Source organism: Lygodium microphyllum, chromosome 3 (assembly GCF_053477565.2).
Source record: "Lygodium microphyllum isolate KBCC chromosome 3, Lygodium_microphyllum_v1.1.10, whole genome shotgun sequence".
Taxonomy (NCBI): Eukaryota; Viridiplantae; Streptophyta; class Polypodiopsida; order Schizaeales; family Lygodiaceae; genus Lygodium; species Lygodium microphyllum.
Window position 1 is genome coordinate 171,655,296 of NC_141137.1, and position 60,948 is coordinate 171,716,243.

The window sequence follows — 60,948 nt, forward strand, 5'->3', positions numbered from 1 at the left end:
ATACCCAGAGATTAATCAATCAGCTGAGATGTCAACCAAGTAATCAGAGTGTAAGATCCATGGCCATCCCAACAACAACTTGGTCTTCTAACAAAGTGAATCACATGAAAGTTCAACATATACTCTGTGAGCTAATATCACATGCACTCTAGATACCATTCTTTTTAGTTGCATTACAATGGCATCTACGATTTTCAGAATAGTAATGACATCTTTTTGAATAGGTAGACCTAGCTTCTCTGATAAATCCATGCTCATTATATTTATAGATGAACCCAAGTCTACCATTGCACTTTCAATCAAGATGCCATCAACATAAGCCTACACCCTAGGATAATGTTTCTCTATGTGTTCCCACCATTCACTATTCGTTAGATTGACACCAATAGACTCCATAACATACCCCATTTGTAGGATTTTCTTGAATTCCTTGTGAATGTTTGGTGACAATCGAATTAATTGTAGAAAATTAACATCCATCTTAGACTTCACATAGAGCATTCGCTAAGTTAAACTCATAGCAATTTTCTACAAGTTTCTTTTCTTTCTAAACCAACCTCTCCCTTAGTTTCCTGATGCCCTTAACAACTTCCTTTTCTATTGATTTGCACTTGCTCTTAACCACATGCTTATCAAAATCACCATTGGGTTTGAGAAGACTTGCTTGGGTATTAGCATCCACAACCTTCTTGTCCAGCATTGCTAGATTTAGGGTCTCCTTTGCTCATGCTAGGGTAGGCCTTCTTATATGCTTTCACTTTTTGACCCTTAATATATACTCTAACATTGCTAAAAGTAGTATCTAGATTGATTGGGAGTGTCTTTACCAAACTAATCCCAATGGGCAACATCTCTTCAAGAGTGTATTTAGCCCTTTGCAAAAGCTACTTAGGGCCATCCCCTTGAGTGCCTCCATCATTGATACTATGATTCACCATCCCATGTTGTTGACTACCTTGCTAGAGTAAACCTATTCTACTCTAACATGTGTTGGCCATATGGCCTAACTTTCTGTATCCATCGCACTTTATATGTAGAAGCTTCTAAGACTAGCACACCACTTACAACTAAATCTTGATGAGCTCACATCATCAAGCTTTCTAGTTCTCATCATATTTTGTTGGCGCTTAATAAAATTAACATCTAGTGCAATCTGAGGGTATTGTTCCATGATCATGTCAATATAATGCTTCATTGTATCTTTTACTTCTTCCATGTTATTAGATGCAAAAGGTTCATAACTAGTAGCCTCATCTGCTACCCCAACCTTAGGTATAACTATTTGAAGGGGGTTGTTGATTGTATGGCTACTTGGTTTACAATGGGAGACTAGCCATTACTCATAAACATTATAGGCATTGACTAAACAACATTTGGCATCCTAGGAGCTAGCAATTTTGGAAACCCTTTATTGGGGCCTCAGCTCACGCTTATAGAACTATTGCACCATTTGTGAAGCCCTACTATTGTTTCTTTCATCCTTGATCAATCCCTTTGTTTCTTGAGATCCAAAATAGTCTCCATATGAGAGGAAGTGATGGTGGGATGTGGACTAAATGCAAAGAGAGAGAGAGAGAGAGAGAGAGAGAGAGAGAGAGAGAGAGAGAGAGAGAGAGAGAGAGAGAGAGAGAGAGAGAGAGAGAGAGAGAGAGAGAGAGAGAGAGAGAGAGAGAGAGAGAGAGAGAGAGAGAGAGAGAGAGAGAGAGAGAAGTTTTTGGTGGATAATAATGATATCCTTATTCTTCATTATCTTTACTTATATATGACTATATAATTTGCACTAGATGGGGTGTCTACATGGCCTTTGGCCATTCAATTTACTCTAACAACCTTTCACTTAAAGCCCAATGCATATTTAAGGGAGAATAAATAGTGGTAATACTATCCAATGCCCATTAGCGCTCTATAGTTTGCAAAGTGCTTAGAAGTTAAACTCTTTGCAAGAAGATATATCTAGTTATCATACATATGGACCCTCAAACACCTCCTTAATGAAGTGATACTCCACCTCAATCCCTAAATATTCTTTGTTTTTGGAACTGATGAGACTGTACCTCCTATGCATATGAAGACAAAACCTATTGTAGACTTCTTAAAGTCCACATTCCCTACAAAATTAGCATATGCATACCAAAAGACAAAAGCATCATTCCTTCTAAAGAAAATGCACATAGCTCTAGTGCCATTCGAGTATCTCATGATACTCACCACTACTTTCTAATTCTTCTTGCTAAGGTTTTCCATAAAGCTGCTAACCACTCGCATTGCATGACCAAAATTTGAAAATGTAACGACCATAACATATATCAAGCTATAAATTGTAAATTGCAGTGAGACTTCATACTATACTAATTCTATGAATGATTAGGGATAATATACATAAGTAGAAAAATGTGATGCGATTAGAGATGGAGTCTTTGGTTAAGAGTGCTATGCTTAGGTATCGGTTCCTTTGCCTAAGGGAAAACATGCAATACCATGCAAATAGATTTGCAAGCCAAAAATTTATCCATTGAATTGATTGCTTAAGTATAAGATAAGATTGGTAGTAGCCAATAGAAGAGAATAGAATTTGATGAGATCCTCTCAACAGTAGTCAAGATAACCACCCTTCATATGGTACACACATTGATTGCTAAGGAAGATAAAAAACTTTTGCAAATGGATGTGAAGATAGCTTTCTTACATGAGGATTTGCATAAAGATATTTATATGCAATTACCATAGGAATTTGTTATGGAAGGCAAGGAACATTTGGTATGTAAGTGCTAAAGAGGTTATATGGATTGAAATAGACTTCTAGGGAGTGGTATCATAAGGTTCAATGCCTTCGTGAGGTCTTAAAGATGCATAAGGAGTGAGATTGATTATTGCTTATATACACTGAAGGATATGGATGGTAGCCTTATACTCTTGATTCTTTATGTGGATGACATGACAATTGTTAGGGAGTCACTCATGGATATGGAAGCATTGAAGAAAGGTTGCATGAGACCTTTGATCTGAAGGAGTTGAGGAATGCATCATATTCTTGGCATGAGGATTATAAGGGATAGAGATGAGACACTTCTCTATCTATATCAAAAGGAGTACATTGGGAATATAATAGAGTATTTCACTATGCATAGGAGGGAGATTATCTGTGTTCCATTTCCTCTATATTTAGAAATTAACAATGAAGAGAACAGATGAGTAGAATGCTAAAAGGAACCAATTTCCAACTAACATTCTTAACCAGTGAGTCCATCTTTGACTACATAGACTTCATCCACTTATGATTGTCATCCCTAATAATAGCATGAGCATAGCATGAAGGCTCACGACAACCTTTAACCATGATATAGTCAAGAGACTATGTGTATCTTTCTAGTCGTCTAGAGGCTCTCATAGAGCATCTTAACATTGGTTTAACCTAAGCTCCTATCTATCCTAACTAAAGATGTACAAGGATAAGCACAAAGAAAAAGGCAAGGGTAAAGTACATGACAAAAATGATGATCATAGCATTGTCCCTAGCAAGTACAGTGTTAAGATTGAAGAGATTAATGCTGTGTTGGCTAATTTTGATGATGATTTCATACTTGCAGCTTCTTCTCTTGATACTTCATAGCTGATTGATGCTTTGCCAGGGTATACTCAGTGTTGGCTCATAGATTCAAGGGCTTCCTTTCACGTGACCTCTCATAGAGAGTGGTTTCACTCCTATTGCAATATGACTGGATCTATTTGTTTGGGTAATGACTTGGCATTGCAAATGGTTGGTATTGGCAATGTCCAAGCTACAGTTTGGTTTAAGTTTCTTATTTAATTTGCATGATAGATATCATGTATTGGCTCTTACAAAGAGTCTTATCTCTGCTAGCACTTTGGGGATGGTGCACATTAAGTAGTTTCTTTTGGTGATTCCTTATGTTGGGGTATGTTTGCTTGGCTTTTGAATATGAGTTCGCAGTATGCTTGGCAAAGTATGCTTACTCCAACATTTTTGGGGCTGAGGCAATTACTACTATCGTACACTTGATAACTCGTTCTCCATGTACTGCTCTTGACTATTAGGTTACAAAGGAGATATGGTCTAGAAAACCTCCCTCATATACTCATTTTTGTGTCTTTGGTTGTCAAGCTTTTTGCCATGTACCCAAGGACATGCATCTTTCTTGGTTATGGGGGTATAAGTGCATGGATTATCACCTATGGGATCCGCAAACTCCGAAGATTATTTGCAGCCATGATGTTGTTTTTCCATTAGGAGAACATGCGTAAGTAGCCTGAGCATGTCATTGAGGTATGCATGGTGATATTTTAGAAGGAGCCTCGTGCTACTGTACAACCAGCTTAACAGCCTATAGTAGTGGATGATGCTCCAGTGGCCCAAGTTCCTGATACTCCACAAGATGTACAAGCCCCACAACCTGTCTCTTGAGGCGGGGGTCTACTAGAGATAGATGGCAGTCTACAAAGTTTGAGCCCTCTATGGATTATGTTATGGTGATAGATTTGGTGAGCCTTGAAGGGAGAAGCCCAAGTGGAAGCACGAGCAAGCGGAAGCAAGAGAGGTGTGAGCTATGGCAGATGGAGTAAGAGAGCAAGCGAGAGAGACTCAAGATGTGGGAACTGCAACAATCACAATGTGTAACCATCCTTCCCTTTATTCAAATATCATTGAAAGAATAAAGAATGAAGTGACATTGATGGGTGCCCGCCACTTGTAGTGTGTAGGTGCAAGTACTGTCGATGTAGTGATAGAGGCGCAGCTAGGCATGAGGGTCTTTACCCCCAACAACCTCCCATTTAAAGGCAAATGTGCCTCGAGTGAAGAGGGAACAAGAAAAATGTGACAAAGTACAATGTGTACATAGAGTACAACAAGATGAGTAGAGGTCATCTTATCCAACGCCCATCAACTTCCTAAGGAAGGCAAAACGCTTTGCTAAGAAACTTTTCGTAAGCAGACTTGTAGGATTTTGGTCAGTTGAGATCTTGACAAGGTCAACAGACTTGTCCTCAATGGCCTCTCTGGGTTTTAGGGTAAAGTGATACCACACCTCAATGTGCTTTGTCTTCCCATGGAAGATCAAATTTCTAGCTAACTGGATAACACTCATAGAATCTGAATGCAATATAGGGACTACATTAGTTATACCAAGGTCTATCATTACTAGATGTCCTAACCAGAGAGCTTCCTTGCAAGTCTCACTGGATGCAACATACTCGGCCTTTATAGTAGAGAGGGTTGTGCATTTCTACGCCCTGGACATCCAAGAAACAACACCCCTAACAAAGGTAAACATATAGCAAAAGGTGGATCTTCTAATGTTTGCATGTCCTGCATAATTAGAGCCAGTGTATCCCATGACTCCTGTATCCTAGCCATCATAACATATGCACATATATGATGTGCCCTTCATGTGTAAAATATTACACGGCGCAGCGAACAGAATCTGAGAAAGAGATAGAGAGTACACAACAGATAAGAGGAGAATCAGTAAATTCTTTAACTCCAAACAACTGATACAAAGATGGCTCTGTCCACCCGTGCGCTTCCACTGTGTGAAGCTTAGATGGCGATCTAGACAGAAGATAGGTGAAGAGCTTAAGGCTAGCTGGAACAACAACTCTGACTGGGTGAAAGATGAGTGTAAGATGGCTGCGAAGAGGTTTAGCTTTTATAGCCCGCGAAGGTCGTTAGGTCGGCCTGCTGACCGACCTACCATATGAGCCTCCACTAGTCGGCCAGGGAATATTCCCTTTACCATCGGGCCGGGGGCGCTGCCCCCGGACCCCCGCCAGGGGGGCCGCTGGCCCCCCTGGGACCCCCCAGCCAGGGGCCGCTTCCGCGGCCCCCGGACCCCACAATAGGGGCCCCTTTTAACTCCCTTACCACGCAACTCAATGCAATGTGCCTCGAGTTGCTACCAGCTTAACCACTCCGTCTAACCCAAAGATTAGACCCACAACAGTCACCTTTTTGCCATCCGGTCACATAGACCTCATCTGATATACAAGTCAGGACTCAACCAATGTCCGGGCTCACATTTGGCTTCTCCTCATAATGGGGGCCTTACAACTTTGAGCACCATGGATCATTGGTAGCACCTAATGAGGGTGGGGCATTGATCATATCTAACACCCCCCCTCAATGTCCACCCATAGGTGAACTATCTCCTCGGCCCAATGCCGAGTCTCTGAAGATGAACTTGAAGCAGATCCTTCGTAAGTGCTTTGGTGAAGATATCTGCTCCATTCTCCTCTGTTGGACAGTAGACCAATTCCACTATCCCATCCTCCATCAAATCACGCACATAGTGATACTGGATCTCTATATGTTTGGTGCGTGCATGAAACACTGGATTTTTGGCAATGGCGATGCAACTCTGATTGTCACATCTCAGCACAGTTGGTTCTTCATCCTGCACTCCCATATGCCATAGAATCCTTCTCAACCATACGGCCTCACATGCAGCAAAACAAGCTGCCTTGTACTCTGCTTCGGTAGAAGACAATGCCACTGTTGGTTGCTTCTTACTAATCCAAGAGAAAATTCCTGAACCCAAAGAGAAACAATAACCAGAAACTGACTTCCTGGAATCAATGTCTCCTGCCCAATCTGAGTCACAGTTCCCCACAAGAGAAGTTCCGAAACTGTATGTGATACCATAGTCAAGAGTTTTCTTCAAGTATCTGAGCACCCGCATCCCAGCCTTCCAATGACTCTCATGAGGTTTGTTTGAGAACCTGCTCAAAACACCAACAGCAAAACTGATATCTGGTCTGGTGTTACACAAGTAGATTAGACTGCCGACCAACCTCCTATACCTCCCAATGTCTGCTAGTGCTGATGTATCCTCAACGGATAACTTTACATTCACCTCCATAGGTGTAGCTATCTCCTTGCACTCGGTCATGCCAAATGCCTTCAAGATCTCCCATGCATACTTCTTCTGAGAGATGAAGATCTTTCCTGGCTCTTGCCAGACTTCAATCCCCAAACAATAGTGCAGCAAGCCCAAGTCTGTCATTTCAAACTCAAAACTCAAAGCCTTTCGAGTTTGGTTGATCATATCTTCATAGTCACCTGTAATAAGAAGGTCGTCCACATATAGGACAATCACTACAGACTTTTTACCATCCCTGTAAACATACAAGTTAGCATCTGAGGCACATCTTTTGAAGTTTAGGTTTAAAAAGAACCTATCTATCCGCTGGTACCATGCTCTGGGGGCTTGTTTCAGCCCATACAATGCCTTCTTCAGTTTACACACTTTGTTCTCAGAATGGGGGGCCTCAAACCCTGGTGGCTGAGCCACGTACACCTCCTCCTTGAGGTCACCATTTAAGAACGCTGACTTAACATCCATTTGGTACACTGGCCACTTCTTGTGGGCAGCCACTGCAAGTACCGTGCGAATAGTGGTCATTCTGGCAGTTGGGGCAAATGACTCTTGAAAATCAAACCCTTCAACTTGTGAAAATCCTTGGGCAACCAGTCTAGCTTTGTACTTTTCTAAGGTACCATCAGCCTTGTACTTTACCTTCCAGATCCACTTGGTGCCAATAATCTTCCGCTTTGCTGGCCGATCCACTAGCTCCCAAGTGTCATTCTTCATTATGCTGTCATACTCCGCCTGCATAGCAGCCTTCCATGATGGATCTGCAAGTGCTTCTTCTAAGTCAGTTGGCTCCTTTACTTCTCTCATAATCTCAACCATCAAGGCCATGTTGACTATGTGAGCAGAAGCCCTCCTTTGCTCCTCTATTCTCTGAGACCTCCTTGGTCCGTCTGCCTTCTCCTCAACAGATGCAGGCATAGGATTATTGTGGTCATAGAGCTGCTTCACCCAGCGCGGCAATGGCTTTTCCGGTGGGGTGATGTCAGGTTGGTGAACTTTTTCCTCATCATCTGAAGATGATGCTTCCTCCTCCTTAAGGATAGGGATAGCTCTCGGGACAGGTTCATAGTGGACTACTTCTTCGCTTGATGATAAAGTGGAAGACCTTGCCTTCTCCTCCTCCACTGTATGCGGCTCCTCCTTGAACACCACATCACGGCTTGCGATGATCTTCTTTGCCTCTTGGTCATATAACTTGTAAGCCTTCTGCTCATCACTATAACCCAAGAAGATACATTTTCTGCTTTTTGGTTGTAACTTGTTTCTCTTCTCATCTGGAACATGTGCATAACATTCACATCCAAAAATTCTGAAATGTGAGACAGATGGTTTCTTACCAGTGTAAGCCTCATGAGGTGTTTTTCCCTTGAGAGCCTTTGTATAGCTCCGATTTAGAATGTAGACTGCAGTATTAACAGCTTCAGCCCAAAAATGGTTAGGTAATCCCTTGCCCTTTAGCATGCATCTTGCCATCTCCACAATGGTGCGATTCCTGCGTTCCACAACACCGTTCTGCTGAGGTGTGTGAGGCGTTGTCAATTGACGCTTGATACCTTTGCTCTTGCAAAAGCCTTCAAACTCCTTTGAGTTGAACTCACCACCACCATCTGTTCTAAATTTCTTCACACTTTTCCCTGTTTCATTCTCAACAAGTATTAGCCATTCTTTAAACTTACCAAAAGCTTGAGCCTTATCACGAAGGAAGTACACCCACATCTTCCTACTGTAGTCGTCGACAATCAACATAAAATAAGAAGATCCCCCCAAGGCCTGTGTAGGCATCTTACCACACAAGTCAGCATGCACCAACTCTAGAGGAGCATGTGCTCTATTCTTGCTTTCTTGTGGAAATGCCTTTCTCTGTTGCTTGCCCATCATACAAGCTTCACATGGTTCCTTCAATTCAGTTATTGTAGGTAGGTGAGCAACCATACCTTGCTTTTGCATCTCCTTCAATACTGCAAATCCGATGTGTCCAAACCTTTCATGCCAAAGCTTACTTGTGCCCACTCCAGCGGTGGCTGTAAGAGCACTTAGCTCATACAGGTTGTTCCTCCTTTCTCCTTTGCCAACAATTGTGCCAGCACTATCAATAATTTCTGCACCTGTCTTCTTGAACCTCACTTCATGACCAAGATCAGTTATGGCAGCAACTGATAAGAGATTTCTTCTGATTTCGGGAACATACAACACATTTGAAAGCTTTTTGACTTCACCATTTGCAGCAACAAAAGAAATAGTACCTGTGCCCGCAGCAGGGCATTTAGCATCATTTCCAACCGTCACAGTGATGGATTCTTGTAGAGGCTGCATAGAACTGTATAGACCTTTCTTGTTGGTCATGTGACGGGAGGCCCCACTATCCAACACCCAAGAGTCAGTGGTAGATTCTTCTTGCGCCGAGGAGCACACTTCCTCAATGGTCGCCATGAATAATTCCAACTCTGCTTCAGCCGTATTGGCTGTCTCTTTCCCTTTAGTTTTAAGGGTACCATTCTTTTCATCTGCCTTCTTGACACGACAATCTGCAATTGCATGTCCTTTCTTCTTACAGTAGAAGCACTCTCCTTGAAACTTCTTCTTGCCGCCCTTTTTCTTTTTGTCACCATCATTTTTGGTGGAGGAAACACCTTTGCCTTTTGCATTGGCAGAGAATGCAGCATCTCCATTGTTGCTTCCTTCTCGGGCTTTCAGCCTCAACTCCTCCTCCATTAATAATGCACAAAACTCCTCAAAAGTCAAAGCTTGAGGTCTCACCTGAGTATTAAGGGCAGTTACTAGTCCATCAAACTTTTGTGGACAAATCCGAAGACACCTCCGAGCTAGCTCTTCGCTAGTCTTTTGTATCCCAGCGCCAGCCATCTGGTCGCGCAGATTCTTAATCCGAGTGATGAATGCTTCAACCGTCTCTCCTTCAGCAAACTTCTCCGCTGCTAGTTGATTCTCCAAGTTTTGAATCCTTGTTTGGTTTCGTGTTTCATACTGACTCCTTAGTACATTCCAAGCCTCTGACGCTTTGGTTGTATGCTGAATCAGAGTCAAAACACTGTCAGAACAGCTTGTAACTAAGGCACACAATGCATCTGCATTCCTTCGTTTCCAAGCTCGTAGAAGATCTGCATTCGGAGGAATCATCACACTAGGATTTGATGGGTCGGGGGTAGGCTGTGGTTCTGCGTCAGTCCCCAGCACAGTCTCCAGAAGCTCATAAGAATCAAGGATAGTTGTAATTTTGAACTTCCACAAGGTGTAGTTTGTACCATCTAACTTGCCTTCGCTGAAGGTTGGTGGACGAATCCTCAGTGTTTGAATAGCCGGTACAGCAGCACCACCTCCTGCACCGCTTCCTGATGCGCCAGAACTGCTTCCTGGAGTCGACATCGTTTCTCTTTGCTGTTGAAGCCTTTGCCTCTTGCATGCTCTCCGATCTCTAGAGCCCCCTGGGCTCTGATACCATGTAAAATATTACACGGCGCAGCGAACAGAATCTGAGAAAGAGATAGAGAGTACACAACAGATAAGAGGAGAATCAGTAAATTCTTTAACTCCAAACAACTGATACAAAGATGGCTCTGTCCACCCGTGCGCTTCCACTGTGTGAAGCTTAGATGGCGATCTAGACAGAAGATAGGTGAAGAGCTTAAGGCTAGCTGGAACAACAACTCTGACTGGGTGAAAGATGAGTGTAAGATGGCTGCGAAGAGGTTTAGCTTTTATAGCCCGCGAAGGTCGTTAGGTCGGCCTGCTGACCGACCTACCATATGAGCCTCCACTAGTCGGCCAGGGAATATTCCCTTTACCATCGGGCCGGGGGCGCTGCCCCCGGACCCCCGCCAGGGGGGCCGCTGGCCCCCCTGGGACCCCCCAGCCAGGGGCCGCTTCCGCGGCCCCCGGACCCCACAATAGGGGCCCCTTTTAACTCCCTTACCACGCAACTCAATGCAATGTGCCTCGAGTTGCTACCAGCTTAACCACTCCGTCTAACCCAAAGATTAGACCCACAACAGTCACCTTTTTGCCATCCGGTCACATAGACCTCATCTGATATACAAGTCAGGACTCAACCAATGTCCGGGCTCACATTTGGCTTCTCCTCATAATGGGGGCCTTACAACTTTGAGCACCATGGATCATTGGTAGCACCTAATGAGGGTGGGGCATTGATCATATCTAACATCATGTACCTCATGATACCCTTGACGGCATCTCAATGCCGCCTACCAAGTGTAGCCATATAGAATGCCACAACTCCCATTGTAAAAGCTATGTCAAGACGAGTAGCTATCATGGCATATATTAAACTCCCCCCTGTGGGTGTATAAGAGATCTTGGCCATCTCAGCCTTTTTCTCATCAAACTGCTTACAATCGGCCTAGCTCACCTTCACATGAGAAGGCAAAGGACAACTAATATTCTTAACATCCTACATATGAAATCGCTCAAGGATCTTCTAGGATATACTCCTCCTGTGACAAGTAAAGGAGCCCTTAAGAGCAGTCATGTGTAATGCGTATCCTAAGAATATGTGAGGCCTATCCCATGTCTTTCATCTCAAAGCTCTTCTTGAGCTGACTTTTCAGAGCATCTAGCTTATTAGGAGCTCTCCCAGCAATCAACATGTCATCCACAGCGTGTCAAAATCAAAAAAGTGAAACTAGGGGTTATTATGTCTTCATGTCCAACTACACAAGAAGATATAAATAGCTCCATGTATACTGCCTCATTATCCCTCTATTCTATCCCCAATATCTACTCATGTATACTACTTTAGTCTCCCTTTGCATTGTATATCGCCATCCCTTATCATAGTTTACTATGACACACTTTCATTTTTAGTAATGATCATCAGTGTATATGGTTATGTCTTATAGGTTGACCTCTCTCTCTCTCTCTCTCTCTCTCTCTCTCTCTCTCTCTCTCTCTCTCTCTTTACTATGACACACTTTCATTTTTAGTAATGATCATCAGTGTATATGGTTATGTCTTATAGGTTGACCTCTCTCTCTCTCTCTCTCTCTCTCTCTCTCTCTCTCTCTCTCTCTCTCTCTCTCTCTCTCTCTCTCATGTGAGACCATCTATATCTCTCATGTCAAAAAATTAAAGTTTTTGTTAACGCCTAGTGAGGCAAGGGGAGTGCTATTCACCTAGGTGTTATGCAACTGCCCCCAAAGAATCCAAACCCTATCTTCCCTTTACAACAACATACACGTAGGAGGTTTAGGGATTGTTAGATGGCTCACCTCTCTCCCCTGCCCCCCCCCCCCCCCCAATGGATGTACCAACGGGTGGGGAAAGGATGTGATCCATGGACATTAAAGCCATGCCTCACATCATCAATAATAGAAGATGGGGTACCAGCTACCTTAAGTAGTTTGTTTATCCTTGCCTCTAAAAAGAAGAACACTTGTGTAATAGTCCTCATTACCTCGAGAAGTCGTGTGGGATCTAGTAATGGTGCAACCCAAGTGAATATGCTTTGAGGTGACCAAGAAAGAAGGAAGTTTTCAAAAACATAGTCAAGGTGATGGAAAAGAAAATTGAGAAGTGGACTCTTTGGTGACACTGAATCCCATGGCATGTCCAAGTTGGAGGCCCTTCTACATGATGGCATGGAGAAATTAAAGAGGAGCTAGATATTGAGCACCATAAAGAACACACCGAATCTTATCACCTTAACACTAACATCAACATTTTCTTCAAGAAGTATCACTTATGTGTTCTAAAGGCATAAGAGACCCATAAATTAGAGGAGTATCAATCCACCCTTATTTTTTGTGGGATCAATCATAAAATCAATTCCTTGAGACAAGGTAACAAATTCAAGGGGATCAAGCTATGTGTTATATATGAGCTTACACCATATGAGCTCAGTGAGAAGCCAAAAAAGATTACCATGATGAAGATAGCTTAGAAGGCAAGTGGATTGTATATTGTACAAGCAAAACTCTCATCTAGGGATCTTAGGGTTCCCCTAAGAAAAGGTCCTCCAATGTTGGGGTTTGATTGTTTTGCTTGTAATGTAGTTTTTAGGCCAATGATTAGTTTTTGACACCCCTTAATGGATTGTATATAGATATCCATTAGTGTATCGTATTGGTTATATCTACCTATAATGCATCTTAAAGGATGTCAATAAATCTCTCTCTCTCTCTCTCTCTCTCTCTCTCTCTCTCTCTCTCTCTCTCTCTCTCTCTCTCTCTCTCTCTCTCTCTCTCTCTCTCTCTCTCTCTCTCTCTCTCTCTCTCTCTCTCTCTCTCTCCCCCAGAGGAGCGCATATGCCAGATATGCCAATTAGAGCTAGAGATAGAGGAGCATTATATATGCCACTGCCCAGCGTATTATGAGGTCCGTGGTTGTTTCCACAGTCTCTTTAGAGACGGATTTGGACCAGTATCCAAAGTCATGGATTTTACCGATCATTGATGCCTTCACCTCTTTCTTCTTGAGATACAATGGCTTCGTGACATGTGCCTCAGGAGTACAGTTGGTCCAGGACACAGAGGCCCTTCGCAAAGGCAGCTCACAGACTTCAATGCAGTTACAACCACAGTCCACACAAGAGACTCTCCCACCGCCACGGTCCACACACAGACAAGGAGTATTGATTGATCGAGCCATTGAGCTTAGCCGATCCAGACGTCCTAGGCCTCAACATAGACACCCACGACACCTTCATAGGCGGATACTCGGGATTATTGCTCGAGCTAGAGCTAGGCCCTCCATACCCACATGAGATTGTATCATTTGGAGCTCATTGTTACTAGATAGAGCTCTATGTTTACACATAGCCATAGTTAGCTTCCTTTCTTATTTTGCTTTGTGCTACATATTTTGCCCACACAGTTGTACCATCATACACATGATTGTAACTCATGGTCTCATAGGTCATTTTGGCCTTTTGTAGACGTTAATATATCATTTCATCTCTCTCTCTCTCTCTCTCTCTCTCTCTCTCTCTTTGAATCCATACATTTTATTCTCCTTTACAAAGCTATAGTACATAATGTCTTCAACTACCTTGTTATAATTTTTAGCATTCATTTAAATAAACCTTGGTGACTTTTACACACCTTAGTCACTATTTAATAACACACACATGTAAACATAAAAACATCTGTACATACATTTTTTAAAGCACACATGCTCGCATGCACATTCACGTGGACATGCACATGCACCCTCTCTTGCACATACATATGCACATTTGTATATAGGTCTCTTACTTGCTTATATGCATGGTTCCATGTGCACATGAGCATCTCAAATTCATATATAATGGCAAGTATATATGCACAACATACATGTGCACACACACACACACACAAATAAGTATGCATATAAACAAAGCAATCGTCACACCTAAATAAATCTATGCATATGCTAAATCAACTATCACACAAATAAATACACATACATAGAAATACAACCATCTAGAATATTCAAATTCCAATGTGTACTTTGACACATCTAGCTCATGGAGTAAATTAGCATCACTTGGCATCTTAGTAGGTTCCAGGAATGTGATGGGTTTGAAGTTTTATCTAGTTGTTTTATCATTTTATCTTAATGCTTTATTACTAGCTAGTTATTAGATTCATTATATTAAGGACTTATCATGTAAATTTGTCCTCTCTTTTTTTCCCCTTTTTTTTTGCTTTAATCATTAGTAGTGTACCTATTAAGCTGTTGAAGCTCACATCCACTCTTATCTCGGTAGGCCTTTGTGATTAGATTGCCTTGATGGACTCTTTGTTAACTTTTGAAATGTTAGAAGTAGGATTTTAATCTTATAGGTTTAATAATGTTATACGACTAAAATAACTTGCACATAAAATGGTTTGTGACGTACTAAGGTTAATAAAACTTAAAATGTTGATAATTAACCTTTGAAAAGGTTGTAAATAAGGTTCATTAACATTCAAGAGGGTTATAAGATTGATACTAATATAGGGCTAATAATCTTATGAGGTCAAACATTCTCAACTTGAAAATTGAACATAATACACCTAATAAACCTCTCACTTAATGTTAGGAAACATTAGGGGCCGACTAAACCTTATATGGTCAACTTTATTAGGCTTCTAGAAAACTATAAAGATTTTTTCACTTTATAACTAGCATTTATACGTCATATCTAGGCCTTAATAAATGATACTTTTCTATGAAGCGAGAAATTAGTGAAGGTCTTTCTGTAGGATGTAACTAAGGTTGTATCTTATATCCACATAAACTTATGTGAGTTATAGATATGTATCAGAGGTCCTTTCTCACTTTGAACCACTTCTATGTAAAGTTAGTGAAGATCTTTTTGTAAGATGTAACTAAGGTTGTATCTTATAAGCACATAAACTTATGCGAGCTATAAACATGTATCAAAGGTCCTTTCTTGCTTTGAACCACTTTTAGGTAAAGTTAGTCAAGTTTCTAAATTTTAAGCTTTTTGACTATAGTTGGTAGACCTTAGTGGCCATATCTTGTCAATTAGACCATGATGAAGATTGATTGAAAGAAATATATATTCACCAATAATAAACTCATGAATCTCCTCCACTTTGAAACCAACGATATATTTGGAAAAAGAGAATCAAATACAATTGTGGGGTGTGAAGATTCATGGTCTTTTCTATTAAGTGATGTGTATGAGTACATATATCCAACTTGAAAGAAAAGAATTGTCGTGAACTTAATTTTAACAAGATTCATATTTATTCACATTTTAACCATAAAGGTGTTTCATTCTCACATGACTCACACCAAGGGGCTATAGAGTATCAATTAAAGAGCCAAGTCTTTGTTAAGAAATTACACCATCCAAGACAATTTTTTTAAGTGTGTCCAATTTCAAAAGCAAAAACAATGTTGTGATTGTATTATTACCTTTATTAACCTTCCCTCCTACAAAGGCACATCCCTCTTAACATTCCTCTATTACCCATGATTTCTCTCATTGCTCAAATTAATTATGATATCATATTTTTTGCATACCCAATTACTTTTTCCAACTCGTTAATACCTATATTCTCACAAAAAAGCTTCAAATATATGCCTCTTCTTTTGGTCTTTGCTTTGCTAGTTCATACTTGACCCATAAACTCTCTAGAATGACCTCCCATTATCATGACCCTTTAGCTCCCATTGACAATTATGCAACCCACTTATATATGTACCTTCATTCTCATTATCCTCTATATATCATTGCAATCTCAACTTCTATTTTCTTTTTCTTTTTTTAAATTAAGACCACCTTTATCCATCTCTCCACATTACAGTAACAAGTGCATTTAATGGCCCATAAAAAGGCATCACAAGACCAAAAAGTACCTTCAATGACTATTTAAAAAATACAATTCATTTGCATGTGCTTCAGAAAACTAATGCTTGCTCATTTTCCCATGTCCTTCCAAGACAAATGCGATTAGTGTTGGGAAAAACTCACCCAAAACTTGGGGTATAGGACTCTGAGAAGTCCAAAAGATTAAATGGGAGTTGTCCATTTCTCATATTGTATACATGAGATTGTTTTTGTACATAAACCATGCAAACAAAAATTGGACTTTTGACCAAAATGCCGAGGGTGTCCTAAGGGCACCAAACATTTGACTAAAAATAGCCCGCAAATCACTTCTAAAATTTTCTAGACAATTATATGTAGTAGATTCTTCTATCATACTTAGCTTGAGCAAAGGAGAGATTACATGTGTCTTCACAAGAGGCCTCTCTATTTGAAAACTTCGTGCATGGTTGAACCAATCTTTGCGAGCTGTTCAACCACTATTACTTCCATTCACATATATGATAGACCCCCACCCCAAGGGCGTATCAGTTATCAGTTAAACAGCCAAGTCTTTGCTTAGGGACTATGCCATCTAAGACTATGCCATCTAAGACTATTTTTTATAGATTTAAGCATGCCTCGTAACCTTTTCCAACCTGTGTAATACCCCTATTCTCACAAAAGACCGGAATCAAGGGCTCTTATTTTGGTCTTTGTTCTAATATAGGATTATTGATCGACAAATTCTCTGGCAACTTTCAATTTTTAGGGCTCATGATTAACTCATTATAATGCCTTTAGTTTTGATGGCCGTCCATTGTCATGACCCTAGAGCTTTCATTGTCATGATCAAATCTAGCTCTATGACCCTCCATTCATAACGTCCTAGATGTTTCAATGCAATATCTGTTTTGTCAGAAAAAGAACTAGAAGATAAATCCATAATCCACCTCCTTACACCAGAGCAACTACTAAATGAACAGACCATTAAAAGCCATCACAACACCGAAAATGACACTTTCGAGAACTATTAGAAAATACAATCAGCTGCATGTGCTCAAGAAAACCAGTGCCTGCTCATTCTCAGGTCAAGGCATGCAATTGTGTTCTTTAGGGTTGGAAATAACAAATGACCAAAGTGTTAAAGAGTGCAGGTTAAAAACTTGACTCAGATAGTCCAGAAGGTTAAGCGGGAGTCATGGTTCATTTCTTATTCATATATGAGATTGTTCTTGTACATGCACTGTGCAAACAAAGTTTAGTTAGACTTATGACCAAAATGCTCCAACAATAGGCCGGCAAACATTTGACTAATGTAGCCACAAAAAATCACCTCTGCAATTTTGGGAACACGTACTGGATCCTTCTAGCATGATAGACTTGTCAAAAAGGAGGCTACTCATCCTCTTCACAGGAGACCTCTCTGCTTGAAAACTTCGAGCATGGTTGTACCAATTTTTGCAGGCGATTCAACCACTGTTACCCCAGCCTCTTTCAGAGTGCGAATCTTGTCTTGTGCTGTCCCCTTCCCTCCCGATATGATGGCTGCATATTAAGGTAGTTGAATTGTGTGAGACTTTTTTGTTAGTTGAAGCATCGCTAGGTAAAGGCAAATTTCTATAAAGTATGTCATTCAAGCAATACAAGAACTTAGAAGGAATAATACAGGCAGTAGACATATTAAAAAACCAGAAGGACAGGTGACATGGTTGCTTTGACAACCTAAGGGAATAGGAAGATAATGATCCCAGCTGAGAAAGGACTAATCACAGGTAAGTGATCTAATACTTTTTATATGGATGAAGTAACATGATGCAACAAAATGGTATGCAATACAAGAAGGAATAATAAAGGCAGTAGACATTACAAAGCCAGGACAGGTGACATGGTTGCTTTGACAACCTAAGGGAATAGGAAGATAATGATCCCAGCTGAGAAGGGACTAATCACAGGTAAGTGATCTAATATTTTTTATATGGATGAAGTAACATGATGCAACAAAATGGTATGCAATACAAGAAGAAATAATAAAGGCAGTAGACATTAAAAAACCGGACAGGTGACATGGTTGCTTTGACAACCTAAGGGAATAGGAAGATAATGATCCCAGCTGAGAAGGGACTAATCACAGGTAAGTGATCTAATACTTTTTATATGGATGAAGTAACATGATGCAACAAAATGGCATGGCCATAGCACTGTACATAACATCTCTCATGAGATGTCAACAACACAGCCCATTGTTACTATTCTGTTCACCATTCGTAAAAGAAATAATGTGAAAGCACCTAAAACTTTAAGATCACCAGGTAGAATCCAACTGTACTAAAACTCTGCACTGAAAATGGCTGAAAACATACGAAACAAAGGCATACTTTATTGGTACTTCACAAGGGGAAGGATTTTGTGTGCATTTCACGAGCGCGTGCGCACACACACTCTGTGTGTGTGTGTGTGTGTGTGTGTGTGTGTTTTTCTAAAATTAAGAAAAATCTTAATTCCAGAATATTCACAAAAAACAAAGAATCCATTTCAAAGTGGTATGTGAGAATTCTCACTCAAGCTAGCAACATGTCATACCTCCAGCATGGCCCATCCGTCTTCCAGGTGGGGCTGTAAGTCCTGCAATGAATGAGACTACTGGCTTGGTTGTACCACTTTCCTGTTGTCATAAATAGCAGGAAATCAACAATCAGAGCAAAATCAGAAATAAAATGACCCCTCAACATCAAACTTAGTTATGCTCATAGTTCCCTGGTGGTTTTAACTTAACATTAAATTCCTAACTCCTTCCCCCCTCCCCAACCAACCCCCCACCCCAATTGGGGTTTCCAACTCACTTGCAAAAGTTCATCTTCCCCTTAAGGCTCTGGGTTTAGAGAAGAAGTAACAAGAATATATTCTCTTGGGCTTTCCATCACAAGATTGTAACAAGAAAATTTCTTCAGTTAAAAACTGGGCCTCGCCTGTCTAAAAATGTTGGACATGGGAGCAGTATACAATGAGAAAGAGAGAAAACTGAATGAGCAAGTATGCACATACTTGCACTAACAAGCACAGGAGTGTAAATTGAACAATGAAACATTAAAGTGTACTTAGAATTGCCTGTACACAGACAAACTTGAACCATCTGTGAAGTATCATATGCTGCACAAGTAAAAGTATGACCTGTACTGCATGGTGAAGTCCATATCTACCCAGCCCAGGAAGTCCTGTGAATGAAAGTTCACACCACCATTCCATATAAGGTATCTAAAGGCAAACAACACCACTAGTCCAACTCCATAAGGAACAGCTCCCACCTGCTTCACCAGATGAGAGCAACCCCAACTTTTGACTCACCTTTACCCAATTTCTACTCAGCAGCGCTTGGTTGGGATGCTCATGCCACCTCATGTGGCAACAGCCAGAACCTGTGCAGTATACATCACCTCAATAGGCTTTGGTATCTTCACCTAAAGACGAGATGGAATCCTTCCTCTTCCTAGGCCTCACTAACCTTCATCGTGTGAATCTTCTTATGACATTACCAGCTTTGATGGCAGTTGGTAGACTCCACAAGGGTAGCTCTGCCACTAGTGGTGCTTCAAGAGGCTGTGTTTTCATCAGGTGAAGTTGATGTGGCAGCTGTTACAGCAACTTTTGGGAATCAACACTTAACAGACTGCACACGAGTAAGAAGGAAGAACTGGAGAACCACCAGCATAGGGAATGCTTTCCGAGAAAACACAGGTAGAAGAATGGTGAACTAGGAACTTTGTTAACATGTTGAAAAGCTGCATAGACATGGCAACAATAATGAGAAGAACACACGAAATTTCATTAAAACACTTTTTCTAACCTTGTAAGACCGTTGCTTTTCATTTATCAACATAGTTCCCAATGCGAGGAAGTTTCATTGGTACAAGCTTAAAATAGTCAATGTGAAACTGAAACAGCAAGTCAAATTTGTATCCATAGAAAGTCTGCACACAAAAGCATTTGCATATCCTGACCTGCTAGAAGCTGATTCACAGCTATTTGATACTCAATCAATCTCATCAAGCTTACTGGGAAAAAAAAAAAGGAGTAACAGAAGAAGAACATCTGGACAGTAGGGACATGAACACTGCAATAACATGGAGTTCCACCCCCCCTCCAAAACACCAACCAATTCCCTTCCTTCCCCCTTTCCCTCCCTACCTATGCAGCTCTCTGCCATAATTGTCACAAGAATATGGAGCAAAACATGAGAAAACTCTGCTCAGTTCTGTCTTCAACAAGGAAAAATTCAACAGCAGAAAAGACCTAACATTCCAGAATCACGAATCAGATGAGAAAATAGTCCCTCTAGCAGACAGTGATCAAGCTGAGCAGATCACATAGCATTTCTTGCCAAGGTAGAGTCCAAATTGGCTGGATCATATCCTAGAACACCTTGTTAAAATGTAAGAGATGAACCTCCAATGATAGTCATCTTCTTGATTTAAAAAGAAAGGAGGAGCAACCCTGGCTGATCAAACGTTGCAGTCTTTTGTTTCCTATTCCGTTGCTATCGAGACAGCTGACGCACGTATGAATATGTAAGTTGCATCTCATTATTTATAAAGAAAACTATATCACATATATTGTTCAACCATTTCACTTGGCATTTCACTTGGGACTTGCTCAAAGGTGAAACATTTTGAGGTAAAACACAATGTTTCAAGGGTGAAACGTTTCATGATTACCTTGATCAAAAAAGGCGAGACTAGGTCTAAATGTGGAGGTGATTCCTTTCCACTCCTTGGTTCCTTCAAAGGAGGTGACTCATTAGTACAAGATGGAGATTCGTGCATTTGAGTAACCGAGGAGGTTGGTACAATATGCAAGAGGGGGATTCCCCACACAACATGACTACAGGACAGAGAGTGACAATTGTGGGTGTGTAAGGCACAATGTTAAAAGGGTAGCATTCCCACTAATGATGTATTAGTGTATAGAATGGTACACCTCTGAGTGTCTAGTGATGGCCTAAAACCTAGATCTGCATCAAAGACAATGTGTACACTAAGAGTGTATAATCTATTGTAGGTCTAAATTAAGGATCTAGACTGAAATAAGAGGAATTTAAATGTGAAGTGAAAGCATAATTACCTGGAACGGGGAACGGGACCCCCTAGAACAAGAGAAACATCCAAGAGCAAGGAACACAAACAAGAACGGGGGCACATGTCTTAAGTACCCCAAATATGCCCTACATGACCCAAATAGCCGCAAATTGCCGCAACAGTCCCCCCAATGCTACAAATCACCCAAATTGCCTTAAATGCCCCAAAAATACTACAAATTCCCAAATGCCCCAAATGTCCATCTAGTTGCACCAATACCTCTCGAAGCTCCAAATGTCCCAAAATTGACTCGATTACCCCCATAGCTCCTAATTCCCTTGAATTGCCCCAATTATTCCGATTTCCCTTGAAATTAGACAATATAAATGGATGATTATCTTGAAATTGAGGATAGGGCTGAATTTTGATTGTCATTTGTAAGAGTTTATAATGCGACAAATTTGAACTTTGCATGGACTCATGATTGGCTTGTGGCTTGTCTTGACACATTGAATCTTCAACCCGAGAGAGAGAGAGAGAGAGAGAGAGAGAGAGAGAGAGAGAGATTAGTGTGTGCACATTAGGCAATGGAGATGGATGAACATGTGGTAGAAGGAGCGTGACACAAGCAAGAAGAAAAAACTTAAAAAAAGGTCAATTTTTTGGTCAACAAGCCTGGAGTAGCCATTCCAAATAGGGAATGGCAAGGAACAACATGGAACATTCCCTAGCCATTTCACCTCCTCGAAGGGTTTGGAATATCTTAGGCCGTTCCTACAAGCTGGAACAATTGTTCCCTGTTTCCAAATCAAGATTATAATGCCTTAAGAGAGCCTCTCATTGAAAGGGTAGCTTGAGAAAGCATCAAGGATCTAAAGATGAAGTCGTTTGAGCCATTATGAATCAATTACATTAACATTTGTGTATCTCTCACAAACCAAGCCTCCATGATGGCCAAAAGTATACTCTTCAGAAAAGCACCAACTTTGATACCATGTAAAGATATGCTAGGGTTTGCACTAAGAAAACGCAAAATGTACAAACACGACTAAAACACAATAACTCAAACAAAAAAGCAAAATGCAAACACAAATAGGAAAAAAAAGAACTTCGAAGTGAATGAATCAATGTTGTAAATGATAGAAAGAGTGTACAAGATGCTCAAAGGCAAAGCAATGGATGTAGTCGGAGTATGACACCCACCAGAGGCGGATCCAAAGTCCTGTAACCACCAATCAGAGTTGAAAGAGTGCTGAATATAGAAGGGCAGTAGGCTGGTAGTCAAAACACAGAATTTTTTAGACTGAAATTTACGAAACATTGTAGTGTACCACCCATCAAGAGCTTGGAAACTGATCACCGAGGCTGATAACAGCAGGGCACTAAATAGGAGAGCGTGTGCTGATGCAAGGTGGCCTGCATGGGCAATAAATGCTGGCTATAGATCAAGAAACAACGTGGCAGCAGCTGATGTCAGTAAGCTGCCTGCAAATGTGGCCATTGGAAGGACTTCAAACAGCAGGGTGATAGCAGCAGATAATGAATTAGGGGCTAGACTGAAGGTGGCTGCAATTAACAATGGCTGGACAACTGAAGGAGATAGGCTGAAGGCTGAAAACTAGGTGCCAACAATAGGACAGACAGTGTGGACTGATGTGACATGCAAACAACGATGGGCTAAATGGTGGGCATCCTGTCTATATTTATAGATACAAAGGATCCTCCCAAATTTGGGTTTTGCTTATGGGACATAAAATCTCTCTAAAAACACATTTCTTTTTAATGAAAGTTTGGTAACATTTGAGTTTTAGGGCTATTTAAAAGAGCTAATCCGTTTATAATGCATTTTTAGCTCAACACCTTCTAGACATGAGGAGATTGTGAAACCAGCCTTCCTCCTCGAATAGGGTGGTAAATAACACGATTAATCGATATTCACAGCAAGTAATTAATTCACATAAACTGAAATGCGCACTTTACCGCTTCAATCTTGGACAATGGATGGCCTATTGGCCCCAAAACTAGCGCTCCTTGCAATATTTCTTTAGCTTTTATTACAAATGGATGGAATATAATTGAGATCCTCTGATCTCCTCTACTGATCCAAGTGCCTCTTGCTATCAAACTTGACTAGTAAGCCTCCAAACCAATTTGCCCCTTGGTTTGCTTGGGGTTTGGCCTTCACCTTACCCCTTGAAAGACAAATTCAGTCCAAATCTCTAATACTGGCTCACTAGCCTCTTAAATCTTCTTGAAACTCCTCAATTTTAGCTGCTGGAATTCAAATCCTAGGCCTTCAATTTTGAGCACGCATCCCAAGGCAACTATCAAACCCTATTTTCAATTGTAAATTAGGGTTTATAGCAAATGACTCAAATGGCTAGATTTTGTTGAGATAACTTAAGAGATGGCTGGAAGATGAAAGAGAATGCTATAGAGAGAGAAATTTCAATGTTTCATCACGAGAAAGGCTAAAAAACTGTTGTTGCCCTGCTCAAACAGCCATAAAAGTTGTCATCTATAGCTCAAGACCACTAGAAAGGCTACTACCCCCTCTTATATGTTGTCACCTGCACCAAAAGGGCCTTGGACTACTATTACCTTCACCTCGAGAGCTCCAAACTGTTGTCACTTGTTGTAGAATTGATCCCTGGTGGCTGCAAATCACATCACAGCATCTTCTTACTCTCTAACAAACTCCTCATCTCTCACAATGGCTGAAATAGACTTCCACCAGCCCCAAAACGTTTTTCCTACTTGCATGGATAAGTTTTGCCAAGTGACAACCTTCTAATCCCATTTTTTAATATTATCCAGCTTATTAAATTGATTTTTAGAATATTGATCTAAAAATCAATTTAATAATTATTCTAGTGCCCAAAAATATTATTCCACCAACCAATAATTAAATTGACTGGGCTAATTTCTTCCAAGTATCCCCAAGTAGTAATTAACCCTTAGACCAACATTAATCAATTAATTAATGTCTAGTCTCTAATGTCACCACTAGCATTAGTAGCCAATAAATTAATCTAAGCCAAAATTTGTCACCAGGTAACACCTAGTATCTATCAAACATAACTTATGATAACTTTGGCCTTTGGCATCATCTAATATTCTGGGCCTCGGATCCCATGCTATGAAATAATTAACTTGCACCTCACATGTGCAAGTCACATTAGCACATTTGATTAACTTTTAATCAAATGCTAAGCCAAGCAATGAAATTAATCAAATGGTAAGCAAAGCAATACAATTTCACGTCCTCGTGACGGATTGCTTTTTCACCAAATGCCCCACTGATGGATGTTCAAAAGACTTTCGTATAGGCAAGGAGAGTATTGAACCTCTCCCCATTGGGCACGTGATACACTCCGTGAAATGAGGATTGAGGAAGTTCCTAAGGAGTGGTAGCCACAAGATGGCCATAGCGATCTCAAAGCAACCAAGCACATGCTACAAAATGTTTGAAGATGACCAATTTAGAGATCAACTGAGAACAGCAATTGAAATGTTTCTGCCATTGGCAAATGATCCTCAATTCATGTGTTTGTTGAATCCCTTAAAGAAGGGCAACAAAGCCAAGAAGAGAAAATGGTCTTCAACGAGCTCTAGGATAGCAAGATGCAATGAAGGAAGAGACAATACAATAGCATGATGTTCCAAATGTGGCTAGTTAGCAAAAGCAAATAATGAGAGTGGAGCAATTGATGCATATGCAAGGGCAACTTGAAAGTGCCAATCCAATGTGTTTTGGACAACAGGACATGCATGCAATGATAGGACAGCTAGGGTACTTTGATCATGGCGCTAGTTTCTATGCTATGGTGAGTCAAGGGACCACATACGAGGATATATAGCACAACTTCTTATGGTATGCAACAACCAATGCATGGTATGCAAGGCTCAATGTATCCAGGCATAGCTGGTAAGATTATAATCCCATGTATAGCAATGTTGGCATGATACTGAGGCACAAAGTGGTAACTTTAGTAATGCATATATGCAATCCACTGTGTTTGGGAGTCTTTGGTATTAATGTTGGTCATACAAATGCTCCATACAGTGTCGGTCATGAAGAAAATGCAGCTATTAATACATGCTAGTTATGGGAAAATGTATCTTGGTATGGCTGGTAGTATATCAATTCCGGTGCACAATCATATTGCAATAGTCCAAAGTATGCAAATAGAAATGTTTTCTAATGCATCTGGTGCTCCTAGCATGTAACATACATATGAGGGGCTAGTCAACTGTATGCAATGTTACATATTAGTTAAGTTGGAATTGTAACAATGTGAAAGTCTAAAGCATCCCAATGCTTAAGAGAGAAAAAGGCCTAGAACCTAGGCTCTGAAACTATATATCTGCAAGGTTCTTGGCATGTATGAAATACATGGAATGCACATTTGGCTATCATGTACATTTGCAAGGTATGTATAGGATACATGGATAGTATGCAATGTACATTTGCAAGTGATAAAAGAGAAGCACAATTGCATGAGTTACATGTGGTTTGTAGCCGATGTATACTTCACATGATACTCATGTGGTACATCATTGCTATGAGGCACTCGTTATGGTTATTTTATGCATTATAATGCATTGGTTGTCACAACAATGTCGAGTTTTGGCATTTGGATGCATCCCTTAAGGTTCTAACAATGGTTATGTCTCATGTGTGCGAATTGTAACTAGTTTAAGTGACTGAAATTTCACATGTAGACGGCATGAGCATAGTTAAGCAATAGATGCACATGTTTGACTACGATGCTAGCATGTATTTCAAATGGTAGCAACAGATACTTCGACACATTGCAATGCAATCAAAGACGATAGCAAGGATTTCAAGAGGATGGCTTATCATGAGGACGTGAAATTTTATTGTTTTCCTTAGCATTTGAGCAAAAGTTAATCAAATGTGCTAACATGACTTGCACATGTAAGCCGCAAGTTAATTATTTCACAATGTGGGATCTAGGACCTCGAGATATTAGTCATTGCCCATGGTTGCATTCTATCCACCAATAGATCCGTATAGTATGATCTGCCAAGTCCAATTGGACGTGTATGATTCATCCAATTTTCATCCCTTTTTTTTTAGTTGGTGTTCAAAGAAAAGTTATATTCTGCTCTACCCTTTTTCTCTTTCTCCTCATTGGCCTTTGCCTATATCTCACTAACCACCTTCTCTTCTTCTACCTCGCTTCAAAACACATATGGTTAGGTAAGAATATAAAATGGTATGTTTTAGTGGATTATTGACTTGGAGAGCATTTCATCATGTAGATATAGCATAGAGAAGGATCATTAGACTCAATATGCACACACATGCACATGTATGTATGTGTGTGTGTTTTTTAAAATCCATTGTACATGTCTTCAATCTTATAAATAAAATTGGGTCTTAAAAATTACTTGTACCAAGAGTCTTGGAGTTACATTTTTTTCCAACCTCTCATCATGTTTATGACTCGTTGAAAATTAAAGCAAAGACATTTATGGTTTATAAATTGTATTAGTATAGAATGGATAATACCTTGTGATACTCTATCTCATGGATAGCCATTCTCATCTTAAAACAAGTAATATTTACTAGCCTAACCCTTAATTTTATATGTATTTTTTAATAACCATATGAAACACCGAATTTTATTCAAGGTTTTTTTGTGTACATTCAATGCCATACTAAGTCCATGGATCGAATAGATTATACCTAACTACCCTATTTTTGCCAAAGGCAAAAGTAATGATAAGTTATGTCTAATAAGTACTAGGTGGTATTTGATGTCGAATTTTGACTTAGATCAATTTATTAGCTACTAGTGTCAATAGTGACATTAGAGACTAGGCATTAATTAATTGACTACTGCCTATGGAAGGGCTACTAACTACAGGGATACTTGAAAGACAAATTGACCTAGACAATTTAATTATTGGTCGGTGGAATTATTTTTTAGGGCACTAGAATAATTATTAAATTAAGTTTCTAATTTAATATTTTAAAAATTAATTTAATAAGCTAGATAATGTTGAAAATGGGATTAGAAGGCCACCACTTGGCAAAACTTTCCCGTGCAAGTGAAGAAGACATTTATAAGGACTAGTGGAAATCTATTCCAATCATTGTAAGAGAGGAGGATGCTATTAGAGAGCAAGAACATGCTACTAATGTGATTTGCAATCACCAGGGACCAGTTCTACAGCAGGTGATAACAATTTGGAGTCCTCCACATGTAGGTGACCGTAGCCTAAGGTCCTTTTGGTATAGGTGACAATATACATGAGAAGACAACAACCTTTCTAGTGGTCCTAAGCTCATTCTCTCTCATTCTACAACCATTTCTCAAGTTATCTCAACAAAACCCAACCATTTGAGCCATAAGAGATAGATTGAAAAAACTCTACTGTAAACCCTAATTTACAGCAGAAAATAGGGTTTGACAACCACCTCAAAATGCATGCTTAAAATTGAGAGCCTACGACTTGAATTTCAAAAGCTAAAATTGAGAAATTTCAAGGAGATCAAGAGACCAACTAGCCAATATTAGATTTGGGGCTGAATTTGTCTTTCAAGGAGTAGGATGAAAGCCAATCCCCAAGCAAACCAAGGGCCAATTTGGTTTGAAGGCTTATTGGTCACTTTAGACAGCAAGAGGCACTTGGATTAGCGAAGGAGATCAGAGAATCTCACTTGTATTCTATCCATTTGCAATAAAAGCTAAACAAATACTGCAAGGGGTACCAGTTTTGGGACCAACAAGTTGTCAATTGTCCAACATTAAAGTGGTTAAGTGTACATTTCAATTTATGTGAATTAATTAGTAGCTGTAATTATTGTTAAATAATGTTATTACCACCCTATCCGAGGCTAGTGATGTTAATCAAAGACAATCGACAACATCCTATTATTTTCTTCTACGTACACAAGTTTTCTTGGAGCAATAAGAAGCAGCCTACAATTTTCCTTTTCTTCTACAAAGGTTAAGAACCGAGCAATATATTCTACTGCTTGGTTTCAAAGGTGGTTGGAAGAGCTTCGCTTTCCATAGACAAGGGCTAACACCCTACTATGTGATGATGAGAGTGTCAGAGTGCAGCGGTGCAGAAGCGTAGGACTGCACTCTGACACTCTCATCATCACATAGTAGGGTGTTAGCCCTACTGCTTGGTTTCAAAGGTGGTTGGAAGAGCTTCGCTTTCCATAGACAAGGGCTAACACCCTACTATGTGATGATGAGAGTGTCAGAGTGCAGCGGTGCGGAAGCGTAGGGCCCTACAGTCCTCCATCTCAAAAGACACCAAGAGCTCCTGTACATATCTCTGTTGGGAGAGAAAGAACCCCCCTCTGAGACTGATAAATCTCATGGCCTAAAAAGAAATGGAGTAGCCCCAAATCCGTCATCTCGAACGTCCGATGTAAAGCTGACTTTGTCTCCTGGACCTGCTGTGCATCATCACCTGTGACAATCAAATCATCAACATATAATACAAACAGCACACAACCATCCTCGGAAGTGTGAACATACAGCTGCGGATCGGCCTTGGACCGCCGATATCCCAACTGAGACTGGAGGAACGAATCAATCTTCTCGTTCCAAGCTCGCGGGGCCTGCTTGAGGCCATACAGGGCCTTCTTCAACCTGTAGACTTTCCCATCTGAAGAACCAAAGCAAGGAGGCTGCTCTACGTAGATCTCCTCCTTCAAATCACCATTCAGAAAGGCCGGCTTCACATCCAACTGATAAACAGGCCATCTCCTATGGCCAGCCAAAGCAAGAACAGCTCTAATGGTTGCCATACGAGCTGTGGGGGCAAAGGTGTCACGACAGCCAATTCCTGGGCGCTGGGCAAAACCCTTAGCAACAAGGCGAGCCTTGTGCTTATCCAAAGTACCATCACTGAGATATTTGGTCTTGAAGACCCACTTGACTCCAATCACCTTCTTCTTCGGGGGGCGTGGCACAAGTGACCAAGTGCCATTCCTCTCAATAGCCTCCAACTCAGCTTCCATAGATTTCTTCCATGGGGCGGATTGTAAAGCCTCCTTTACGGAGGTGGGCTCTCGGTCCTGCATAACACGGAACATCAAACAATAATTGGAGCAAACAAGCTCCGAAGAATGCGCCTGGTGCCTCCGTGACCGCCGCGGACCATCCTGCGGTCCCCACTCCTCAGGAACCCCCTCGATCCCTGAATCACGGAGTGTGTCACGGGCCCAGCGAGGAGCAGGCCAAACCTCCCCTCGTCGTTCTCCATCAGCAGAACACTCTGGAATATCCAGCGGGGGTAACTCCTCAGATGTGTCCGGTGGAACAGTAGACTCTGTGTCAGAAACAGAATCATAATCAAAAGGCACGGGCTCCAGTGGAACTGTAGAAGGAGCCCAACTCTCCCCTGGATCTCCAAGAACGGGATGCTCCTCACCCGTTGAAGAAGCCGGAACCTCCACAAACCGCACATCACGGTCAGTATACACATCCCGCTTGACGGGATCATACAGTCGGTAGCCTTGGGACTGGGAGCTGTAGCCAACAAATACCTGTTTTCGGGAAGCCGCTTCAAATTTGTCACGGTGAACCTTGGGAATGTGAACATAGGCATCACACCCAAAGACCCGAAAGTACGAAACATCTGGCCTCGTCCCAAAATAAGCCTCAAATGGAGTCATCTCTTCCACGGCCGAAGTAGGGGATCGATTAAGAATGTGGACTGCAGTAACCACAGCCTCGGCCCACAGAAAAACCTGGGGGGTCTGTCGGTGCTCCATCATGGTGCGCGCCATCTCGATCACACTGCCGTTCTTCCGTTCTAGAATACCATTTTCTTAAGGAGTATTGGTATTGGCAAACTCCTGGTGAATTCCTCTATCTGCACAAAACCGAGCAAATTCATTAGACACAAATTCACCTCCCTTGTCGGATCGCAAGGTCTTCAACTTCCGGCCTGATCGATTCTCCTCAAAGAGAAGCCAATCCTTGAAGTGCGAGAAAGCTTCTGACTTTAGTGCCAAAAAGTAGGCCCATGTCATCCTGCTATAATCATCCACGATCAGCATAAAGTACGAGCTCCCACGCAGGGACTCATTCCTCATAGGGCCGCATAGATCCGTAGATACTAGCTCCATTGATAAAGTAGACCGCCGCGAAGCTGTGTGGGGAATGGCATCCCTATGCTGCTTCCCCCGTATACAGGAGACGCATGGCTGCTGGCTCACCACTATATCCGGCAACCCTCGAACAAGCTGTCCACGTGACGCCCTCCGAAGATAGTCATAGTTCAGGTGACCAAACCGAGCATGCCATAACTCAAACTGTGGCTGTGAGGTAAGAAGAAGAGTAGAGAGGGCAGTGGAAGACTTCAGTTTGTAAATGCCGTTCTTCTCATATCCGAATGAGATAACCTTCCTTGATCCACGATCAAGGACTCGCACAGTAGAACTGTCAAACTACACCAAAAGACCAAGGGAGCAAATCTTATGAACTGAAAGGAGACGGTACCCTAAACCTGGTACATGCAAAACCTCTGAGGTATGGGTGCCACCTCGTCCATCCGGAATAAGCTGCATCTTACCCCGACCTACAATAGAAACTAAAGAGCTGTCTCCAATGAGAACCTGCCCACGCGAAGGTCGCAGCTGGGCAACACCATCTGATGAAGGAGTCATGTGCCGTGAGGCACCACTATCAACAATCCACTCTCGAGCTTGGGGAGCCGTCATCGTAGCATCAGAAGCATTCGGTGAAGCGTCCTCAATGACAACTAGATGTAGAAATGCAGCTGATGAGGGTACAGCCACCGCTCCAGAATCCTTGGTATCCTTCTTCTTGGTGTCCTTCGTATCTTTGTCAGGGCAATACTTCTTCCAATGGCCAGTCTTTCCACAAATATGACATGTGGAGTCTTTGTCCTTGTCCTTCTCCTTGTCCTTCTTGGACTTGTTATCCCCCTTCTTCTTCTTTTGGTCCTTCCCCTTCTTCAGAGAGGCTTGACCTGTCAACGCCTCCGTCTTGGAAGCATTTTGTCCCTTTAACTGTTCCTCTTGGTCCAAGACCATAGGAACCAACTCTTCCCAGCGAAGAGTAGACTCTCGCCCCGAAGCAATAAGGGCAGAGTAAAATGTACCGAATCGTGGCGGCAACTGGGACAATAGTGTAATTGCCATGTCTTCGGAGGAAATCGGTTTCCCCGCATTCTGAACCTGCATCTGTAGCTGCCTTAGCTTGTTAATGTGTTCCCTTAGCGAAGAAGACTTATTGACGGACAAGGTCCGCATCTGTACCTCCAAAGAAACCCTCTTCATCAGGGTCATCCGATTGTACATTTGATCAAGCTCCAGCCATATCTCACGAGCCACCGTCAAGTGCTCGATGTGAGCGATCACGGCTGTAGTGCATGATAGAAAGAGAAAGGATCGAATCCTGGCATTCAGTTTGTCCCAATGAGACTGGGCCCTGGCCAACTCCGCACGAGCATCGGAAGAGAGTTTGGACTCATCTCTTACCGAAGGCCGGTCAATATCCTCCTGTACCAACTCCGCCAAATCATAGGACTCAAGGATGGCCAACATCATAACGCGCCAAATGCGGTAGTTGTCGCCGTCGAGCTTCTGATCTGTAGGAAGAGCCGGTAAGACAGGTACCTTCCGGTCCATAATCGCCTGGAACTCCAAGTCCATCTCTGTAGACATCTTCACCTGCAATGCCTTCGCAAAAGCAGCCCCCTCTGACTGGGTAAACTCAGCCTGCTAAGGCTCTTCCGCGTCCCGAAGCTTCTTCACCCGGCGGAGGCGATGAAAAAGCAAAACCTGCACTTTTAGGTTGAAAACTCAAACTTCCTCCGCGTCAAACAGCAGTAAACAGCAGCAAATCCACCACCTGTACTCCTTTCCTGTACTTGTACCACATAATACATAGTAACTTTTGCCTTTGATATACTGTAATTTCCTAGAGTCCGTAGCTCCAAAATATACTCTAACCCCAATTAGACCTCACATGTGCAATATTTACCTAACCATGTGATTAAAAATTAATACACATCTTAAGTGAGGTTTCAAAAATACATGTCCTCATGACTCTTTGTCTTCAAGATGCGGACATACACGTCACACCCAAAAACCTTGAAATAAGAAACATCAAGCTTAGACCCAAAATACACCTCATAGGGTGTCATACCAACAATAGCCGAAGTGGGGAATCGATTAAGGATGTGAACTACAGTAGCCAGAACCTTCGCCCAAAGACACTGAGCTATCTGTCTATGCTTCATTATGGTACAAGCCATCTCAATCACACTGGTTCTTCCGCTCCAATATGTCATTTACTTAAGGTGTGTTGATATTTGCAAACTCCTAGTGGATATCACAATCTGCACAAAATCTAGCAAGCTCATTAGAAACAAATTCTCCTCCCTTATCCAATGGTAATGTGTTCAATTTTCCGACCTGATGCGTTCTTCTTACACAGTAACTGTCAGAGTGCAGCGGTGCGGAAGCGTAGGACTGAGAGTGAGAGAACGCAGAGAGAGAAGGGAGAGAAAGAGACAGTGGACGATGAAGATCTGCTGTATAAAGAATGCTGAATACAAAGATATACACGGGCGCAGTGCGCTGGACTGCGTGTCTCCACCTCGACGATGCGACCTGCTGTCCACCTCGAAGTCTGCTGCAGTCTGCACTGTCTGCTGTCTGAAATCTGTGAACAGAGACAGAAATCTGCACGGCACCGATCTGTAATCTGCGACAGAGAAGAGTGGGCAGACTGCTGGAAACGTCGACTATAAATAGTCGAAAACTGCCACGAACTGGGGCGCCAGAAAATAGGGCGCAGCCTGAATAAGTCGGCTGCATTTAATGCAGCCGACTGGGCTGCAGGCAGTCGGACTGCCACGTGGCAGTCCGACTGTGCAGCTGCCTGCCCTCCAGTCAGGCTATGATCTCTAACAGAGAGCTGCATGGCCTTGGATGGAGTCCTATATTTCATGCAAGGACAAAGCATATCAAGATACAATATCACTTCATCTATGAGATCTTCAATAAGACCATTGATGCAGAGTTGTAAGACAGAGGATAATGTGACAAATTTGTTTACCTAGGCACTTCCTTACGTCATTCTTGGTCAACATTCCAAGTCCTCGAGTCTTATCCTGGGTCTAGGATGTAAGAGGGGATGTTAGAGATTTGGTCGCCTTCGGGATGGACATTGTATTCAGATAGGGCAGTTAGACTTTTTTTTCATATATAAGAGCAAGTCAGACAGCAGATTGACACTCGCCAGGAGAATGGGCAGCAATTCGCGTGAGTAAGGTAGGGCCAGCATGCAGCAGTGCCATGTGGCAGTCGACAACAAGCTGCACATTTATTGCAGCCAGTCAGACCAGTTTTGCTGCAATCAACCAAATTTGACTGACCGACCTACTACATTAGTTTACCAAGGCACTTCCCTATGCCATTCTTTGTCAACATTCCAGATCCCAGAGTTCTTATACTAGGTCTAGGATCTAAGAGGGGATGTTAGAGATTTGGCCACCTCCACGATGGACATTCGGCTCGACAGGGCAGTTAGACATGGTCATCATGTACAGGAGCAAGTCAGGACAACAGATTGACACTTGCCAGGCAAATGGGCAGCAATTTTGGAGGGCAGGGCAAGGCAGGCACACAGCAGTGCCATATGAGAGGTGGCAGCAGGCTGCGCATTTTTGCAGCCAGTTGGACCAGTTTTACTACAATCGACCAAAATTGACCAGCTGACCTGCTGCATTAATTTATTATTTTCCTGTTATTTATAGTGGGCCTGTGCCTGGTCATCTTCATATTTTTCTATGCAGATTGAGAGAGTTCTTCAGCTGTACATACTCCCACAGCCCAATGTATACAGCCTTCTGTACTTTGCAATAGTTGGTTCTTCCCTCAAAGGGAATGTTTGGAAGGTGGGTTGAAGCCTTCGTGATTTGTGTTGAGTCCTACGGCCATGCTTGGGATATGAGCTTTTGCATCACGTGCTTTTGCCTTTGACCTATCTTCATTGTTATTGAGCCATTGAGCTACCTCTAATTATGGTTAGCCTTGAACTTTGCAATTGTTGGTACAGCTTCAGATCTGGACCAGTAAGAAAAGCCAGTCGTGTAGACAACACCAATCATGCATTGTTCCGTATAATAAGGTTTAGCTGTTTATAAGCATGACTGACTCACTCCTCAGTAGCTCACGTAAACACTACCCCCTAGCCACGGTGCAGCATCAACAGCAATTGCATTTCCCGAAGTACAGCCATGTCATTGTGGCCCAAGTCCACAAGGTGCCTGTGATATCATCACAATTGACAATAGCATTCTCAAAACACACACTATCTCCTCATATCTTTAGGCCTAAATGCTGGATATTTTATGCTTAACATCATTTATAGTGTAACCATGGCAATTGAAGCACCCTATCATTAATGGTCGCCTCCTACCATTAACTACAACAGCCACTAAACAAAAAACAGCAAAATAGAAATAATTTGAGCTGCATTTGAAACTAACACACGATATCAACAACCTAACTTAAGGGTACCATTAAGCAGAAGTGTTAGAATACCAAAAAGACTCACTTTAATAAAAGCTGCTGCATCTTCTTCCGCAGAGCCACCTATCTCACCAATCAATACTATCCCTGCAAATAGGGACACAAAAGAACAATTTCACTGCTATCTGCGATGAGGTGCTTGACTCATCCTCACGTAGATTGTTGAAGAGGAGCCAAATACATGGAATACATTTGAAACAGAAGACAGATGAGACACAAGAACATGGCCAACCACATGTTACCATGGTGATGAATACTTTTGGATTACCAGCTTACAATTTGTACACCCTAAAGACACATAAGAACAAAATACAGAACCCATTTGATATTGCAAGAGCAAAGCTAGATATGAGAAACCATGGCCAGGAGGCTAACTAAGTTAATCAAAAATCTAGTGTATTATGCCAACCTCTTTCTACTTTAGGTTTAACACATACACATGGACAACTATACAGCTTGATGTCACTGCTCCTACTGTCTATGTATACCCCTAATGTATCCCTTTAAATAAGCCTAGAGGAAAGTACACACATGAAACCTAACAACAAAAGCAATCATCAGGAAAAGACGAAAGAAAGCCCTTCCATGCATTGAAGGTATATGAGTAAGGATTGCTGTACGTGAAGCAAATTTGTCAGATGAATAAATAGTTTAAAACCAATCATATTTTGATATCTTCTGCACTATATTTGAATGCCCACACCCTAGTGCAAGATAGAATATTCTTTCAGACACCTCAGTTCATGTATTTACAGCAAGTCTTGGTCATAGTATTCAACTTAACAGAAGAAAGGAAGTTAGCTTGTTCGTGTATACAAAGCTCTAAAAAGGAATCAGCCTAGAAAAGGCAATACAAAACAGATCCGTTAATATGAAAAAGAAGGCGACCCATACACAACAGAGACAAAATACCTTCTGTCTGTGGATCATTGACAAATCGCTCAAGGCAATCAACAAAGTTGGTACCATTAAAAGGATCACCTCCAATTCCCACACAAGTTGACTGTCCTAAACCAACTGCTGTGGTTTGAAAAACCTGTAGTAACAAAGTAACATTTTATACTCAAAGTCAAAGCATTACGGTAATGTCTCATCATGTGAGCTAAAACACTTACAGCTTCATACGTAAGGGTTCCTGACCGAGAAACAATTCCAATCCTCCCTGGTTTGTGGATATAACCTGGCATAATGCCAACTTTACATTCTCCAGGCTTAATAATTCCAGGACAGTTTGGTCCTATCAAACGTGTCTTTGACTGTTTGTTCAAGGCAGCTTTCACCCGAACCTAAGTTACAGACGATACCAATCATAATGTAGACTTACAAGCAATGTTCACTTGTGATTCTGTAGGGCCATAAAGGAAAAAGCGACGACCTCAAATATTAGGGCTATCTAAGTGTGTGCAGGTGAATCAACTGATCATCAAGTCACCAAGCCCTTAACTGTGTCAAATTCATAAGAGAAGAGTCATGAGGTTTGGGTTCTCTGATTCAAACCATGTCATGCTGAGGGATTCCTTCCGTAATGCAAACAACAAGATCCAACTCAGCTTCCATTGCCTCTAAAATGGCATCAGCAGCAAACTTTGGGGGCACATATATCACAGAGACATTAGCTTTGGTCTCTGCTTTTGCTTCTGCAACAGTCTCAAACACAGGAAGACCTAGATGCTCTGTACCTCCCTTTTTAGGTGTCACGCCTCCAACCTGAAATACAAACCTAAAACATGACTCTCTCTCTCTCTCTCTCTCTCTCTCTCTCTCTCTCTCTCTCGTGTAAAGGGTAATCCCATTAATTACCAAAAACACAAAAATACACGTGGACTTTGTACCTGACAATAAAGGAGTCACAATAGGACTCCTTGGCTGACAAGGAAACAGTAAACTGAACAGAGCACAGCATGCCAAGAAAGCAAATCATCCCTAGAAAGGATGCCTATGCTGAATGATGCGAAGCTACCAAAGAAGACCTCGCAGACAGGCAATGTGACTGCGCACTCCGGAAGCAGAATCAAAAACACACACAAAATCAAGTGGCTTACCACCAGGGTAGCCACTAGTGCTGCCCCACCTCAGACGTGCAGAGCCCCTGCCCCAGATCTGAACCAGATTCTGCCCCACCCCTAGGTCTGCCCCACGTGCCCCTGTTCATCTACGTAGTTTTCCACCCCACACCCACCTGCCCAGCTAACCCTAGAACCCATCTGTCCACCAGTTCAGCCAAAATAGGCTGAAGTAGTCCCTACCACCTAAGGGCAAGGGACTGTAAAGAAATGCTCTACCACAGAAAACACAAAAACAATCATACGACAAACACGCAAACTGATAAAGAAACACGGTTACGGTTAGGGTAAAAGACAATCAACACAATGAATAAAAATGAATGAATACTGAATAGAATGCAATGCTCAATGTAGCAAATACAGTGCAGTGAAGAATACTGACCCCCAAACTCATGTCTCTTGGGACCAGGGCAAACAGTATGAGCTGGAGAGTGTGTTATACTCTTAACGGATCCCAAAACGTAGCAAGGCAGCCTCCACAGGTGTCTACCAGTAGAAAACACAGCAGTGGATGTACTGGATCAAAAACAGGGTAGAATCAGCAAACGCTGACAATGACATGGCAGCTATACAGCACAGTTGCACTCGTACGTCGTATGGTACGATCTGTACCGTATGTATCCATACACTTTCATATGAAAAAACGGGCCTTGGCCACCATGTCTCCCTGCGTTTTGCACGTTCCGCCTACGCATGTCTCCTGCATGGCACTTTTGGGAGGATGGGGAGTCTTGGATACTTCATGTTGGGTATTTGACTCACGCCTCACTTATGCCTACGCTCATATGGGAGTGTCAGTGATCAGTAGAACACTCGGGCACTTTTTACTCTCGGTAGGAGAGGTTTTTTCCCCCAGACTTATAGTCTTATTGTCGTATGTGCTTATGTGCTTATGTTACACACTTATGGGCACTTAGTGTGTGTCGGGTGTGAACACCCCCTACAACCCTAAGGTTTAAGGGTTGTACTTTGTACTTTCTGGTTACACTCTTTCAGTCTATTGTCTTGGGTGTCGTGCTTCACTCTGTCTCTCTCACTCTCACACTGTCTACTGAACTCTCAGCTGCACCTCAATCCTTCCATCTCACATTTGGTATCAGAGCAGTCTTCTGTCTGCTATCTGAAGCCCCCGCCAGCTCTGCCCAGTCGACCAATTCAGCAGCTCGTCTGCCCGCCAGCACCACCTGGTCCTGCTCGCCAGCCCCCGTCAATTTCGCTCTAAACTGCCTGTGCAGCCGCCAGCTGGCCTGAGCGCCGCCTACCTCCAGCACGTCCGCCAGCTCCAGGCGCAGTAGCCACCAGTCTGCAGGGCGACGTCAGCTCCAACGCCGCCTATCTATAGCGCCAGCTGCCTGTGGCCGCCTGCCTGTGGCACGTCAGCAACCCGCCGTCCTGTTCGCCCGCTCCGACAGCCCACCCGACTTCCGTCTGACCAGCGACCTGCCACTCTGCTCGTCCGCCCGCAGTCCACGTCAACCAGTCGTTTGACCGACGTCCGTCCTGACCACGTCAGGTATATTCTAACAAAAAAATTTATCCCTTTAGTCCAGAACAAAGTTTTGGAAGAGGAGGTTCATACGCAGCAGGCACAGCATACAGGATAGAAGTGTGGGATAAATTTGATGCAAATTTCTGGACTTGTTCATCAGAAAATTTGGGGCTTTTATGTATTTTGAGGACAGTTGCATATGAACTGCTGTTACAGTCACAGAAAGACTGTTTTGACAAAAATTTTGGGGATTTTAATATAACAGTATTGCTGAGCATTATTTGCACCTTGGGAAGCATACATGAAAAGACAGTTTTTGACAGAGTACGCCCTTGCACATTAATTGCAGAAGTGTGCTTGCTGCAATTTCTAGAAATTTGCAGATTTCCAGTCCTTACTGCTTTGACATTGCTCATTTGTCTTTGGAAATTTGTCATCATGGCAAATCAGGGAGGTGATGTATTTACGTATGTATCCAAGGAAGACAGATTGGATGGAAACAATTACTCGCTATGGTCATTCATGATGAAGAATGTATTAGTGACCAAGAATTTATGGGATTATGTCAGTGGAGAGGAAACTCGACCGGGAGTTGTAGCTCCCGTTACTCCTCCTCCTCAAGGAGCACGTGGACAACGGGGACCTCAGCCCGCTCCACCTCAACCACTTCCTCCAAGAACTGCAGCTCAAAAAGCTTGGGATACACGTGATGCACAGGCCTTGTCATTGATTGCTCTGGCAGTTCAACGGTCCATCATCCCTCACATTCGTTCAGCATCTTCTTCACGAGATGCATGGTTGACTTTGGAGCATATGTTTGCAGGAAAGAATGAGACTCGAATCTCTTTCTTGAAGAAAGAGTTAGAGACTTTGAAGCTGAATGAGGGTGATTCTATGCAGGATCACTTGAATAAGATTCAGGACTTGAGGGAGCAGCTCATGAATGTACATGAGTACTTTTCCGATGCACAATTGATATCCACCACCTTGAATTCCTTACCTCCTTCGTACTTGTCTTTTCATACTACATTGAACCTCACCATGAGGATTGCCGAGCACCCACTCACTTTTATTCAGCTGGTTAGTTTGCTTCTAGAGGAGGAGCAAACAAGGAAAAATAGTGGTGTGGATGCTATAGTCTCTGAGCAGGCTTTTGTGGCAAGACAGAAAGGCAAAAACAGCAAGGTGCAAAATGCTCCACAGAGTTCTGGCACTTCGGGCACATTGCAGAATCAGACAGAAGGGGGGACGCAAGCTAAAAAGGGAAAATGTCATTATTGTAAGAAGCCAGGCCACTATATCACTGAGTGCAGGAAGCGCATTGCCAAAGAGAAAAAGGAGTCAAGAATGTCTGTTTCTACTACTCCTTCCACTGCTAGTGAGTCCGTGTCCTTTGTTGTGGATAGGGACTATTGTTTTTACACTTGCAGTTATGACATCTCTTGGGCCGATAGAGCACTTAGCTCTACAGAGGATGCTGACACTTGGTTCTTTGACAGTGGTGCTTCTAGATATATTACATCTCGAAGAGACTTGTTTGCTTCAGTTAGTGCACCTCCCGTTGGGAAATCGGTACGGTGTGCCAATAATGCATCATACCCTGTTCGTGGTATTGGGGAGATTCAGCTCACAGCCATTGATGGCTCTATTCTCCGCCTGCAGGATGCTTTGTTTGTGCCTGAAATCAATAAGAATTTGCTTTCTATTTCTTCTTTGGCACGTTGTGGTTTGCAGATCACATTTGATGATGACCGTTGCATGGTTAGAGATAAAGAACGCATGACTTTGATCTTGACAGGATCTTTGTGTCATGGTTTATATGAGTTGGATGCTCTTTCAGTAGATCAGACGGCATACTTGACATCCACTCTTACTCCTACTATGATACAAGCGGAGTTATGGCATGCTCGTTTGGGGCATGTAAACTTTGGCAGCTTGATGCTTTTGCAGCGTACTCAGATGCTGATGGCTTACCTCTTTTGGAGAGACCTCCTAAGCACTTATGCGAGGGATGCATTTTGGAAAAAATGCATCGTTTCTCATTTCCTCGTGATGTTGCTTTCAGAGCAACAACTAGATTGCACTTGGTGCATTCAGATGTTTGTGGGCCTATGCAAACCATGTCATTGGGCGGTTGTTATTATTTTGTGACATTCATTGATGATTTTACACGTTTTTGTTGGGTCTACTGTTTGAAAAAGAAGTCAGAAGTGTATCATGCATTTTTGGCTTTCAGTGCACTTGTTGAAAATCAATCTGGATGCAAGATAAAGACTCCCCGTTCGGACCGAGGGGGGGAATACATGTCCTCTATGCTGAATTCTTTTTTGAAGTAGAAAGGCATAGTCCATCAATACACTACTGCCTATACTCCACAGCAGAATGGGGTAGCAGAGAGGAAGAATCGGTCACTCATGGAGATGGCCAGATGTCACACCTTTTGAGGCTCGGAACAGCCGTAAACCTTCTGTTGGTCACTTTCGTACCTTTGGGTGTCTTGCCTATGCCCATATTCCACAGGTACTTAGAAAAAGTTGGACAACAAGGCTGTTAAGTGCATTTTTATGGGATATAACAATGAGAGCAAAGGCTACAGACTCTATGATCCCGTTACAAAGAAGGTTTTTGTCAGCAGGGATGTTGTTTTTGATGAAAAATCAGAATTATCCTTGGCTGGTTTGGACACATATCAGGCTGCCCGTGATGTTTTTGAAGGGCTGCTGCCCATTACTTTTGGTGATTCAGCTGGAGCTTCAGAAAATGAACCTAATGTTCAGCCAACTGCTCCTATGGAAAGTGCAGAAATTCAGCCATTGGCTAATCGGAATATTCAGCATAATGCTGAAACTGAAATTCAACAAGAGTTTGCACACAGTCAGGAAGCTAGACAGTTACCTAGATGGTATTTGCAAACTATGCAAGATAGTCCTTTGGATGCACCCATGGCTGGTCGTACTAGAAGGCAAACTCGTTTGCATGATTCAGCACATACCATGGAGTTTGTTATGGCAGCAAGTACTTTTGATAATGAAGAGCCTGAATGTTATGAGGATGCACAACACAGTGTGCATTGGATCGCAGCAATGCAAGCTGAATTAGATTCTATTACTAAGAATCAAACTTGGGATTTGGTGTCCTTGCCATTTGGGAAGAAAGCCATTGGAACAAAATGGGTCTACAAACTGAAAAGGAAAGCAGATGGATCCATTGATAAATACAAGGCATGGCTTGTAGCTAAAGGCTACACACAGAAAAAGGGCATTGACTATGAGGAGACATTTGCTCCTACTTCCCGTATGACGACCATCAGGTCTATGATTGCTTTGGCTGCACATTATGGTTGGACAGTGCATCAGCTAGATATCAAGGCTGCATTTTTACATGGGGAACTTTAGGAGGAAGTTTATGTACAGCAGCCCATTGGTTTTGCAGTTGAAGGCTCAGAACATTTGGTATGCAAGCTCAAAAAGACACTATATGGTTTGAAACAAGCTCCTAGAGCCTGGTATGCAAAAATAGATGCTTTCTTGCTTGGTCAGGGGTTTCTAAACAGCTCATCTGAGTCTACCCTTTACGTATGTAAAGAAGGGGGATCTATGCTGATTATATGTCTTTAGGTTGATGACCTTTTGCTCACTGGAACACATGCTGATCAGATTTCAGCATTCAAACAAAATTTGCAGCAAACTTTTGACATGTCTTACTTGGGAGTTTTGCATTACTACTTGGGCATCCAGTTCATACATGATGCTCGAGGTATTGGGCTATCACAGTCAAGGTATATTGGGCAGCTTCTTGAGAAGTTTGGCTTACAGGATTGCAAGCCAGTTTGTACCCCATGGAACCTGGACTAAAACTGTCATTACATGATGACAGTGATTTGTTTGATATACATACATATGCTCCTGCAGTTGGATGTCTTATCTATCTATGCAACACTAGGCCGGACATACAGTTTGCAGTTTCAGCTTTGAGCAAGTATATGCATCAGCCACGTATGTCACATTGGCAAGCTGTCAAGCATGTTTTTCGTTACTTGCAGGGTACTCGATCTCTTGGGTTGCTTTATGCCAAGGGGAGACCACTGCAGTTACATACTTACAGTGATTCTGATTGGGCTGGTGATTATGATACACGTCACTCCACTAGTGGCAATTGTTTCTTTCTTGGCTCTTCTTGCATTTCTTGGCTTAGCAAGAAACAATCCACTGTTGCCACATTGTCATGTGAAGCTGAATACAAGGCAGCTTTCACTACCACAGTTGAATGCGTATGGCTTAGACGCTTGCTAGCTGATCTGGATGTATCTGTTACGGAGCCTACTCCTTTGTTCACTGACAGTCAGAGTGCCATTGCAGTGGCACGGAACCCAGTGTTTCATGCCCGCACGAAACACATTGAGATCCATTATCACTTTGTCAGAGAGAGGCTACATGCAAGTGATATCAGCCTTGTCTATTGTCCTACCACCAGTAATGTGGCAGACATCTTCACCATAGCTCTTCCTCGTGACAAATTTGAAGCATTTCGCGATGCTTTAAATTTGATATCCTTTGGTGGCGGATGATCCTTGTACTCTTGATCACTCTTCACTCCAGGGGGGTTTGTTGGGTATTTGACTCACGCCTCACTTACGCCTACGATCATATGGGAGTGTCTGTGATCAGTAGGACACTGGGGCACTTTTTACTCTCGGTAGGAGAGGTTTTTTCCCCCAAACTTATAGTCTTATTGTCGTATGTGCTTATGTGCTTATGTTACACACCTTAGTGTGTGTCGGGTGTGAACACCCCCTACAACCCTAAGGTTTAAGGGTTATACTTTGCACTTTCTGGTTACACTCTTTCAATCTATTCCCTTGGGTGTCGTGCTTCACTCTGTCTCTCTCACTCTCACACTGTCTACTACTGAACTCTCAGCTGCACCTCGATCCTTCCATCTCACACTTCAACCCACCCCCTTTTCCAGCTATGCACTCCTCCCCCAGCCCCCCTTGGATTCTATCTAGCTAGCAACCCTGTTTGACTGTTGACTCTTCTTTAACTGTTTGACCCTTCTTTCATCTACAAAAGGTGCTTCTCTCCTCCATGCTTCCACACTAGTTCAGAAAGCATTTGCCATTCTCATCTACCTCTCTTGGATCTTGAATTGATTTGTGATTCGTGAAGCTCTAGCCTCTCAGTCTCTCCTCTTTCCCACACCCTATCAAGGCTCAAGCCTCTCCCATCCCCTCTCTCTCAGTCTTGCTCTTTTAACTTTAGCCTAACCCTCTCCCTTTCTTTCAAGTTTCAACTTTCAAGTTTCAAGAGTCAAGACTCAAGCATCTCACTCTCCCAAAGGATGGACCGGTGTCACATAAAATGACATGAGGATGAAAAAGATTGATGAAGAGGAGAAGAGGATTGATGGAGCCTTGGATTCTATTCGAGCCACATGGATAAAATATGGTTGCTCCATTCCCACCAACGGATGGAGTGAACATAAGAAATAGGGCATCATCAACATACTCGTCTCATGTCCACTTGGCACTTACTTTTTGCCGGCCATAGATACTGACAAGAGGAAGGGGAAAATGACAAGCGTATTCATCTACCACCACATTCGGCAAGCTATCATTGAGATATACATTGCCTTTTAAATTTGTTTCACTTTCTTTCATTATAATTTATGCATACATGTCTATGTCCCTATTCTCTCTAACATCTATCTCGATTCTCTCTTTCCCTCCAACCCCCATCTCTCTTCATTCTTGAATCTTAAAAGTTGACTTGAAAGGCTCAACTCTCTCTCTCTCTCTCTCTCTCTCTCTCTCTCTCTCTCTCTCTCTCTCAGTATTGTTACTTGTAATTTGTGGTTGTAGGTGGGCCCTCAAATGTGGTGCAAGTTGTTACCAACAATGCATCGAATTGTTGGCGCATGGGCCATTTGCTTGAGGCTAAGTCCCATGATTATGTAGACTCCATGTGCAAGTCATTATTTAGACTTGCTCATGGAGGACACTAGGAAGCTTAGGTGGGTGAAGAGGGTGGTTCGCAAGGCTACATCAGTTGTCACCTTCTTCATGGTAAAAGGTAAAGGTACTTACAATTTATCATAAGTATAGCACACTCAAGTTGAAGAAGCCTTCTTCGACTCAATTTGCTTACATGAGGTTATCGCTCGAGCGCCTTTATGAGGTACGGTCCGCCTTGCACCAGTAGACAATGGTGTCCACTCTATGGAATGAGTGAGATGAGCATGAGACAAAGGAGGCCAAACCTATGCAACGCTTGTGCCTTAATGAGCAGTTTTGGTAGAAAGTCCATGCCATTGTCATTGTCGTGACTCCCTTTTATAGGGTGTTACATATAAGTAAGGTGAGGGATCCACCATGGGCCTTCTTGTTCCCTTCTTTAGAGCAAAATTTGTGGAGGCACGTGCTTACACAGTGATCACAGAGACACAGCATGCACATGTTTTAGAGATAGTAGAGAGAAGATGGGCATGGATGTATAAGCTTATCCATGGTTTTGCCACATTGGTACACCTACCAGTCGCCAACAATCATGAATGACAAAGCGCTCCGTTCGAACCAGCTTGCTTATTTGACTCATGTGGTCTCTGTGGATGACCACAATGCAGTGTTGGAGGAGCTAGGATACTATGCGGATTAGAGAGGGCATGTGGCTTTTGCTTCTCCCACTCGTTGAAGGAGAGAGTCACTTGTGAAGCATTTATCTTTTGTGACAAGACTTTCGATAAATGCTTCACATGATGAACCCTGCTACCTACACATGATGAGGGCTATGATGAGCATAGGTAGTCCAAAGCAAATAAACACTTAACTGTAAAATTCAAAATTTGTTGTTCTAAACTTTGAAGTTTATACTTTATACTTTAGCATTTACAATCTTATGTGCATTGTGTCGATGAAGGTTGATATATTCAAGTTCACAGGCGAGACTCTTCGGAGTGTACATCAAGAGGTGGACAAGGAGGAGGGGATTTTTGTAGAGCTCTATAGAGAGCTTATAGCAACAAATACACATGACCCTTACAATCAACATACTCATGGGCAAGGAGTTTGAGTAGAATGTAGCACGAGCATGGTCATTCAACGCCCTCCAACATCAAGGAGGGGTGGTTCGAGCAGCTTGCAAATATATGTAAGGCAGGGCTCTAGTAGCTCACATCTTGTGCATCACGATGACATCCCTCCCTGCCTACACAGCCAACACCTAGGGAGCCATCATTTGATGATGATGGTAACCTCATCCGTGAGAATGAGTATGAGAGTGTCTCATCATCCGATGCCGAGTCATCTTCAAACTTCCTTAATGAGCACTCACAAGGTTCTGATGATGATGATGATACCTCATTATAGATTCATAGGTCTCTCTGTTTTTTGTATCTACTATCATTGTATCTACATGCCACTATGATGCATCATCCATGGACCATATATGTATTAGACTCCAGTTATATCACATGTTGTGCGCAACCCATGTGACACGATGGCCACCCTCATGCATTCATCTTATTTTGTAATGAAATGGCTATTTTCACTTTAAAAATGTGTTCTATCATTCTTTTTGGCACACTTCTCGAGGCTATTGCTAAACCCTAATTTCTACTATAGATTAGGGTTTACAACAGAGAAATCTGAAATTTCTCAATCTCTAGTGATCTCAATGCTGTAATCTTTAGAGCAAGGTAGTAGAAAGGCTAGGAGATGAGAGAGAATGCTAAGGAGAGAAAATTCAGACTTTCTTTACGAAAAATTGAAAAAAACCAATCATTTACTACTACTGCTTTATCAAACAGCCATGGAAGCTATCACCTACACCTTAGGACCACCAAATAGATTATTGCCCCCTTCTATATACTGTCATCTGCACCAGAACGACCTTGGGCTACTGTCACTTGCTCCTGGAGGGCTCCAAACTGCTATCACAAGCCGTAGGACTACTCCTTAGTGGCTGCAAATCACATCTGCAACCTCTCCTTGCTCGAAATAGACTCCACAAGCCCCTTAAAACGTTTGCAAGTTTTACCAAGTGGCAACCTTTTAATACCATTTTCAGCATTGTCAATAATTAAATATTAATTTTCAATCTTTGAATGCTTTCAATGCCCAAAAAAATAATTTGATTGGCCAATAATTAAATTGGCTAGGCAACTTCCATTCTCAAGTGTCTATACGTCATCTTTGACCATCAAATTGACATTAGGTACCATTAAACGCAACTTCGCTAGTGTCACTAAAAGACACCTATCACCAAATGAATGACCTAGGCCAACAACTGGCAGCAGATACCACTAAGTACTTGTACCACATAATACATAGTAACTTTTGCCTTTGATATACTGTAATTTCCTAGAGTCCGTAGCTCCAAAATATACTCTAACCCCAATTAGACCTCACATGTGCAATATTTACCTAACCATGTGATTAAAAATTAATACACATCTTAAGTGAGGTTTCAAAAATACATGTCCTCATGACTCTTTGTCTTCAAGATGCGGACATACACGTCACACCCAAAAACCTTGAAATAAGAAACATCAAGCTTAGACCCAAAATACACCTCATAGGGTGTCATACCAACAATAGCCGAAGTGGGGAATCGATTAAGGATGTGAACTACAGTAGCCAGAACCTTCGCCCAAAGACACTGAGCTATCTGTCTATGCTTCATTATGGTACAAGCCATCTCAATCACACTGGTTCTTCCGCTCCAATATGTCATTTACTTAAGGTGTGTTGATATTTGCAAACTCCTAGTGGATATCACAATCTGCACAAAATCTAGCAAGCTCATTAGAAACAAATTCTCCTCCCTTATCCAATGGTAATGTGTTCAATTTTCCGACCTGATGCGTTCTTCTTACACAGTAACTGTCAGAGTGCAGCGGTGCGGAAGCGTAGGACTGAGAGTGAGAGAACGCAGAGAGAGAAGGGAGAGAAAGAGACAGTGGACGATGAAGATCTGCTGTATAAAGAATGCTGAATACAAAGATATACACGGGCGCAGTGCGCTGGACTGCGTGTCTCCACCTCGACGATGCGACCTGCTGTCCACCTCGAAGTCTGCTGCAGTCTGCATTGTCTGCTGTCTGAAATCTGTGAACAGAGACAGAAATCTGCACGGCACCGGTCTGTAATCTGCGACAGAGAAGAGTGGCCAGACTGCTGGAAACGTCGACTATAAATAGTCGAAAACTGCCACGAACTGGGGCGCCAGAAAATAGGGCGCAGCCTGAATAAGTCGGCTGCATTAAATGCAGCCGACTGGGCTGCAGGCAGTCGGACTGCCATGTGCAGCTGCCCTGCTGGTCTGACTGTGCAGCTGCCTGCCCTCCAGTCAGGCTATGATCTCTAACACCCCCTCTCAGAGCCTGGACAGGGCAGAAGCCTGAGGGATCTGGAATGTTGCCGAAGTAGAGCCTGAGGAAGCGCCTTCGTAAACAAATCCGCAAGATTGTCCTCCGTCTTGCAATACTCCACAGTGATGGTCTCATCGAGAAGCTTTTCTCGGATGAAGTGGTACTGAATCTCAATGTGCTTCGCCGGGCATGAAAAACAGGGTTCCTCGCCAAGGCAATGCAACTCTCATTGTCACATCGCAGCAATGTAGGACGAGTCTGGCGGTACCCAAGCTCCTCCAACAATCTCCGAAGCCACACAACCTCGCATGTGGTGGAAGACGCGGCTCGATACTCCGCCTCAGTAGACGAAAGGGCTACCGTGGGTTGCTTCTTGCTACTCCATAAAATAACACCTGCACCCAAAGTAAAGCAGTAACCTGTTGTAGACCGCCTGTGGTCCACGTCACCGGCCCAATCCGAGTCGCTCCAACCTACAAGTACAAGATCTGACCCATCTGTCCCTGCGGGGTAATGAATCCCCAAATCAGACGTCCCCCTCAGATACCGAAGTATCCTCTGAGCAGCCTGCCAATGCACCGTCTTAGGTTCACTCATGAACCCTGCCAAGAGCCCAACAGCAAAACATAGATCAACCCTCGTGTTGAGAAGCCAAATCAAAGACCCTATCAACTGTCGATAGCGGGACGCATCCGCCAAAGGAGAAGCTGAATGGGAAGTGGCCTTCCAGTTCGGATCCATAGGAGTAGAGAGGGCCCGACAATCTTCCATTTAAAAAGATACCAAGAGCTCCTGTACATATCTCTGTTGGGAGAGAAAGATCCCCCTCTGAGACTGATAAATCTCATGGCCTAAAAAGAAATGGAGTAGCCCCAAATCCGTCATCTCGAACGTCTGATATAAAGCTGACTTTGTCTCCTGGACCTGCTGTGCATCATCACCTGTGACAATCAAATCATCAACATATAATACAAACAGCACACAACCATCCTCGGAAGTGTGAACATACAGCTGCGGATCGGCCTTGGACCGCTGATATCCCAACTGAGACTGGAGGAACGAATCAATCTTCTCGTTCCAAGCTCGCAGGGCCTGCTTGAGGCCATACAGGGCCTTCTTCAACCTGTAGACTTTCCCATCTGAAGAACCAAAGCCAGGAAGCTGTTCTACGTAGATCTCCTCCTTCAAATCACCATTCAAAAAGGCCGACTTCACATCCAACTGATAAACAGGCCATCTCCTATGGCCAGCCAAAGCAAGAACAGCTCTTATTGTTGCCATACGAGCTGTGGGGGCAAAGGTGTCATGACAGTCAATCCCTGGGCGCTGGGCAAAACCCTTAGCAACAAGGCGAGCCTTGTGCTTATCCAAAGTACCATCACTGAGATATTTGGTCTTGAAGACCCACTTGACTCCAATCACCTTCTTCTTCGGGGGGCGTGGCACAAGTGACCAAGTGCCATTCCTCTCAATAGCCTCCAGCTCAGCTTCCATAGCTTTCTTCCATGGGGCGGACTGTAAAGCCTCCTTCACGGAGGTGGTCTCTCGATCCTGCATAACACGGGACATCAAACAATAATTGGAGCAAACAAGCTCCGAAGAATGCGCCTGGTGCCTCTGTTACCGCCGCGGACCATCCTGCGGTCCCCACTCCTCAAGAACCCCCTCAATCCCTGAATCACGGAGAGTGTCACGGGCCCAGCGAGGAGGAGGCCGAACCTCCCCTCGTCGTTCTCCATCAGCAGAAGACTCTGGAATGTCCACCGGTGGTAACTCCTCAGAACGGTCCGGTGGAACAGTAGACTCTGTGTCAGAAACAGAATCAGAATCAAAAGGCACAGGCTCCAGTGGAACTGTAGAAGGAGCCCAACTCTCCCCTGGATCTCCAAGAACGGGATGCTCCTCACCCGTTGAAGAAGCCGAAACCTCCACAAACCGCACATCACGACTAGTGTACACATCCCGCAAGACGGGATCATACAGTCGGTAGCCTTGGGACTGGGAGCTGTAGCCAACAAATACCTGTTTTCGGGAAGCCGCTTCAAATTTATCACGGTGAGCCTTGGGAATGTGAACATAGGCATCACACCCAAAGACTCGAAAGTAAGAAACATCTGGCTTCGACCCAAAATAAGGCTCAAATGGAGTCATCCCTTTCACGGCCGAAGTAGGGGATCGATTAAGGATGTGGACTGCAGTAGCCACAGCCTCGGCCCACAGAACCTGAGGGGTCTGTCGGTGCTCCATCATGGTGCGCGCCATCTCGATCACACTGCGGTTCTTCCGTTCTAGAATACCATTTTCTTGAGGAGTATGGGTATTGGCAAACTCCTGGTGAATTCCTCTATTTGCACAAAACCGAGCAAATTCATTAGACACAAATTCACCTCCCTTGTCGGATCGCAAGGTCTTCAACTTCCGGCCTGAGCGGTTCTCCTCAAAGAGAAGCCAATCCTTGAAGTGCGAGAAAGCTTCTGACGTTAGTACCAAAAAGTAGGCCCATGTCATCCTGCTGTAGTCATCCACGATCAGCATAAAGTACGAGCTCCCACGCAGGGACTCATTCCTCATAGGGCCACATAGATCCGTAGATACTAGCTCCATCGGTGAAGTAGAACGCCGCGAAGCTGTGTGGGGAATGGCATCCCTATGGTGCTTCCCCCGTATGCAGGAGACACATGGCTGCTGACTCACCACTATATCCGGCAACCCTTGAACAAGCTGTCCACGTGACGCCCTCCGAAGATAGTCATAGTTCAGGTGACCAAACCGAGCATGCCATAACTCAGACTGTGACTGTGAGGTAAGAAGAAGAGTAGAGAGGGCAGTGGAAGACTTCAGTTTGTAAATGCCGTTCTCCTCATATCCAGATGATAGAACCTTCCTCGATTCACGATCAAGGACTCGCACAGTAGAACTGTCAAACTCCACCAAAAGACCAAGGAAGCAAATCTTATGAACTGAAAGGAGATGATACCCTAATCCTGGTACATGCAAAACCTCTGAGGTATGGGTGCCACCTCGTCCATCCGGAATAAGCTGCATCTTACCCCGACCTGCAATAGAAACTGAAGAGCTGTCTCCAATGAGAACCTGCCCACGCAAAGGTCGCAGCTGGGCAACGCCATCTGATGAAGGAGTCATGTGCCGTGAGGCACCACTATCAACAATCCACTCTCGAGCTTGGGGAGCCGCCATCGCAGCATCAAAAGCATTCGGTGAAGCGTCCTCAATGACAACTAAATGTAGAAATGCAGCTGATGAGGGTGCAGCCACCGCTCCAGAATCCTTGGTATCCTTCTTCTTGGTGTCCTTCGTGTCTTTGTCAGGGCAATCCTTCTTCCAATGGCCAGTCTTTCCACAAATATGACATGTGGAGTCTTTGTCCTTGTCCTTCTTGGACTTGTTATCCCCCTTCTTCTTCTTTTGGTCCTTCCCCTTCTTCTGAGAGGCTTGACCTGTCAACGCCTCCGTCTTGGAAGCATTTTGTCCCTTTAACTGTTCCTCTTGGTCCAAGACCATAGGAACCAACTCTTCCAAGCGAAGAGTAGACTCTCGCCCCGAAGCAATAAGGGCAGAGTAAAATGTACCGAATCGTGGCGGCAACTGGGACAATAGTGTAATTGCCATGTCTTCGGAGGAAATCGGTTTCCCCGCATTCTGAACCTGCATCTGTAGCTGCCTTAGCTTGTTAATGTGTTCCCTTAGCGAAGAAGACTTATTGACGGACAAGGTCCGCATCTGTACCTCCAAAGAAACCCTCTTCATCAGGGTCATCCGATTGTACATTTGATCAAGCTTCAGCCATATCTCACGAGCCACCGTCAAGTGCTCGATGTGAGCGATCACGGCTGTAGTGCATGATAGAAAGAGAAAGGATCGAATCCTGGCATTCAGTTTGTCCCAATGAGACTGGGCCCTAGCCAACTCCGCACGAGCATCGGAAGAGAGTTTGGACTCATCTCTTACCGAAGGCCGGTCAATATCCTCCTGTACCAACTCCGCCAAATCATAGAACTCAAGGATGGCCAACATCATAACGTGCCAAATGCGGTAGTTGTCGCCGTCGAGCTTCTGATCTGTAGGAAGAGCCGGTAAGACAGGCACCTTCCGGTCCATAATCGCCTGGAACTCCAAGTCCATCTCTGTAGACATCTTCACCTGCAATGCCTTCTCAAACACAAAAGCACCCCCCTCTGACTGGGTAAACTCAGCCTGTTAAGGCTCTTCCGCGTCCCGAAGCTTCTTCACCCGCTTGAGGCGATGAAAAAGCAAAACCTACACTTTTAGGTTGAAAACTCAAACTTCCTCCGCGTCAAACAGCAGTAAACAGCAGCAAATCCACCACCTGTACTCCTTTCCTGTGCGCCCACACTCGTTTCAGCCTTGTTCCAAGGCACAGCCCTCCTGTCTGCCCTTAAACGCAAAAAACGCAAATTTATGTCGCGATGGAAACTCCTCTTCAGGTTGATTCTGCGCTCAGTCAGCCCTCAAACACTGCTCTGATACCATGTCAGAGTGCAGCGGTGCAGAAGCGTAGGACTGAGAGTGAGAGAACGCAGAGAGAGAAGGGAGAGAAAGAGACAGTGGACGATGAAGATCTGCTGTATAAAGAATGCTGAATACAAAGATATACACGGGCGCAGTGCGCTGGACTGCGTGTCTCCACCTCGACGATGCGACCTGCTGTCCACCTCGAAGTCTGCTGCAGTCTGCACTGCCTGCTGTCTGAAATCTGTGAACAGAGACAAATCTGCACGGCACCGGTCTGTAATCTGCGACAGAGAAGAGTGGGCAGACTGCTGGAAACGTCGACTATAAATAGTCGAAAACTGCCACGAACTGGGGCGCCAGAAAATAGGGCGCAGCCTGAATAAGTCGGCTGCATTAAATGCAGCCGACTGGGCTGCAGGCAGTCGGACTGCCACATGGCAGTCCGACTGCACAGTCCGACTGTGCAGCTGCCCTGCTGGTCCGACTGTGCAGCTGCCTGCCCTCCAGTCAGGCTATGATCTCTAACAGTAACCAATCCTTGAAGTGGGAGAAAGCCTTCAACTTCAGCTGCAAAGAATAAGCCCATACCATCCTGCCAAAATTGCAGCAATGAAAAGAAGGGATGGTCCACCAAGAACACCAACACGGACATTTGATAACATGTTAGAATAGTGGGCAGCAATGGAAGTGATAGGCATTGCTGTGTAATAGACGGAAAGAACACAAAGAATAGAGAAGAGCATTGCAAAGAATACAAAAACTCAAAGGATGATTGGACATGCAATAGAATCCATAACACAATACAAGAGATGTTCCGCACAAACCACACAAGCAAATGGCACGTGTAGTGACCAGCAATACCTCCAACATCCCTCTCTCCAAGTGGATGTGATCTAACACTTCTAGAATGGAGTGGAGTATATATAGACACTAGGGAGAGACCCCTGACAAATGAACTAGCCCCAAAATAGACTACTTGCCCATAAGGTGCCAATACAAAGCCTAATAAATACCAAAAATACGCATGAAATGTACATCACTAACAAGAACACCAAAACTCTACAGTGAGTAACACGCAATAGAATCCATTAAAGAAATCATGAAATGAACGATATATTACTACCAAGGTACCAACACAATGTGATAGTGTCTTCAGTCCCTCCCTCCAAGGACGCAAGTTGTCATGCAAGCTAATGTGAAGAAGCAAGAGCACCAACCCATATAAAGGCAATAGGAAAGCCAAAGATGGCAACAATCGGCCAGCCTCTAAGAGGCCAATAGTGACTCCATGCAACATGCCTCACTATTGAGCAACCAAAGTCATTGAGCATTAACATTAAATTGTGTTGAGTTAATTCTTAATTTTAGTCCCCATTAACATACCTAAAAAGGATTTATTTGTATTTTTAAGCACACATTCCACATGCTAGGACAAATGCTCCAAAATCTCCAATAAAGAAGGCATGTTGTGGGTATTCTTCATCCTCCCCCATTCATTCACTATCAAGTTTCTATGTTTTTGAGTTCTATGTCACAATGTTTATCATACACAATCTATTCCTCTCCACAAACCCTATCATTTCTCTACAGTCTCTCCTCCTATAGCATCCACTTCACAATAGAAACTCACAATATAGAGGGCCTCCAATAGCACAGCAATCAGGAGAGACTAACTAGTTGAAAGCACGCCAAGAAGACCCAATCTCGCATAGATTGGTCAAATCTTGGCCCAACATTATAGGAGCATAGTTGAGAAATGGCAAAGTCTACGTTAGGATGGAGTAGATATGAGAATCCTTGTTGCCCCTTGCCCAATGTACAATACATCACACCCCATTGTACCCACTAGACGAAGCTTGGAATAGATTACTCATTACTGTCAGAGTGCAGCGGTGTGGAAGCGTAGGACTGAGAGAGAGAGAACGCAGAGAGAGAAGGGAGAGAAAGAGACAGTGGACAATGAAGATCTGTTGTATAAAGAATGCTGAATACAAAGATATACACGGGCGCAGTGCGCTGGACTGCGTGTCTCCACCTCGACGATGCGACCTGCTGTCCACCTCGAAGTCTGCCGCAGTCTGCACTGTCTGCTGTCTGAAATCTGTGAACAGAGACAGAGACTGCGCATCACCGGTCTGTAATCTGCGTCAGAGAGGAAGTGTCCTAACTGCTGAAAGTGTCGACTATTAAATAGTCGAAATCTGCCACGAACTGGGGCGCCAGAAACAGGGCGCAGCCTGGAAACAAGTCGGCTGCATTAAATGCAGCCGACTGGGCTGCAGACAGTCGGACTGCCACGTGGCAGTCTGACTGCACAGTCCGACTGACTGTGCAGGCTATGATCTCTCTAACACCCCCTCTCAGAGCCTGGACAGGGCAGAAGCCTGAGGGATCTGGAATGTTGCCCAAGTAGAGCCTGAGGAAGCGCCTTCCTAAACAAATCCGCAAGATTGTCCTCCGTCTTGCAATACTCCACAATGATGGTCTCATCCAGAAGCTTTTCGCGGATGAAGTGGTACTGAATCTCAATGTGCTTGGTCCGGGCATGAAAAACAGGATTCCTTGCCAAGGCAATGCAACTTTCATTGTCACATCGCAGCAATGTAGGACGAGTCTAGGGGCACCCAAGCTCCTCCAACAATCTCCGAAGCCACACAACCTCGCATGTGGTGGAAGATGCGGCCCGATACTCCGCCTCAGTAGACGAAAGGGCTACCGTGGGCTGCTTCTTGCTACTCCATGAAATAACACCTGCACCCAAAGTAAAGCAGTAACCTGTTGTAGACCGCCTGTGGTCCACGTCACCGGCCCAATCCGAGTCGCTCCAACCTGCAAGTACAAGATCTGACCTATCTGTCCCTACGGGGTAATGAATCCCCAAATCAGACGTCCCCCTCAGATACCGAAGTATCCTCTGAGCAGCCTGCCAATGCACCATCTTAGGTTCACTCATGAACCCTGCCAAGAGCCCAACAGCAAAACATAGATCAACCCTGGTGTTGAGAAGCCAAATCAAGGACCTGATCAACTGTCGATAGCGGAACGCATCCACCAAAGGAGAAGCTGAATGGGAAGTGGCCTTCCAGTTCGGATCCATAGGAGTAGAGAGGACCCGACAATCTTCCATCTCAAAAGACACCAAGAGCTCCTGGACATATCTCTGTTGGGAGATAAAGATCCCCCTCTGAGACTGATAAATCTCATGGCCTAAAAAGAAATGGAGTAGCCCCAAATCCGTCATGTCGAACGTCCGATGTAAAGCTGACTTTGTCTCCTGGACCTGCTGTGCATCATCACCTGTGACAATCAAATCATCAACATATAATACAAACAGCACACAACCATCCTCAGAAGTGTGAACATAAAGCTGCGGATCGGCCTTGGACCGCCGATATCCCAACTGAGACTGGAGGAACGAATCAATCTTCTCATTCCAAGCTCGCGGGGCCTGCTTGAGGCCATACAGGGCCTTCTTCAACCTGTAGACTTTCCCATCTGAAGAACCAAAGCCAGGAAGCTGTTCTACGTAGATCTCCTCCTTCAAATCACCATTCAGGAAGGCCGACTTCACATCCAACTGATAAACAGGCCATCTCCTATGGCCAGCCAAAGCGAGAACAGCTCTAATGGTTGCCATACGAGCTGTGGGGGCAAAGGTGTCATGACAGCAGTCAATCCCTGGGCGCTGTGCAAAACCCATAGCAACAAGGCGAGCCTTGTGCTTATCCAAAGTACCATCACTGAGATATTTGGTCTTGAAGACCCACTTGACTCCAATCACCTTCTTCATCGAGGGGCATGGCACAAGTGACCAAGTGTCATTCCTCTCAATAGCCTCCAACTCAGCTTCCATAGCTTTCTTCCATGGGGCGGACTGTAAAGCCTCCTTCACGGAGGTGGGCTCTCGATCCTGCATAACACGGGACATCAAACAATAGTTAGAGCAAACAAGCTCCGAAGAATGCGCCTGGTGCCTCCGTGACCGCCACGGACCATCATGCGGTCCGCACTCCTCAGGAACCCCCTCGATCCCTAAATCACGGAGTGTGTCATGGGCCCAGCGAGGAGGCCGAACCTTCCCTCCTCATTCTCCATCAGCAGAAGACTCTGGAATATCCACCGGTGGTAACTCCTCAGAGGTGTTCGGTGGAACAGTAGACTCTGTGTCAGAAACAGAATCATAATCAAAAGGCACAGGCTGCAGTGGAATTGTAGAAGGAGCCCAACTCTCCCCTGGATCTCCAAGAACGGGATGCTCCTCACCCGTTGAAGAAGCCGGAACCTCCACAAACCGCACATCACGGCTAGTGTACACATCCCGCTTGACGAGATCATACAGTCGATAGCCTTGGGACTGGGAGCTGTAGCCAACAAATACCTGTTTACAAGAAGCCGCTTCAAAGTTATCACGGTGAGCCTTGGGAATGTGAACATAGGCATCACACCCAAAGACCCGAAAGTAAGAAACATCTGGCTTTGTCCCAAAATAAGCCTCAAATGGAGTCATCCCTTCCACGGCCGAAGTAGGGGATCGATTAAGGATGTGGACTACAGTAGCCATAGCCTCGGCCCACAGAACCTGAGGGGTCTGTCGGTGCTCCATCATGGTGCGCGCCATCTCGATCACACTGCGGTTCTTCCGTTCTAGAATACCATTTTCTTGAGGAGTATTGGTATTGGCAAACTCCTGGTGAATTCCTCTATCTGCACAAAACCGAGCAAATTCATTAGACACAAATTCACCTCCCTTGTCGGATCGCAAGGTCTTCAACTTCCGGCCTGATCGGTTCTCCTCAAAGAGAAGCCAATCCTTGAAGCGCGAGAAAGCTTCTGACTTTAGTGCCAAAAAGTAGGCCCATGTCATCCTGCTGTAGTCATCCACGATCAGCATGAAGTACGAGCTCCCACGTAGGGACTCATTCCTCATAGGGCCACATAGATCCGTAGATACTAGCTCCATCGGTGAAGTAGACCGCTGCGAAGCTGTGTGGGGAATGGCATCTCTATGTTGCTTCCCCCGTATGCAGGAGACACATGGCTGCTGGCTCACCACTATATCCGGCAACCCTCGAACAAGCTGTCCACGTGACGCCCTCCGAAGATAGTCATAGTTCAGGTGACCAAACCGAGCATGCCATAACTCAAACTGTGGCTGTGAGGTAAGAAGAAGAGTAGAGAGGGCAGTGGAAGACTTCAGTTTGTAAATGCCGTTCTTCTCATATCCGAATGAGATAACCTTCCTTGATCCACGATCAAGGACTCGCACAGTAGAACTGTCAAACTCCACCAAAAGACCAAGGGAGCAAATCTTATGAACTGAAAGGAGATGGTACCCTAATCCTGGTACATGCAAAACCTCTGAGATATGGGTGCCACCTCGTCCATCCGGAATAAGCTGCATCTTACCCCAACCTGCAACAGAAACTGAAGAGCTGTCTCCAATGAGAACCTGCCCACGCGAAGGTCGCAGCTGGGCAACACCATCTGATGAAGGAGTCATGTGCCGTGAGGCACCACTATCAACAATCCACTCTCGAGCTTGGGGAGCCGCCATCGCAGCATCAGAAGCATTCGGTGAAGCGTCCTCAATGACAGCGAGATGAAGAAATGTAGTTGATGAGGGTGCAGCCACCGCTCCAGAATCCTTGGTATCCTTCTTCTTGGTGTCCTTCGTGTCTTTGTCAGGGCAATCCTTCTTCCAATGGCCAGTCTTTCCACAAATATGACATGTGGAGTCTTTGTCCTTGTCCTTCTCCTTGTCCTTCTTGGACTTGTTATCCCCCTTCTTCTTCTTTTGGTCCTTCCCCTTCTTCTGAGAGGCTTGACCTGTCAACGCCTCCGTCTTGGAAGCATTTTGTCCCTTTAACTGTTCCTCTTGGTCCAAGACCATAGGAACCAACTCTTCCCAGCGAAGAGTAGACTCTCGCCCCGAAGCAATAAGGGCAGAGTAAAATGTACCGAATCATGGCGGCAACTGGGACAATAGTGTGATCGCCATGTCTTCGGAGGAAATCGGCTTTCCGGCATTCTGAACCTGCATCTGTAGCTGCCTTAGCTTGTTAATGTGCTCCCGTAGCAAATAAGACTTATTTACGGACAAGGTCCACATCTATACCTCCAAAGAAACCCTCTTCATCAGGATCATCCGATTGTACATTTGATCAAGCTCCAGCCATGTCTCCTGAGCCACCGTCAAGTGCTCGATGTGAGCGATCACGGCTGTAGTGCATGATAGAAAGAGAAAGGATCGAATCCTGGCATTCAGTTTGTCCCAATGAGACTGGGCCCTGGTCAACTCCGCACGAGCATCGGAAGAGAGTTTGGACTCATCTCTTACCGAAGGCCGGTCAATATCCTCCTGTACCAACTCCGCCAAATCATAGGACTCAAGGATGGCCAACATCATAACGCGCCAAATGCGGTAGTTGTCGCCGTCGAGCTTCTGATCTGTAGGAAGAGCCGGTAAGACAGGCACCTTCCGGTCCATAATCACCTGGAACTCCAAGTCCATCTCTGTAGACATCTTCACCTGCAATGCCTTCTCAAACGCAAAAGCAGCTCCCTCTGACTGGGTAAACTCAGCCTGCTAAGGCTCTTCCGCGTCCTGAAGCTTCTTCACCCGCCAGAGGCGATGAAAAAGCAAAACCTGCACTTTTAGGTTGAAAACTCAAACTTCCTCCACGTCAAACAGCAGCAAATCCACCACCTGTACTCCTTTCCTGTGCGCCCACACTCGTTTCAACCTTGTTCCAAGGCGCAGCCCTCCTGTCTGCCCTTAAACGCAAAAAACGCAAATTTGTGTCGCGATGGAAACTCCTCTTCAGGTTGATTCTGCGCTCAGTCAGCCCTCAAACACTGCTTTGATACCATGTCAGAGTGCAGCGGTGCGGAAGCGTAGGACTGAGAGAGAGAGAACGTAGAGAGAGAAGGGGGAGAGAGACAGTGGACAATGAAGATCTGCTGTATAAAGAATGCTGAATACAAAGTTATACACGGGCGCAGTGCGCTGGACTGCGTGTCTCCACCTCGACAATGCGACCTGCTGTCCACCTCGAAGTCTGCTACAGTCTGCACTGTCTGCTGTCTGAAATCTGTGAACAGAGACAGAGACTACGCGTCACCGGTCTGTAATCTGCGTCAGAGAGGAAGTGTCCTGACTGCTGAAAGTGTCAACTATTAAATAGTCGAAATCTGCCACGAACTGGGGCGCCAGAAAAAGGGCGCAGCCTGGAAACAAGTCGGCTGCATTAAATGCAGCCGACTGGGCTGCAGACAGTCGGACTGCCACGTGGCAGTCCGACTGCACAGTCCGACTGACTGTGCAGGCTATGATCTCTCTAACAATTACTTATCATGGTAGTCCTCTTAAAGCATTCTCAAATGCATTCAACTAGACTTAGTTTCTTTGTAGTTTTCACATAATATTGGAGGCACAAGCTACACACACAAAGCAGGCTGATGCTTTGAGCAAATACGAAGCTATTTATCCCCATATAATTTAGCAATGTCAATATACCACCGCAAAACAAGAATATGCTTATCTTCAAATGTTTCTTAAAATACCAAAATCACAAGCTTTCATCTCCACAAAGTGTTTGACAACCATTGCGAGATGCCATAGTCTATCAGCAACAAAGTTGATCAATGATGATGCACGATCTTTGTACTTAGCTGTACTTCTTTTCAGAATTGATAACAGGACTGCAACAGATGGTCTTCTATAACGTTAGATCCCAAGAAGAGAATTGAAACAAAAGACAAAATGAAATGTTCCAAGTATACTGGAATAAAAGGAAGTCCCCTAAACGTTGGGGATTGACTGAGTTCATGCTCCATTAAAAAGAAACATGCATGACCTTAGGCTCGTTTATGACTGCAGTTCCCCTGTATACTTAAGGCTTTGACACCGGCCCCCCACAGTGTCCAGAGAGTATCATGATCTAGTTTTTCCAATTTGGATCACAGTCTTTTGAGAAACCAAACATCAAACAAGGAAAGGAAGACCTCCAACAAAACCAAAAACCAACCAACCGAAAGGGAAAAAAAAAACCAAACCAAAGGAAAAAAAATGACGCACCATCTTTGTGCCATACTCGATTGCTTGCTCTGTGTGGAAGGTGCCATTCTTGCCTGTGATGCCCTGACAGATGACTCGGGTACTCTTGTCGACAAAGACGGCAGGAGGGGTTGCAGATGAGCCGAAACCGCGGCGCTGCACTCCGGCCTCCCCAGCTGAGGACGTGAGAATGCTGGCACTGCGGCTGAAAACCCTAGACCACCTCCTCATCCTCGCGATCGTGCTCTCCAATCGATCGAGCACGCTGTTACAAGGCACCTCGTTCTCCTCTCTTATTCTTCTTCCTCTTTTTCTTCTCCCTCCGTCTCCTTTTTTTCTTCTCCCTCCGTCTCCTTTTTTCCTGTGTGTGTAGAGGAACCGTGTTAAAAAGAACTCAGTAATATTGGGTCAACTTGGCACTTTGTATTAACGTATTTACGTAAGGTGTTTATAGAACGCATTCTATTCTCTATATTATTTATCTATTATATTCTAAATGCATTATTTAGAGTAGAGCTTTGCTTTGGGATCCTTAACCAACCACAAGGTTCCCGAGCATATTATGCTGGAGCTTTGCCTTGGGGATCCCTAATCAATTAGAAGGTAAAGTGCTTATAAACGCATCCATCCATTTTATATATTATTTAGACGTTTGCCTCGGGGATCCCTAACCAACTAGG

At 43.7% G+C, this 60,948-nt stretch overlaps 1 protein-coding gene across 1 annotated transcript; it reads right to left on the reverse strand.

Annotated features, from left to right (window-relative positions):
• Positions 1 to 17,349: 17,349 nt before the first annotated feature.
• LOC148039181 (succinate--CoA ligase [ADP-forming] subunit alpha, mitochondrial) lies at positions 17,350 to 60,642 on the reverse strand. The gene is made up of 7 exons (XM_087675079.1): positions 60,290 to 60,642; positions 36,298 to 36,507; positions 35,916 to 36,086; positions 35,713 to 35,836; positions 34,826 to 34,887; positions 18,745 to 18,826; positions 17,350 to 17,709 (listed from the first exon to the last, which is right to left on the reverse strand). Exons 1-7 carry the CDS (start codon positions 60,497 to 60,499, stop codon positions 17,573 to 17,575), a joined length of 996 nt encoding a protein of 331 aa, XP_087531205.1. The 5' UTR covers positions 60,500 to 60,642; the 3' UTR covers positions 17,350 to 17,572.
• Positions 60,643 to 60,948: the final 306 nt, after the last annotated feature.

Excerpts from the sequence above, each read along its gene's own strand:
- LOC148039181 (XM_087675079.1), bottom strand. The coding sequence starts at position 60,499 with ATGAGGAGGTGGTCTAGGGTTTTCAGCCGCAGTGCCAGCATTCTCACG. Across the intron at positions 36,508-60,289 it reads TCGAGTATGGCACAAAGATG|GTTGGAGGCGTGACACCTAA; the intron begins GTGCGTCATTTT and ends TTTGTATTTCAG. Across the intron at positions 35,837-35,915 it reads GAACCCTTACGTATGAAGCT|GTTTTTCAAACCACAGCAGT; the intron begins GTAAGTGTTTTA and ends TTGTTACTACAG.